Source organism: Schistocerca americana, chromosome 8, assembly GCF_021461395.2.
Source record: "Schistocerca americana isolate TAMUIC-IGC-003095 chromosome 8, iqSchAmer2.1, whole genome shotgun sequence".
NCBI lineage: Eukaryota > Metazoa > Arthropoda > Insecta > Orthoptera > Acrididae > Schistocerca > Schistocerca americana.
This window is the reverse complement of record NC_060126.1, coordinates 522762242-522834330: the sequence shown is the minus strand read 5'-3', so window position 1 is coordinate 522834330 and position 72089 is coordinate 522762242. Positions and strand designations below refer to the sequence as shown.

General features: G+C 43.9%; 1 protein-coding gene across 1 annotated transcript; it reads left to right on the top strand.

Moving 5' to 3' along the window:
• Positions 1 to 21309: 21309 nt before the first annotated feature.
• Positions 21310 to 70209, top strand: LOC124544833 (glucose dehydrogenase [FAD, quinone]-like). Its single transcript, XM_047123534.1, has 8 exons — positions 21310 to 21789; positions 30977 to 31156; positions 35784 to 35987; positions 37930 to 38214; positions 51972 to 52193; positions 57249 to 57431; positions 59274 to 59569; positions 69785 to 70209. The coding sequence occupies exons 1-8, from the start codon at positions 21574 to 21576 to the stop codon at positions 70086 to 70088; spliced, it is 1890 nt and encodes a 629-aa protein (XP_046979490.1). The 5' UTR covers positions 21310 to 21573; the 3' UTR covers positions 70089 to 70209.
• The last annotated feature ends 1880 nt before the right edge of the window (positions 70210 to 72089 follow it).

The window sequence follows — 72089 nt, the reverse complement described above, 5'->3', positions numbered from 1 at the left end:
CCATGCCCGAGGGAGGACTCGAACCTCCGCCGGGACCAGCCGCACAGTCCATGACTCCAGAGCCTGAGACCGCTCGGCTAATCCCGCGGGCATCTTTTAAGTTTCCGAGAGCCTTTAATACCGTCAAATAAGGCAGATTTTTTTTTATTGTCAGTGTGGCTCTGTAGTAGAACGCTCACGTTATGCGAATTTTAAAACAATGTTCTACGAGCATTTCCGTGAAGTGTAAAATACACAAAAATGCAAAGAATCTGTATCTCTCGAGACTTGTAATAGCTGGTGCGAGTATCTCTCTGGTCATAACGTTTAGGTTCCGTTCCTTAATCGGTAAAAACGAAAGCCTTGTTGCTCACTTTGTTGTCCGACTCTTGAGAACAGTTTTCTTTTTTTAAGAACAGTTCGACGTATCAAGTTGAAATTTATGTCATACACTATAATGTCTATGATCCCCTGGCAGTGTAAAAACTTTAAGCGTCCCAGTCAATACAATCAAAAGATACGGCCGTTTGTGTCACATATTTTGCTTTCTTGCAGATACTGAGATCGACAACAGGTAACATTAGTAGAAATCCTCGATTTCATCGATGGAAGGAAAGGAGGATGGAAGGAAGACTGGGTTTAACGTCCGTCGACATGGAAGTCATTAGAGACAGAACACAAGCTCAGACTGTGTGTCAAGGACGGGGAAGAAAATCGGTCGTGCAATTTCAAAGGAAGCATTCGAATATCTATATCATTTAAATATAAATTTCATCAAATACATGCTATTTAACAGATATTTAATTGCCATGTTTGTGAAAATTGCGTGTCTTCTTATTTCTAATTACCTATCGAACACAAAAAAATTCAATTTCGATCGCAAACACACGTTCGAAATTTCTGATCTCTTATAAAAGATTGTTAACAATGTTTAAATTCTAAAAAAACTACGAATTATTTTTTCACGTTATGTATTTTACACTTCACGGAAATGCTCATAGGACATGCATCTTTGTTTAAAAACTTTCAGCATCCAGGAATCGAACCCAAGTGTCCCACGTGGTAGGCGAGCATCTTACCACATAGCAACACTATCAAATGAAATATCGACCTCATTTTCGAGTGTGAAAGACCCGTAGAAAACTTCAAAGTTGATTTTCTGGAGACCTTCTGAGAGTTGTAACCAATTGGTTTGCGAGATATTTTATTTGAGTTCTGATCTTCACGTACTATAAATGTAAAAAGAAATACAAAAATCCACTTTCCATGTCCTCTCCTTGTCAGATAAAGTTCCTAAATATGTTCCTGAAAGTAAATCCGCCTCAGAAGTTGAAGAGTATGTCAAATCGATCTGAATAATTATTCAAGCAAGTAATCAATGTTATGTTCCTTCTCAGGACTGAAGACCACAACAACATTTTCCTTATCAAGGTTTTCTGAATTCACGTTACACTATGATGGCATTAAGGGGCGTCCTTACACAGTTTACGTGGTGCAGTAAAGCTATGTAAATGTGCATTTATAGTGAGTTGAATCATAGATTACACTGGTGATTGTTAACTTAATTACTGAAAACATTGATAACGGAAATCTTAACAGCACAAAATGAAACAATTCGGACCTTTTAAATTTGTATCCTTTAGAAGTTTCACAAAAATGTTTCGTTAACTAGCCCAGCAAGTGAACAGTGGTAAGTCAATGTTAAGTGCAAACCGTTTGCAATTAAGCAATATTAAGCACCTACTGACGTATTTTTAAGAATAAAATTTTGGATAGAATTTACAATTTAAAAATATGTCGTTAATCTGGAAATATCTGGAACAATGTCTTACTTGAATGAATAAATCACTTTCATGTATTTGAAACATCTTTATGAGATTTTAATGAAACTTTATTGTGCAATTTCCCAAAACAAATAGCTTGTCCGTTACCAATGTTTACATCCGAGGTCTTCATTTAGGTAAGCGTTTCAGTGAAAAATGAACAGTAATAATTCTTTACGAGAGAAGCTGCTCTCATCCACGCGTATGAAACTGAATTTAAAGAAATGAATTCAACATTCCGTTACCAACAACGGCAGAACAGTAGGCACGAACGACAAGAAGGCGCAGGAACATACCGTACCTTTCACCACTAAGTATTTCGTCCTCCTTTCATTACACTGGTGACGTTCTTGTCGGACAACACTCCTCAAGAGCTTATAAATGGTGCTGTTAGTTGATTCGTTTGCGTCGGCTAGTAACACTAAATAATTAACGACAATTACTTGCTTCCGCAATCGAGGTTTAGCTCCATTACGCGCATAACATGGGCATGGTGGAATATCTTCCAATTTCAAGGCACAGTGCGTTTCACTGGACGAACTGTCGCGCACAGCTGTAGCCTCCCCCTCCCCGTCAAAGTGACTATTTCTGTGTGTGACGTCATCGCAGCGCTTTATTGAGTAACGCAAGCTTTCAGCGATCGTTAATGGATTTCATTAACTGTTGACAGCCTCAATACAAGAAGTGCCACTGCTGTTTCGCACATAAATAGCGTCATTTTAGAACGTAAATTCGTTGATCAGCAGGAGTTAGCTCCGTAATCAGGACCGTGTTTGGCTGCTATAAATGAGTAACGCAGAAGCTTTCACTGTTTGTTTACGCCTGTTGCGACATGCGGACGAACAAAATCAATCGGCTGCCAGGCATCTACTTGGACGTCAGCTGTAAATTTAGTGAAGTGTAATTAATTAGAACTCGACACGGACGAAAATGAACAATATAAGATGCTGTAAAACACACACACACACACACACACACACACACACACACACACTCTTACTAGAGTACACCGACTGCAGTCGGCGAAAGTTTCTTAATGTACAGCTAAGAGTGTCAAAATTAGCTTTCTGAAGGTAACAGAAGCAATGGTGCCGAACTATGAGGAGAGTGAAAAGAAAATATGCCGTGGGAAACGTGATTTTGGGTTGTGCCTCTCCTGAATACGAGTCAACCATGAAACGACTTGATCACCTCCTTCCGTAACAGTTTGCCGTTCAACAACGACTACCGATGTCTGGAGAGACAATTATCAAAGATAAACGTGATATTCCTGTTACGCGACCACTCGACGATGGGCTACGTATCTGTGAGTGTGTTACGTCGATAGCTGTGACGAATGGTTATGACGACGAACGTGCGGTTTGAAGTGAAAACCCTTATGAAGGACACTTCTTCCATCACCAGTATTCGAACCGTTCCGTCCGACATTTATTACCACCAAGTTACCTCTGTACTGGGTCAAGGACAAGTACAGAAACCATTGGAGGAATATTCCATGGAACTAGTTCAAGGTGAGCTTTTCGAAGAGAAATTCTCTGGGTAATAATATTAAGATTGCGTGAGCTTTGACTGTGCTATATATGTCTCATGGAATAAGGCTCCAACTTTCAGTGTCCGAAACTGGTTTTGACCTAAATCAAAAGGAATTTTAAAGGAATAGTCGATGCTAGCATCCAGTTCCAACACAATGCACAATCCACTAGGTACCTGCTTCGATCAGGTGTCACCTTCGGAATTTAGAATGTTACACACACACACACACACACACACACACACACACACACACACACACACAGTCATATTATGATGAGCACAGACTAACCTGTGGTTCGTGGTATCCTTCGAAACCCAGCTTAGCGGAACTTATGCGCAGAAGAGAATCACGACAGTTGGCACGTACCTATAACAGAACAGAAAAGTGTGTAACTATAACGCCAAAAAGTCAGTGTTGGAATTAAGAAAATATATAAACATTGTATTTAGTTTGGTGAGGACAACAAAGTGTTTTCCCACAACATGAGTGTAAGTATTTTATATGGGAGCTGATGATGATGAGGGCCCCCCGTCGGGTAGACCGCTCGCCTGGTGCAGGTCTTTCGATTTGACGCCACTTCGGCGACTTGGGCGTCGATGGGGATGAAATGATGATGGTTAGGACAACACAACACCCAGTTCCTGAGCGGAGAAAATCTCCCAGCCGGGAATGGAACCCGGGCCCTTAGGATTGACAGTGTCGCGCTGACTACAGAAATATATCAAGCAATCTTCACAGTGGTGGGTCACAGCCGCGGTCTCGTCAGTAGCTTCAGGTGCAAAAAATGCCGCTAGCCCGAATTCAGTCCCGGAGACATATTTTGAATTTTCTATGACACAAAATGACGTGTAGCTTACAACAGGTCGTAAGCTACACCCCATTTATTTACAAACATGACGTAAGATCTGTAATACGACACATTCATCCGCCCAAAGTGGATTACAGATGTCACGCAAGCGTCCCAAACGTTTCAGAAGTTGAACACTCATTCCAACTAAACATTACAAGACACAATGAGCCACGAAAGCAACTTACTATGGATTTAAACCATGTGTTTGATCTCTTATGTACAAATGAAACTTCCAGGAAATGCCATTTTCAGTTCCGAAAACACTATATTCGAAGCTAATCATGGAAAGTAGATTACACAAGCAGACGGGCATAAACAAATTGTAGTTCAAATTTGTTATCTTAACATTTGTCACAAACTCTTCTGGTTACGTACTCTACAAAACATCTTAATTCTATCTAAATGCACTCCAGACATTTTCTACGAATAATTTCCTTTGTTGATGTACAGCACTGTTACATTCTGTCAAAATGTGACGGCGAGAGTTTGTTCTGCACTATGTAAAGAAAGTATGAAGGAAATTGTAAAGGCGGTTGTCAGAGGAAAGCGATGATTATACCGCATATATGAAGCGAAAACTGGTATCAATCATTCATTGAAATACACATCGCTGTCGCCATCGCGTCCAGATACACTTAGATAATCCAGCGTGTCTTCATAATATCTGCGAGCTTATGCCTCGAAGGAGGCATTCTGGTCTGGTCTGAATGTTTCTTTCTTCGTCGTGGCATTCTCAGTGTTGTGACTTGGCAAGACAGCCATGTCACTATGAGAGGAAGCCGAAAGGTACGCGTTTAAGTTCACGCAGGCTGGCGTGAGGTCTGGAACAGGTAAAGGAAGTTATAGTAGCAAAGAACGTACGTAGCTGCGGGAATACTTAACTGTAATCCATAATTGGTGAACATCGGTCTGACGGTACATGCATCACAAGATAAATAGCAAATGATAACGGCGCCTTGCTAGGTCGTAGCAAATGACGTAGCTGAAGGCTACGCTAACCATCGTCTCGGCAAACGAGAGCGTAATTTGTCAGTGAACCAGCGCTAGCAAAGTCGGTTGTACAACTGGGGGCGAGTGCTAGTAAGTCTCTCTAGACCTGCCGTGTGGCGGCGCTCGGTCTGCAATCACTGATAGTGGCGACACGTCCGACGTATACTAACGGATCGCGGCCGATTTAAAGGCTACCACCTAGCAAGTGTGGTGTCTGGTGGTGACACCACACTCAGCAGGCGAAGTATTCAGTATCCATGGCTTGCATCTATGTGACATTATAGGGAAAATGAAACAATGGATTTTAAAAAGCCTGCATATGGTTGTTGTTGTGGTCTTCAGTCCTGAGACTGGTTTGATGCAGCTCTCCATGCTACTCTATCCTGTGCAAGCTTCTTCATCTCACAGTACCTACAGCAACCTGCATCCTTCTGAATCTGCTTAGTGTATTCATCTCTTGGTCTCCCTCTACGATTTTTACCCTCCACGCTGCCCTCCAATGCTAAATTTGTGATCCCTTGATGCCTCAAAACATGTCCTACCAACCGATCCCTTCTTCTAGTCAAGTTGTGCCACAAACTTCTCTTCTCCCCAATCCTATTCAATACCTCCTCATTAGTTATGTGATCTACCAACATTATCAGCAGCATTCTTCTGTAGCACCACATTTCGAAAGCTTCTATTCTCTTCTTGTCCAAACTGTTTATCGTCCATGTTTCACTTCCATACATGGCTACACTCCATACAAATACTTTCAGAAACGACTTCCTGACACTTAAATCTATACTCGATGTTAACAAATTTCTCTTCTTCAGAAACGATTTCCTAGCCATTGCCAGTCTACATTTTATATCCTCTCTACTTCGACCATCATCTGTTATTTTACTCCATAAATAGCAAAACTCCTTTGTTACTTTAAGTGTCTCATTTCCTAATCTAATCCCCTCAGCATCACCCGATTTAATTAGACTACATTCCATTATCCTTGTTTTGCTTTTGTTGATGTTCATCTTATATCCTCCTTTCAAGACACTGTCCATTCCGTTCAACTGCTCTTCCAAGTCCTTTGCTGTCTCCGACAGAATTACAATGTCATCGGCGAACCTCAAGGTTTTTATTTCTTCTCCATGGATTTTAATACCTACTCCGAATTTTTCTTTTGTTCCCTTTACTGCTTGCTCAATATACAGATTGAATAACATCGGGGAGTGGCTACAACCCTGTCTCACTCCTTTCCCAACCACTGCTTCCCTTTCATGCCCCTCGACTCTTATAACTGCCATCTGATTTCTGTACAAGTTGTAAATAGCCTTTCTCTCCCTGTATTTTACCCCTGCCACCTTCAGAGTTTGAAAGAGATTATTCCAGTTAACGTTGTCAAAAGCTTTCTGTAAGTCTACAAATGCTAGAAACGAAGGTTTGCCTTTTCTTAATCTTTCTTCTAAGATATGTCGTAAGGTTAGTATTGCCTCATGTGTTCCAACATTTCTACGGAATCCAAACTGATCTTCCCCGAGGATCGCTTCTACCAGTTTTTTCATTCGTCTGTAAAGAATTCGCGTTAGTATTTTGCAGCTGTGACTTATTAAACTGATAGTTCGGTAATTTTCACATCTGGCAACACCTGCTTTCTTTGGGATTGGAATTATTATATTCTTCTTGAAGTCTGTGGGTATTTCGCCTGTCTCATACATCTTGCTCACCAGATGGTAGAGTTTTGTCATGACTGGCTCTCCCAAGGCCATCAGTAGTTCTAATGGAATGTTGCCTACTCCCGGGGCCTTGTTTCGACTCAGGTCTTTCAGTGCTCTTCAAACTCTTCACGCAGTATCTTATCTCCCATTTCATCTTCATCTACATCCTCTTCCATTTCCATAATATTGTCCTCAAGTACATCGCCCTTGTATAAACCCTCTATATACTCCTTCCACCTTTCTGCCTTCCCTTCGGTTATGTTCCTGATGACGTACTTTTCCGACTTACTGTGAATTCGCTGGGGCAGACCCCAGTGTAGTGAGTTTATAAAGAATGAATTTTAATCCGATGCTTTAATAAACATTATTTTCAAAGTGAAAATGTAGGTCAAGATACTTAGCTCCATCTCCATACGTTCAATTTCCGCCATGAACACTTGTACCCGAGGCTCGTAATGTACGATACTGACGGCACGACTGGGATACAGGACTCCGTTTTGCAGTCATTCGGATTCGCCTCTTTTGACAGCTACACAGTTACTGAACGTCGCTATTAGCAACAAGGCAACCCCAATGCGGTGTGAAGCCCAGTCGCGTGAATCCTGGAATAACGGGGTGACCAAAGTGCTGAGCGCCAGGCCCGTCGCGTGCAGCATGCCACGGCCGCTGTGGGCGACGCCCTTCCATTGATCTGCTTTCGTCACGGGCTATTTTTTGACTCCCTTTGCACGGTAGGCGGGTACCTGGCATCTGTTGCCAGCTTCGTTACCGCCACCCACAAGTTTCTAATTGGCGCTGGGTGTGTGGAACTTTTCCCCCGTTATGGTCAGCTAGGAGCCAGGTTCCAATTCCTATCCCTTCTTACTTCCTATATTCATTTCCCTACCATTCTTTCATATTTTCACCATATCTCTTTTTCTCTCCCCTCGCATCACTTGACACATGATCTATTATCGCTTCTACCCCATAATCCTTTCGATTTTAACGCTTTCTGTCATAAATAACTTCTTCTTCATCCACCCCCTCCTCCTCCGTGTTATGTATTTATAATTTTAAGTAACGGATCCAGCTCCTTATTAATTTCGTGCCCCAGACATGTCTGAAAACTTGGGCTACTGCTGTCCATTCAGCATAAATGTCTTTGTCAATAGGCCTACAGTTATCCTCATAATTCTTCTGTCTGCTGCGCCTCATTTGTCTAATAAAAAGTTCGGTGCTAGCCACTCGCTTACGTAGAGACACTCTGGTTTCATTACCATGTTGTTTTTGTGCGTTTCGCAACATCAACTTTCCAAATGCTTTTTCATTTTTTTTATCCTTTCATGTACGCCAAACAAGTTTGTTTCAAAGTTTTTAACCTATTTTCATTACTCTCTCTCTCTCTCTCTCTCTCTCTCTCTCTCTCTCTCTCTCTCTCCCTCTCTCCCCCCCTCTCTCTCTCCTAGCAACTTGTCTGTTTAATCTATCTATAATATCAGTGTTCATTACTGTTCAAAATGTTCAAATGTATGTGAATTTCTAAGGAACCAAACTGCTAAGGTCATGGGTCCCTAGACTTACACTCAATTTAAACTAACTTATACTAAGAACAACATACACACCCATGCCCGAGGGAGGACTCGAACCTCCGGCGGGAGGGGCTGTTAATTACTAAAAGTTTTTGTGCGTAGTTTACGTCAGACAAAAATTTAAAGTTCCCCTGCAGACAGTCTGAAACAGGGTGTCCTGGCTACCTGATCTGAGAGTGTTATTCGCGTTTCTGCGCTTGCTATATTGCCAAACAGTACAGAAAATGCCGAACACTACTTCCTCAACGCTAACACTATCTGTAATAGTCTAATATAGCGTACACCAAATGATTAATTACGAACATTGAATGTTAATAATTGAAGCAGGAATAACCAGAGACACGAACAATGCGAACACAGTGTATGCAAAGACAGCAAAAGTTAACAGTGTTAAAAATGCCTGGCACAAAACCAAAGTTAGAATGCGGTGGAACAAGGCGATAAACAACACCTGCAGTTCCTGTGGGATCGTATTCATGCCTAGCATTCACGTCTGTTGTGATACCCTGACGCTGTGGTGTTGCAGAGCACACCATTCTCCATTCCATTCTGCTGCACGGAGTTCAGTATGAAAACATGTACGGCTACTTAACACTGTGTATCGGCGCACCCGTTTCCCAACTATTTTATCTTTCCCTTGCTTTTGCACCCATAAGTGCTTCAAATGGCTCTGAGCACTATGGGACTTAACATCTATGGTCATCAGTCCCCTAGAACTTAGAACTACTTAAACCTAACTAACCTAAGGACATCACACAACACCCAGTCATCACGAGGCAGAGAAAATCCCTGACCCCGCCGGGAATCGAACCCGGGAACCCGGGCGCGGGGAGCGAGAACGCTACCACACGACCACGAGCTGCGGACGCACCCATAAGCAATCGTTTGCTATTTTATTGTGTACACACACGGTTGTCCCTGTATATTCAAATGCAAGAGTCCCATCGGGTTCTCCTCTATGTTATCTGTACTACTAAACGAGTAACCCCATTCATGGAGCGCGTTACCAGTTACAGGAAACGTATCTTTCAGCTTCCACGGGCAACAACAATTTGATTCTCAATCTGAAAGAAATCTGGAAACACATTTAATGTTCATCGATCTCGAAAATGCACTATTTGGCACTGACCCGTTATTCATAACAACTGCATGTAACATCTATAATTATGTGCACGGAAGAATAAGGGTAGGATCTGTCATCTCTGAATCGTTTAAAATAAGTAATGGATTGAAAGAAGGTTGTTGTTTATTTTCAACGTTGTCCAAAGTATATCTACAAATGTACTGCCGGCCGGGGTGGCCGAACGGTTCTAGGCGCTACAGCCGCAGGTTCGAATCCTGCCTCGGGCATGGATGTGTGTGGTGTCCTTAGGTTAGTAAGGTTTAACTAGTTCTAAGTTCTAGGGGACTGACGACCTCAGAAGTTAAGTCCCATAGTGCTCAGAGCCATTTGAACCATTTTACAAATCTACTCACTTCCAGCATGCTGGATGACAATAAGCAGCAACTTACTATGACTCAGTTAAGTTACAGAACCATCACAGTTGCACTGAAGTTTGTTCTTACTTAAATGGAGGCCGGACTGGGACATCAGTCCATTATCGAGCCATGCACGTAAGTCTTACCACAGCACCATAATGTGTGTACGCTGGCCACATTGCTTATATGAGTGGCTAAGTACCTGTACTACTTGTATACGCTAGTCAGTCCAGTGGTGCGTGCACCGTCTGGCCATCTGCGAAGACGTGGTACACGTATAGTGGTCTTCTAACATAATTCCCATTTTATTGCATTCATTTTTCCAGTTCCGCATGGCGATTTGTGGATAAAATGAGATTACAAAACCAAGCAAGATAATGCGTGCAGTACTGGACTGTCGCGTACAAATAGTAACTGCGCTTTGTCACCCATTCAAGCAATGTGGCCGGAGCACAAACAATATGGTGCTGCGGCAGGAATTACGTGGATGGCTTAATAATGGACTAAAGTCCGAAACAGATCGCCATTTATATATGGACAGACTTGTGTGCAACTTTGACGCTTTTGTGATTTCATCACATCGCAGAACTGAAAAATGAATACAGTAGAATGGGAAATCTATTTAGAACACCGCTGTGTGTACATCATTTTATTCACAGATGACGAGATGGTGGTCGCGACCGATGGGCAAGATATCTTCTATATTGTGAGAAAATTAATAGTACAGCAGGTGGGGCCTGAAGTTGAACATAAAGAAGACGGGATAATAGGACTTGAAATACAATACAGTGTGTTTACACTGTGAGAGATATAAATCCCTAGGAAACGTAATTAAGAATTACGGATCATGTAAAGATAACATAAAAGTAGGTCTAGCTCAGGAAGAAGAGCAGTATCAAAACTGAACTCCCTTTCATGGTCCACAAAAATCTGATACGAAACAAAACTTAATAAACATATAGCCATTATTCTTCCCATTACCAGCTATGGTTCGGAGTGCTGGACGATTAAAGGAGAAGAGCCGGAAGAAGATTGAAGCTGTACTAGAACTGGACTTTGAGACGAGCATCAAGGAGCTCCCATTTGGAATACAGAACAAATTAGGGTGTGGAATGGAAATAACACACGTGAAAATATCATAATGGATGAAAAAGAAAGCAGACAATTTTCGTTTCTGGGTGTTTAACGGGAATGGGAGAAGAAAGGGCACCAAGGAATATATTTGTATACACGCCGACGAATGGAAGGCGCAGAGGAAGGCCGCGACTGAAATGGATTTAAGGAACACAAAGGAGTGTGACCAGTAGAAGTTTGACGCCTGAAGGCACACAGGACAGGTTGTTAGATGGAGGCCGAGGCACGGGGTGTGGCAGGAGCGGTACGACATCCGAACATACAGGGTGGTCAGAAACAGTCAGCTTGTAAGGGTGTAGCGGGTGAGAAATAACTGTTAAGAACAGGAACTCGATACAGTGTGCCGCTTCCGTGTTATTTAGCACTGAAGTCAGCCGATCAGGTTGTTGCACGCGCAAATTCAAGCAGCCTGTCAGAGACAGTCGCCAAACGTGTTCTTCGTGTTTTTCCTCAAACCGAATAAACGTAGCTTTTGTTCACTTAGCTTAAATTTATCACATCCGGAAAAGGCACATGTCAAGTGGTAATGACCATTCGGAAAAGTGGTAACTCATGGACCCAGAGATGTCTGTGCGCTACAGCATTTTAGTGTCTACACGCTCTCGAATTTACCTGACTGGGCAACTTCAATGCTAAATAGCTCGTAAACGGCGCAACGTATCGAATTTTTTTCTTAACAATTATTCTTCAGCCCAATCTACCCTGCAACACCCTTACAAGCTTTTTAGACTGTTTCTGACCACATTGTGTTCAGTTAGAATTCAAAAAATTTAAATGCTCTTAAAATCATCTCATGAGTGCTACAATCTTATGTCGAAGGTTTAACACAGTACGAGAAGCATTGCAGTTAGAAACGGTGTATAGGTCTTTACGCAGCGTAACTTACGACACGCAGATTACACAAGACCGTATTCTTCCAGAATGAGAGCACTTAGTTTAGTTTCCAACGATCTTTACACACGATACCACAAATTTTCTAAAGTTTTTCTAGTATACATGCTTGACATCAAATATTTAACACGTTAACTCATTTGCAAAGTAATCAGGCGGTTGAAGCTGCTTTATACATGGGCGTTAGAGTCTTTAAAGAATCGGTGGTACAGTTACTGGGAAATACTAACCGGAAATGAGCGGCAATTGTCTGCAGCCAACTTGAGTCCACACGTCGCGTATTTTCGCTCCTGTGGAACCAGTCAGCTAGGCCGAGAGGGTGGCACGAGTAGTGGGAAAGCTCGCCGTCACCTAAAACCTGCGTCGCAGGGGCAGCAGCGTCCATGGACAGGACACCCCACCCGTGTGAAAACGACACGGATAGCGGCAGTTATTAGAGAGCCTGTATACAGAGAGTGTGGCCACAGGTGAAGTTGCACGTGACTGGTTGATTAGCTTTGGCGCCATTTTGATGAAGTCGGTAGGCTTATTACAATTTACTGCATTTTTGAGCTCTTATTTCCTTAACAGTTCGTGCATACTGGTAGCAACACAAGCTTTCCTGAAGCCAATATCTGACAGTCGTTGCTCGAAACGGAAAGTTCCTCTAATTGTTGTGCCATGCTCATTCGAGTTTATAGCGTCAAACTTTATTTCGTTCCGAATCAGAACACTAGGCATTATTTTGGTTTCAGTATTATTGCCCGACTGTTGACGCAGGCAAGTTGTAGGCACGTTTTCCGCTGTTGTCGTGGTTGCTGAAACATTATTCGTAATAAATAATTCTAGGTACTCTTGAAGACAGTTTTTAATAGGCCTACTTACTGTGGGGTAGAAGGGATACGGTAGTTTTCTTGTTATATTTGGTCGTTTTTACAGTAGCTTACATTTAACATTACCTGATTTTTGTAATCTTTTCCGTTTGTTATCTACGAGAGGTATTCAGTATATATATATGAAAGAAAGTCGTAAGCAGTTGTTTACTTGTGACATGCAGAAAGTTTGAAGACGTGACAAGAAGTACTACTAATACGTCTCACACTTTTTGCATGTCACAAGTAAACAAGTGCTTACGACTTTCATTCATCTGACGTAATACAGGTACGTTAAATCTTTGGCGTTATGCACTTCCGATACAAAACAAATGCTATTCACTATATTTTTTTTTAAATTTACGTTATTTTCATTGCAATATGTCTAGTAAACGAACTTTAAAGGAGATAAAGGCGAGTAAAGAATAATTTTTACAGCCACAGTGTCAAATTTTCCTGTGCTGTACGTAGTAGGCTACTATGAGCATATTATAGCTGTAAAGAAAGGCATTTAACGAATGATTTCGCCGTATTGTCTGGTGCTTTTGATTCGGTGAGTGTGTACTGCACTACTCCACTACTGGCCATTCAAAAGTCCCGCCCGCAGTTTGGCAGAAAAATGGCCGCCGTATCGTCCGGTTGGCCGCTCCCTCGCTATACACTATGCAGGCTCTCTAGCAGTTACCCGCCACAAGCTCGCTCTAGAGGGCTTATGAGCGGGCGCCAGGGGTCGCTGTTGACAGTGGGAGGGACCGTCGCAGGTCCGCTGGCCAGTCAGCCACCAGTCAGTCAGGTAGGTGCTGGCCCCTCTTGGTGCCGAGTGTTCCATTGGGCGTCTGGAACACTAGCACTGCTAAAAGTCGTCACCATAATATCGACACCCGCTGCTACAAAAATAAAAAATAAAAGTAAAATAAAAAGTAAAGAATTACGCATCGGTACATGGAACATCCGCACTATGCCGCAAGGCTTCCCGGACACCTGCTGCAGCTCACAACAGCTACGCAAAAGGGCTGCTGTCGACTTAGAGCTAGTCAGGCTCAATGCCGCTATAACAGCACAGCGGGAGGCCAGGCTGCCAGGAGGAGGCTCAATACAGGGAAAAAAACCACACTTTCTTCTGGAAGGGCAGAGATGTTGCTAGCCCCAGACAGCAAGGAATAGGTTTTGCTGTCCGAAACGACTTTCTGTGTTGTACAGAAAATCCGTTTGGGATCTCAGAAGGCATCATGAATCTGCGTTTCACAAAAAATAGTGGACCACTGACGCTGATATCTGTATATGCGCCAACACTTACCTCAGCTGCAGATGCCAAGGATCAGTTCTATGAATAACTCAGCGGTGTTGTACAAGGAGTGCACTGTGCACCCTCGGTTAGATTAGATTAGATTAGTTTTTCGTTCCATAGATCCGTGCTGAGGAGATCCTCGTGGATGTCGAACACGTCAATTTTTTTTATGCTGAAATAACAATACGAATAGTATGAATATATACATCATTAGTTTCTATGAAAAAATTCGTCAATGGAGTAGAAGGAGTTGGCCAGTAGTAAGTCTTTCAGGCTCATTTTAAACTGATCTTTATTTGTAGCTAAATTTTTTTATGTTTGCTGGCAAATTATTGAAGATGAGTGTTCCTGAGTAGTGGACCCCTTTTTGAACTAAAGTAAGCGCTTTTAAGTCCTTGTGTAGATAATTTTTGTTCCTGGTATTGTACAGGGTGTTTCAAAAATGACCGGTGTATTTGAAACGGCAATAAAAACTAAACGAGCAGCGATAGAAATACACCGTTTGTTGCAATATGCTTGGGACAACAGTACATTTTCAGGCAGACAAACTTTCGAAATTACAGTAGTTACAATTTTCAACAACAGATGGCGCTGCGGTCTGGGAAACGCTATAGTACGATATTTTCCACATATCCACCATGCGTAGCAATAATATGGCGTAGTCTCTGAATGAAATTACCCGAAACCTTTGACAACGTGTCTGGCGGAATGGCTTCACATACAGATGAGATGTACTGCTTCAGCTGTTCAATTGTTTCTGGATTCTGGCGGTACACCTGGTCTTTCAAGTGTCCCCACAGAAAGAAGTCGCAGGGGTTCATGTCTGGCGAATAGGGAGGCCAATCCACGCCGCCTCCTGTATGTTTCGGATGGCCCAAAGCAATCACACGATCATCGAAATATTCATTCAGGAAATTAAAGACGTCGGCCGTGCGATGTGGCCGGGCACCATCTTGCATAAACCACGAGGTGTTCGCAGTGTCGTCTAAGGCAGTTTGTACCGCCACAAATTCACGAAGAATGTCCAGATAGCGTGATGCAGAAATCGTTTCGGATCTGAAAAATGGGCAAATGATTCCTTTGGAAGAAATGGCGGCCCAGACAAGTACTTTTTGAGGATGCAGGGACGATGGGACTGCAACATGGGGCTTTTCGGTTCCCCATATGCGCCAGTTCTGTTTATTGACGAAGCCGTCCAGGTAAAAATAAGCTTCGTCAGTAAACCAAATGCTGCCCACATGCATATCGCCATCATCAATCCTGTGCACTATATCGTTAGCGAATGTCTCTCGTGCAGCAATGGTAGCGGCGCTGAGGGGTTGCCGCGTTTGAATTTTGTATGGATAGAGGTGTAAACTCTGGCGCATGAGACGATACGTGGACGTTGGCGTCATTTGGACCGCAGCTGCAACACGGCAAACGGAAACCCGAGGCCGCTGTCGGATCACCTGCTGCACTAGCTGCGCGTTGCCCTCTGTGGTTGCTGTACGCGGTCGCCCTACCTTTCCAGCACGTTCATCCGTCACGTTCCCAGTCCGTTGAAATTTTTCAAACAGATCCTTTATTGTATCGCTTTTCGGTCCTTTGGTTACATTAAACCTCCGTTGAAAACTTCGTCTTGTTGCAACAACACTGTGTTCTAGGCGGTGGAATTCCAACACCAGAAAAATCCTCTGTTCTAAGGAATAAACCATGTTGTCTACAGCACACTTGCACGTTGTGAACAGCACACGCTTACAGCAGAAAGACGACGTACAGAATGGCGCACCCACAGACTGCGTTGTCTTCTATATCTTTCACATCACTTGCAGCGCCATCTGTTGTTGAAAATTGTAACTACTGTAATTTCGAAAGTTTGTCCGCCTGAAAATGTACTGTTGTCCCAAGTATATTGCAACAAACGGTGTATTTCTATCGCTGCTCGTTTAGTTTTTATTGCCGTTTCAAATATACCGGTCATTTTTGAAACACCCTGTACGTATGAACTGAGCTGCTTGTTGGAAAAAGAGATATATTGTTTAGGACAAATTTAATTAAGGAGTAAATATACTGAGAGGCAGTAGTTAGTATACCCAGTTCTTTGAAGAGGTTTCTACAGGACGTCCGTGAATTTACTCCACAAATAATACGTATTACACGTTTTTGGACTCTGAAAACTTTTGTTTGACTTGAAGAGTTACCCCAAAATATTATACCATATGACATTATGGAATGTAAGTAGGCACAGTATGCAAGCTTTCTCACTTTTATGTCGCCTATGTCTGCTAACACTGGAATTGCAAATACAGATTTGTTAAGTTTCTGCAGTTCTGTGGTGTGCTGCTCCCAACTGAATTTATTATCAAGCTGTAATCCCAGGAATTTAAGACTGTCAACCTCTTCTATCTCCTCTTCTTCATACTTTATGCATATGCTGGGTGGAAACCTCTTACAGGTTCTGAATTGCATGTAGAGAGTATTTTCGAAGTTATGTCAGTGAGTTGGCTTTAAATCATTTATTAATATAATAAACCATTTATTAATCAGGTGGTGAATTCATCGCTCGTATTGGTAGTGATTTTGCCACTTGGTCTGACTGCCTCGGCAAACACCAAGAGGGCAACATGAATGAAAATAGTCTACGGTTGCTTGAATTGTGTGCAGAGTATCAGTTGTGTGTCACCAATACATACTGCAAAGGCAAACTGAACCACAAGGTTTCCTGGATGCACCCCCGCTCAAAACATTGGTACCAATTAGATCTCATTCTAACCAAAAAGGAAAGATCTGCGTTACTTTTCTCACACACGTTCTTTCCTTAGTGCAAACTGTTACACGGATCATGCACTAGTAGCGACAAAAGTGCGCTTAGTGAGTATAAAGTTTCACTCTGACAGAACACCTTCCAAAACAAAAATTAATCTTTGCTGAACAAGAAACGCTGCTGCAGTAGAAGTATTTAGTGACGAAATACGAAAAGAGGTGGATCCCTGGGACCCAGCCGCTCCTATTTCTGAAGACTGGCAGAAGATAAGATCGCTTCTTACCGTTACGGCTGGAAATGTGTTAGGTAATCTGGAAGCAAGATCCCCGGATTGGTTCATCGAGAAAGTAGATGTCCTGATACCTCTCCTTGAGGCTAAGCGTCAAGCCACTGTCATCTGGCATAAAAACTGATGCAATTATACACGCAGGGAGCTAATAAAAGCAAAGGCAGCTGTTACACGCATCAATTCCAATTCCTAATGGGAGCAACTTTGCACTGGCATGCAGGAATGTTTCAATGCTTGCGACATTGGTGGTGTCCAATCGGGCATCAAACGGGCCATTGGACCCATTCCAAAGAACAGCGTACCACTCAACGAAATAGATGCAAAAGCCATCACAGATCGAAATCGTCAATTTCACCGTTGGGCAGAAAGTTTCTCGAGCTTCTACTCACATTCCATCAACATTAGTCCAAACTCAATGGATGAAATTCCTCGGATGACACCTTACCATGACTTTGAAGTCACGCCTACTGTGGAGGATCTTCAAAGAGCAATTGTACAGCTTAAATGTGGAAAGTGCCCTGGCAAAGACAACACCTCCACAGTAACTGTAAAATTTAAGCCAGTTTTTCCGCCGATTTTCAACCTCTTAACTGAAATGTTGGGCTGAGGGTCCTGTGCCGCAAGACACGCGCGATGCCAATATTGTTACTTTATACGAAGGTAAAGTTGATCGCGACGATTGCAACTGCCACCGAGGAATCTCACTTCTGAGTATACCTGGAACAAGATTTACCCCTGTGGTGTTGCGCAGAGTTCAGAAGCTCGCCGAGCGCGTATGCCCTCAGGAACAATGTGGGGTTTCGTCCCCAACGATCTACAGTTGATACGATTTTCACACTCCGGCAAATTCAGGAAAAGTGCCGCGAGCAGAAAACCCCTCTGTTCATTGCCTTTAACGACCTAAACAAGGCTTTCGACGCAGTCAGCAGAGATGGACTGTATGCAGTACTTTTGAAGATAGAATGTCTTCTAAGGCTCTTAAAGATGATGGTGGTTTTTCACGAAGATATGGAAGGTGCTGTGGTCTTCGACGGAATCACATCTGACCCGTGAAAAGAGGGATTCGTCAAGGCTGCGCATTGGCTCCCACTCCTCGAAGTTGCTTTTGGTGAAACTAACCTGGGCATTCATCTGTATAGCGGAGCTGATGGGAAGATCTACAACATTTCTCTACTCAGATCCGAGTGCTTCCGAGAAGACTTGCTTGTAAACAGCCTTTTATTTGCTGACGATGCTGCATTTGTAGCGCATACTCAAGACGATCTGCAAGAGCTTGTGGATGAATTCTCTACTGCATGCAAGCTCTTCTCCATGTCTATAAACGTAAAGAAGTCGGTTGTCATGGCACGAGGATACACAGATCCGCCTGTCATCATACTGGACGGCTCCTAGTCGAAGGTGGTCGATAAACTCTGCTGTCTTGGTTCAATAATGACAGAAAGTCTCTGCCTGGATGACGAGATAAATGCACGAATAGGAAAAGCTGCCATACTTTCGGAAAGGTCCGCACACGAGCATGGAACAACAACAACATCTTACATTGTCGACAAAAATACTTGTTCTCAATCGTGTGCTCAGTACTCTCCTGTATGGAGCTGAGACTTGGACGTCGTATGCTGAACAGGAACGAAAGCTCAACGCCTTTCACCTGCGGTGCTTACGGAGCATCTTGGGAATATCATCACGTGACAAATGACATGATTATGAAAACTGCAAAACAACAGAGAGCCACTGCCACGCTCAAGCAACGTCGCCTTCGGTGGTTCGGACATCTGCGTCGTATGGACCACTCCCGCCTGCGGCTGCGCACATTACTCAAGTGAAATAGCAGGAACAAAGAGACCTCGTGGAAGACCTTCACTACGCTTACAAATTGCGTAAAGCGTGCTATGTGCGCATTTAATATTGACAGTGACAAGTGGGAGCAACTCGCTGACGATCGCAGCAAAAGGAGGAAATTGAATGCAGATGGAAGCAAGATGCACGACCAAGTATGTCTTAAGAACTTGGCTGCAAAACGATCGCGCAGACATTAGCTTATGACTAACCCTTCCGCTGGAGCGACTCATATTTTCCTCGCTTATGGGCGTCAAATCGGCTCCCGCATCGAACTTCTGAGCCACCAGCGAAAATGTCTCCGGGATGCCACTTGAATATTCGGAAAGGAAGCACCAGGCCATTATAAAAAATTCAGGGAGCCATTGAATTAATCATGCGGTTACTTCTCAAATCACAATCTTTCATGCTGCACAACGCAATGGAGTTAATGAAATAATCTGTCACTACACAGATAAGGTGAAAAAAGGAGAAAATTTTGATTGTAAGGTAGGTAATTATTCCGGTTGTTGCCATAATCATACAGGTCAGAGCTTCTTATGTTGTTTATCAATATTTCAAGCCGATTCTAAATTCTTCTTCAAGGGATGATTTGTAAGCTAAGACCTCCGAAACAACGGTGACGCCGGAAGCGAACTCAGAAAGTTGTATGGTAAGAACTTTTATGAAACGTTCCCTAAGAAAAATTTATGAATTACTGCGCTTGTAAACCTCTTACGTTATTTTCTTTTCAAACAGCTGAGCAAAACTGAACGTACTCAGACATTACTCTCTTTACTTATTCTGATCAACACTAAACTGACACACAATATTTTTAGCGCAATTTTAATAATCCCTACAAAAGAATGACCCTCACTAACAATAACCTATACCTTTCACAAATCACTTACCTCACAAAAATCTTTCTTACTCAAACTGCTGCAATACAGCGAGCGCCAATGCTGCCAGCTAAATAAAAGATTCAAACTACTGAAGGCACTAACTACTGATAGGCATAGTTAGAAAATGAAAGATTTTGATAAAGATGTATTTACCTCAATAGTGTTCAAAAGTCATAATATATATATCAGTTCATGACATCCAGTCTTACAAATTTACTCACTCTGATGGACACACGTCCAGATCATCCGCTCTCAAAACTCCGCCATCTCTCTCCCCAGAACCACCACTCCTGGCGGCTCACCTCCAACTGCGCAACGCTACGAGCTGTTCACATCCAGCTGCCCAACGCTACAATGGCGAATATTACAACAATGCAAACCAGCCACTGACTGCACACAGCACAGTCAGTGATTTTCATACAGAGCGCTACGTGGCGTTACGCACATAAAAACCTAAACAGCCTACTTACACTTTCTTTCAAGGCTGCATGTTAACACTGTTTCATGATACCTTTATGTAGCGGTTCATCAGATAATCGTTCAGCGCATTGCTTTCGAAACTCAGATATGCAGTTCATGTACTACATGCATACCAGTTTTCTTTTCCGCTTATACTTGCCTACTTATACATTATTTCGGCGTCATAAGTATGAACTAATTGTAAAAACCGACTGCATCACAGCTGTGGACACAATGCTTCCTAACACCTAAACCAGCTTTGCTCGCAAATCTTATATTTAGTACCGTAACAATCTACAATAAAAAAGAGAAAAAATCTGTACGTCATCTCTCTTTCTGTTAACAGGTGCAGTGATGACGACGTTCGACTTCCCTGAAACACGTGTCGCCCTACGAAGTGTGTCCGCCGCTCTCCGCCACGAAACATCAAAAATACTCTTCTTCGAGTTGTGCCATAAGGAATCGTGGCGATCGACACTGAACTTTTCGGAAATAAGGAGAATATTGGAAGCGCTTCCACGACCCGCATAACGACGAACTGCTTACGGGGACGTGTCACTGAACTATTAATGCGTTTACGAACCAGTGAGCAAGGAAGCGTTCTTAATTTCTCAGCATGAGCAAATAACGACGAAGAACTAGTCAAGTGTGATTAGCATGAAATTCGAATTCTTGTCATTTTTCATAGCCACGGGACCATACTGTACCACTTAGTATGTGCCACTGCTGTAAATACACCAAGAGACAAAACGAACACTGAGAAAGTGCGTTATAATACTAACTTCATAGTTGTCAGCACCCTCGCACATTTATATGTACGGTAGTTGCACGATTCTCCGTGTAAATCTAGGAACAGTCTAGTCACAAAATCATCCACACATTCTTCTTTATAGTTTATTTTTATTTTTAAATACAAGTATCCGTGGTATTATTTTCACGACAGGCATCAAGTGTGCATTTGTGTGTTATGTCTTACTTCTTAAGTGGAGTAACGAATACTTTCACTCCGACACAGGCTATTGTGTATAAATATTCACTTGCACGTTTTGACGCGTTTTAGGAGTGTGGGGTCTAGTTGTACCGTCAACAACCCAAACAGTGCCACATATTGTGCTAGTCCATTACTGTGATCCTCTTGAAAACAGACACATCCTTCAGTAGGTGTGAGCAGTTGCAAGTGTCCGGGGGGAGGTTGCGTGTCCGGGAAGCCGTGACTCGGCGAGCAGGTGACCACCCGCGGTCGGAGGGAGCCCCACAGCAGAGTAGGAGGAGGAGGAGGAGGAGATGCTGCTGGGGGTGGGTCTGGTGGCGGCGACGGCGGCGCTCAAGACGTCGCTGTGGCTGGTGCCGCTGCTGGTGGCCGGCGTGCTGTACTACCGCTACGACGCTCTCGACCCCGAGTCCAAGGTGGTGGAGGCGCGCCGCCTCCAGCCGCACTACGACTTCATCGTCGTCGGGGGCGGCTCGGCGGGCGCCGTCGTGGCCAGCAGGCTCTCAGAGGTACTGCGGGCCTAACAGCTCTGCTCCTTATGTCGAAGGCTCGGTTCTGCAGTACGTACAGTGTTGCGAGTAGCGTTAACATGTGAGAAATGCCGATGAAACCATCCGTCAAAGACTTATTTGTGTACTAACTGCTTACCCGAAGTTGCTCAAACCCAAAACTCCCGATACCAGAGAATCAGATAGGTACAAAACGTTGTGCATCTATGGAGTATCAGACAAAACTCCGATATAGTTCGTGCTATGTGCTTGGTCCAGGAGAAAGTGCGTAAGTGGTAAGTAATACCTAACATCCAACCTATGGAGTGCAGGAAATGCGTAGCTGTGAATGTTTGTCGTGTAGTGCTCTCGCGGGGAAGGTTGTTAAGGCGTTAGTTTGTCGTACCAAGGATCCTGGATTCGAGCCTAGGTACTGTACTTTAGTACGTGTGAAATAGTTATATGTGAGAATATGTTCCAGACATGTAAAAGGACTGTTCGTAGTTTATAGCAATGTTCTACTGGGAGCCACTTGCGGTTCGTTTATGTGAAAGCAGAAAACCTATGACTACATTTGTAGTTTCACAGAATAAACAAGACATTGGAAAAAAAACAAACAATTGCATCACACCTATGGAAGTACTAATGGTAGTAATACTAATAGTTGTTGTTGTTATTACTATTGTTATTAATATTTCTGAACGTTCTTTTACATGTTAGGAATAATGCTGTCACATATAACAGTTTCACACGTATTGCAGTACAAAAATTGGTGCCATCAGTGCTCGAATCCGTGACACCTGGCACAAGAAACTAATGCTCTGCCGACTTTCCCGCTGGAGCTCTACGTTACGCTTTTCCTGTGCTCCATACATCAGCTGTTACTTATTTCTTACCACCTACGCACGCTCTCCTGGACGATAGCGCATAACACAAACTGTATCGGGCTTTTAGTTAATACTCCGCTGATACACAACGTTTGGTACCGATCTAACCGTCTGACAACTGGAGGTTTGGGTGCCAGTTAATAATTTATTCCAATCTTATACAGTCTCCGAAGACAGGAAGAGCAGAGAAGTGCGACAATTATTGCACAATCAGCTAAACGACTCACGCATCCAAGTTGCTGACAAGAATAATATACAGACGAATGGTAAGGAAAATTGAGGATGTGTTAGAAGACGATCACTTTGCCTTTAGAAAAGGGAAAGACACAAGAGACGCAGTTCTGACATTGCGGTTGATAAGGGAAGCAAGACTGGAGAAAAATCACGACACCTTCATAGGATTTGCCGGCCAGGAAAAAGCTTTCGACAACGTAAAATTGTGCAAGAGGTTTAAAATTATGAGAAAATTAGGGATAACCTATAGGTAAAGACGGGTAATATTCAATATCTACGAGAAGCTAGAGGGAACAATAAGAGTGGGAGATCAAGAAAGAAATGCTCGGATTAAAAGGGTGTAGTCTCTTGCCCCTACTATTCAGTCTATACACCGCAGAAGCAATGGCAGAAATAAATGAAAAAGTGCGGGAATGAAATTCAGAATGAAAGAATATCATTGGTGACGTTCGCCGATGTGTGCTATCCTCAGTGAATGTGAAGGAGAATCACAGGATCTGTTGATTGGAATGAACAGTTTAATGGGTACAGAATATGAACTGAGAGTAAATAGAAGAAAGATGAAAGTTGTGACAAGTATCAGAAATGAGGACAACGAGAAACTTGACATAAGAATTGGGGACCACGAAGTAGCCGAAGTCAAGGAATTCCGCTATCTAGGCAACAAAATAGCCCATGACGGACAGAGCAAAGAAGACGTAAGAAGCATACTAAGACTTGCGAAAGGGCCATCCCTGGCCGAGTGGAGTTCGGTTTTGCGTGAGCAAGCTGCGATGGCGACAGATCCCCACCCAGCGATTCACCGTGCTGTACTTCACTTCCGGGCTCCCGCACACATTCTGGATGCGCCTATGAATATCTGCGATGCTCTGGGTCCCCGACAAAAGAAACTCGAAAACCTCAAACCACACACACACACACACACACACACACACACACACACAGAAACTCGATGACAGCTCTTCGCTTGGAACGCACTTTCATTACAGACGCCATTCTGAAGACCACGTATGGCGCCGCCACCTATCGAAGTTCGCGAAACCGCAGGGGCCGTAGCGGGAATAGTCCACCATGCCACACAACAAACTCCGAATTTTTTTCAGCCAAAATTGGCGGAAATAAAAATTTGTTTTGCATAACTTATTGAACGCCCTTCGTATTTTTATGAACACTTGGATACCATAGCAATCAATATCCCTCCAAGTTCGAAGCTCTACGACATCTAATAATCAATGAGTGACTTCATGTTGATATGGCATACCTACAGACTCTTCCGCGCCGAGCCGGCCGAAGTGGCCGTGCGGTTAAAGGCGCTGCAGTCTGGAACCGCAAGACCGCTACGGTCGCAGGTTCGAATCCTGCCTCGGGCATGGATGTGTGTGATGTCCTTAGGTTAGTTAGGTTTAACTAGTTCTAAGTTCTAGGGGACTAATGACTTCAGCAGTTGAGTCCCATAGTGCTCAGAGCCATTTTTTTCTTCCGCGCCATATTAGGACCGTAATCATGGCTAAAGGCGGCGTTGTACGGAATTAGCGCGGCATGTCTTGAGAGTGACTAATTTTTGGTCTGGTGTAGCTATTCTTGTCGTGTTCTGTCAAGCACCGACAGAGAACTCAGTTAATGTTATAAACGTAATTATGTACTTCTTTTTAATAGTGTTTATTAGCATACAAATTATAAAGCAAAATCTTTTACCAGTTGATTCTAACACTGACGTTAACACAAAACATAACAACTCTCAAACGTTTTGCCTCAAATGACATTTTATCACTAGACTCGTTAAATATGTGTGTTATCTCTTTTTTGACATAATAGAATAGCGAGCAGACTTATCGCGACTAAGAACAATGTTTTTTTCCGAAGTTCATTGCCGCCTATATACAGGTACCAATTTCGTTTTTTAAAAACTTTTCTATTTTTTATGTAACGTCGCTTGTCACGGCAATCAGTATAGCCGAGGCAAGCAAAGACTGATGTTTACGCCACTCTCGACGCAGGTTGGAGAATACAGAAAACGTCTGGCCACTACAGCAGGACAAAGACTCTGGCGATTTATGTTTTATGGACATTAAGATGTTGTCTAAGGTACGTTTCAGCGCTTCACGTTACCTTTCTAATGTGGAGATATCGGCAGGGGCTATTAAGAAGTACTCAATTTTCAAACTAAAACAAACTCATCAAGCATTAGGAGGTGACACGTTAGGCAGTGAAACATAGATTGGGCAACGTCCTAATGAGCATAAAACAGAAATCGCCAAAACTTTAAATCCTGGCCGTGAAAATCTGCACTACAGGACAGAATCTGCATTTTCTATGTATTTCTACGGCGTAGTTTCACGTCAAATCGTTCATAACAGTTAGCTCAACGAATCTCTCTCATACAGATCTGCTGTTCTGATGCAAAAAAATTACGACAGTTCCTCTTAAAAATCACAGCTACTTTCCGTATCTCGGAGATTAATGAAGTTACGAAAACACGTTGGTCTTCGTTTCAAACGGACCCCTCGTGACTACTCGTGTAAGTGGAGTTTAGAAATAACTTGAACTAGTCAGAAGTTGAGACGAAATATTCAGGACTGTAGGCTCCAGCCTTTCCGAGACCATTACCACTACGTGTAAGCATATATTAGCTACTATGCCCCTCCCCCCCCCCCCCTCCCGCCACAATCCTGCTCACCCCATCGTCCCAATCACTAACATTAGCGCCTTACTAAACTTTAGAGTGAAAAAGAATTTAATATGAACTTTTTTATTTTTAAAATAACGAAAGAAAAATTGTATTCAGCTTTTGTAGGTGTCCAAAGGAACAGGAAATGCTGCGACTACAGCCTTTATGAAATACGCACATGCATGCATGTCCAACGGAACTTTGCATCGTAATCGAAATAAGTCAGGCACTTTCTCTGCCGATACCGGGCAAGGACAACGTGAGACCTGTGCGGGAACATACGTAACGGATGTGCGAGCACGGGTCGTGGCAGCACCCCCTATAGAGGGGGTGCTCATCGTAGACGCGAGGTTCACGACATACGGAGGTTTACGTCTGGCCGTGAGTCGTGTACGGACAGCAGAACGGTAAGGCGAACGCTCGCGATACCAGAGAAATCCGGGTTCGAGTCTCAGTCCGCCACAAATCTTCATTGTCGTCATTCCATTCTACAGCTGTTGGTTGTCCTTATTCGTAATTGCGAATACATTCAGTATGTATGTATGTATTCGGTGGACTAGGTACCTATATTCGTTTCAAAAGCTATAACCTCCAAAACAACATGCCACACGATAATGCAAGTTTTTGACAAAAATGCTAATGATTGGTAACTTTGCTAATCAATATTGTAATCTTGTGAAATAACAATAGCAATGACCTTTTAAAAATAATTTACTTTATTGATCCAAACACAATCGAATCCTTTTGTTTTTATCCCCAATAAAATTTCACTTTACCTCTCAAAAGGTAATTAGCCCCAGGTTGGGAACCATTGCTCTTGATAGAACAATAAATAAATTTTGGGCAAACCCACTCTTGACAGTCAATGTTAAGATATCTGTGGTGATCTAAAATCCGCCCTATAGTATTTAGTACATTGCCGACATGATTCATTGATACGGTCTTTGTGGAAGAGCAGTCTCTTAAAGTTAAAAAGCAGATCCTTAGAAATGGGTGATAATCGTAACATATTCATTGTTTCAATTTCTTTATTTCCAGTTATCTTCTTTATTCGCAGTAATTAATTTTACTTGTTACACTAGCCACACCCGCACTTTCCAAAAAAGAAACTTACTGGGATTACCCCAACAGTATTTTTATCCTGAAAGTAAGTACGCTTATACACAGACCTACACATACACTCACAAACACACAAAGAGATGGCAAAATGTTTTGGTTATAAAGTAACCGCTCTCTTTTTAAACAAATAACATTTGTAAATGTCATTTATCAGGGATTCTGTAGTTGTTTCCATCAGTATCGAAGCACTTTTTGCAATTTTTCCTGGCACAAAAACCACGTATGTTTTCGGCATACTGTTATTATCAAAATTTAAATAATGACTACTCTAATTTGACAATTGTGTTCACTTATCATGGACAACAGTTGGTTTACAATGACATCTTTTGGCAACTGAATTTTGGTGGTTGTTATTTGCTGCCAAGATGGCGAGAAATAAATGTAGTATTTTCAGTTTATGCGAATCATAATATTATGTCTCAGCTTTAAAATTTTGAGCTAGCAAAATTACCTGCAACTTGTTATTAATGCCTTTTTGCACGAAACATTAAAATATTCTCATTTGTTGTGAAAATATTGGTAATTATCTAGTATGGGCTTGTTTTGGATGTATGCGTACGCATACCTTAGTCTGTTCGTTACCTGCTTCAATTACACTGTCAAATATTGTCATCAATAACAGTTTTTATAAACCAACTGCGAATGACGCATATTTTTGCTGTGATAAACTATGGATAAAGTAGGCCTTTCCTACGGGTGCCATCAATTCCGCTGCCGTGTTACCTCTTTCATTCCATGGAAAGTATAGCAAGGAATTATATTTGAAGGAAGACAGAAAGGTGCAAAACATGTTTCACAAATTAAAGCTTTTGCGGCAGCTAATTTTTCTAGGATATGTATTTTCAATAAATATTTGCAATATATACAGGAGAGGGAAGAATCAATATGGCGAGCACCGTATGTGTAGATCTCCGAACTTGAAGTAATTCAATGAATGTCTAGATCGTCTGTCAGGTGACCTGAGAGCTATTAAGGTTGTTCTCATCACTCCAAGCAGATGGGTATCCAATATAGCCACACAAACAATATTCAGCCCGTGCTATACACCAGCTTCAGAGTCGAGATCGGAAACGTAATCCTGTCATACCCTTAGTGTACCTGATAATCCAAACGAAATTCAATTTCTGCTTCGCTCGTTCCAAGTGGAAGATACGTGCCTGAGTTAGATCGGCATTGCTAGCGACCGTATTTTGTCAATACGTCACTTTCGCAGAAACCATTCTACTTAATTTCCGCTCTGTATTGAAAAGTGGTCGTATTAAGCCATATGTTTCCACAAAAATTTTTGCGTCAAATGAGAATTTGTGACGTCCCAGGGTTTTGACATCTTTCTTTAGATCATACACATTATTAATGAGCGGCAATCGTTTGTGACGCTCAAGCAGTCCGCGGTTTGCCGTCTAGTGGCTAGCGTTACTGTCTCCGTATCTCGGGTTCCCGGGTTCGGTTCCCGGCCGGGTTGGGGATTTTCTCTGTCCGGGGACTATGTGTGAGTGTTTCCTCATCATTTCATCATCATTGGTGACAGGGCCTCCCTTGTACCGTATAAAAAACTGGACTGTGTAAAAACTGGGACTTTGTACACGCGCTGATGATGACAGCGCAGTTGGGCGGCCCACAAACCAAACACCATCAACGCTCAAGCAGGTTCCCCGTGCAGCTGAGGGCAAAGCAATACAACGCAGAGCGAGAAAACACAGACGACAGACGGCCTGAGTGACCTGCTTGACAACAATGGCTTTCTTCTTCACGCCAACGCGCGTTTCGAGGCCGGCCGCCATGTCATACACCACGAACTCTGTTAATGGCTCAATGATTACGTCTTCCACGTATGGAACTGTTGCTTGCCTGCATCTTGAAACCTACCTACCTACCTCTCTCTCTCTCTTTCTCTCTCTCTCTTTCTCTATCTCTAAGTAGTTAACGTGCCTTCGATGATGAGATCGTTAAAGACGGAGCAGAGAGCAGAAGGGCTCAGAGGACAATGACGGCGAATGAAATCGGCTTTGTTCTTTTCGAAGGAACAGTTCAGGTTATAACCTTTAACTTTTCTTTACAAGCGATAAAATTTTTGATGGAATTTCATTTTCTCACTACGTAAATTAACATAAAGTGCATCTGTTTTCATAAAAAATTCTTCCACTTTGTGGTTTCACAGCGATGCCACTCGTGACACCCTGCTCACTTTGTGTTTCCTACAGAACTGTTACTTCCTATGTGGAGTGCAGCATAAGATGTTTGGCATATCCGTTTGATATAGTGGGAGCCCTACTGCGGTACAGAATGTACACATTTTTACTGGGTCGGTGCATAACTTCGTAGCGTTGTTATTTTGCATGTTACTATTTCGATTGCTTTGGGTTTATTTATCGACTGTCCTTTTTTATTTGTAGTTCACTGTTGCTATTTGAGTTTGTATATTGTCACTATGTCATTTGGAGTTGAAGATGGAGCTGTGGACGCTACAAAATAGCGTGCCAAGTGGAGAAATCGGAAGACGTCCGACATACTCTTCCGTTTGAGTTGAATAGAGGGGTGACGGCAGCGGAGGCAGCCGGAAACATTTGCTACGTTTGTGGGAATAAAGAAAATGGTTTTCTCGTTTTAAGGGGGACCATTTTGACATTAGCGACTGTCTACGTTCAGGAAGACCTTCCGAGTTTGATGACGATAATTTAAACACGTTAATCCACAACGATATACGTTAGTGTACTCGCGAACTGGAAAATTTGGTAAACTGTCATCATTCCACCATTGTATGACGTTTGCATGCAATGTCTAAGGTTCAAAAATCAGTTGTTCTCGTACTGCAAGCTCTAAGCCCAAAACCACAAAATGAGAGTGTGGCCACATGTGCATCTCTGCATGCCCGTTATCTGTTGGCTCGTGAACAACACCGACCGTTGCTGTCCTGAATCGTTACTGGTGACGAGAAATGGTGTCCTTACACTAGCGTAAGGAAAAGAAAGGAACGGTTAAGCCCAAACAAAGCAGCGACGCCCCGTACAAAGAACTGCACGCATCCGCAGACGATAATGTTGCGCAGCTGGTGGAACAGGGACGGTGCGATGTACTGCGGATTTCTACCCCGGGCTGTGACCATCACTGCTGGCTGTTACTGTCAGCAACTGAGACGTCGTCCGGAATTAATCCAAGAACGACGACCAGGAACACCGCGAAGTGATGCTAGATCGGGAGGACGTCTCCGCGCGTTGTGCTAGACTGACGAAAAATACTACGCAGGTCTGGGGTTGCGAAATAATTCCGCACGCATCTTATTCATCTACTCTTACGCTCTTAAGATTTTCACCGTTCCCGCTCTCTATCGAGCAGCATTCAAGGAACTTCCTTTCCGGATGAAAATGCACTCGGAACATGGCTCGACGAGGACTTTCGCCTGGAAACGAAGTGATTTCTATAGTCGTGAAACGGAAAAGTTACCTCAGTGTTAGCAGACTGTTGTAAGTAGTGCAGGAGAATATATTATTGATAGTAAAAGTCTATGTTAAGTGTATATTTTGTGAAAAACGCTAAGAACTTACGCACCAACCCGACTGATGTTCCATTTGCAGGCATTTGTGCAGCTTAAATAATACGTTGAATCTGTGGAACACATTGTTTCTTACAACTGTTATTGGAGTTGCATTTTGCAGTTTCAGGATGGAGTGGAGTACTGTCATGAAGAAGGACAGCGCCTGATTACAACATTCCTCTTTGCCTGTTCTTAATTCCCCTGACACAAGATTTTCTCGAGTCGCCTGCTCCACTCTCTGAACAAGTACGTCAGTTGACACTCACATCTCTCTGTCATCACTCGCGTCACGGATACCAGTTTCTCCACGTCCTCCTTCGAATTTCCTCCGCCACTGCCACACTTTGCTATCACGCACGGCAGTCGCATTATGTGGGCTCCATGAAATCAGGCAGAGACCCCCAGTAAGAACAAACCTAATGACAGCACGTACTTTACACTTGACGGGTGAGTCTGTCGTTCCGGGCACTTTACGTCCTCACTGTGGACTCAGAAATGCAAAGTGCGACTTGATGCGATCGACCGGCACGCTAGAGACACTGCACAGTGCATCTGCGCAAAGTTTCACAGGCTTTTCGCTGTGGTTTTAATTTCGCGACCGATCGGACCTTCAAGAAGAAGAAAAAAAAAGTCCCTCGCACTTCAGCGTAATACTGTTCAAGTCTTGACAGGCCGATATACGTGTCTTCAGTTGTCAAACTCTGACAAATCTTCAGCAAGTTTGCAGAACGCGAGTTTCCCGCCTGCACGTTGTGTGTCGTGCTCCAGGTGCGGCGGTGGTCGGTGCTGCTGCTGGAGGCTGGAGGGGACGAGAACGAGGTGTCGGACGTGCCGTCGCTGGCGGCCTACCTGCAGCTCAGCGGCCTCGACTGGCAGTACAAGACGGAGCCCTCGGGGACCGCCTGTCTGGGCATGCGCGGCGGCCGCTGCAACTGGCCGCGCGGAAAGGTAAACAACGCACTGTACACAGCTCCGGACACCTCCCACCGACACCCGTACTCGTAGGCTCACCAAATTCCCTGACACTTCACACACTGAAGGCTTACCGCACGTAACAACAGCTAAGAATTGTACCGTGAACTCTTGCATGTGTCTAGAGTTGTAAAACTACCGAAGGCTGCCGTAGACTGTCGTAAGCAAGCATAGACGACGTTACTTCTCCTGGTAGCTTTGGCCAGTTAAGATCGTAACCGAGTTACCTGTAGGTTAAGTGTGTTGCGTATCTATCGGGCGTTACCCAGTTCCGATCGCACTATTCGTGTATGCGATCAGTAACTTACTAGATTCCCCTAGAAACCGGAAGCGGTGCACAGTCTACAAACTGATGGAGGATGTATACAGGGCCGCGTAACTTATGGAACATTTTTTTTCTACATAGTTATCCTCTGGTTTGATACTTAAAATTAAAGATTATTCGAAAAGTGTTGATTTGTACCACGAAACAGAGGGACGTCGTAGTAAAAACACAATTTGCTCAAATAAAGATAAAAAAAGCAAAACAAAAACATATCAAACATCGCTTCTGTACTTCGTCCAGCATATATGAATCATTAGTCAGTTATTGCTAAACAACTTTCGCACTTCCCAATAATAGAAGGAAACGCGTGCCTTTGATCACGACGCAGAACGTTGTACTGAGTGCAGAATAACAATAATTATATAGACTTTTTTGTGTGTTTGTGCCTGTAAACTGTACTTGCATCAAAAGTAATTGCTTTGATCACAAAAAAGCACAGAAGCTACGTAGTCAACTAATTTTTATTACTTACAAAATGCAATTTGCATCTTTGCGCTTCGTAAGGAAATAAAATGCGCAATCGACTAACGCTGAACGATGTGCGGTTCTAATTACGTAAAAGAAAGAGAGAGAGAGAGAGAGAGGGGGGGGGGGGGAAGGAGAGAGAGAGAGAGAGAGAGAGAGAGAGAGAGAGAGAGAGAGAGAGAGAGAGAGAAGTGGTGTGGCCCGGCCCCATCTTCACACATTCATTTATGTTTCCTCTCTACCAATACTACGGGTAATCCTACTACTTACAACGTCGTTTGTGCAGTGTGCGAAAATACCGAGCCGTAGTTTCGGTAGAGCACAGCTCTACATGTGTCACATTTATGAAATCTTCATATGGAGTCTTGTTTCCAAAGCTGCAGAATTCAGCAGTCCTTTTAGGATACGTTGCAGTAAGAAGCAACTCTGATTGACCTCTGCCTCTCAGTATTCCTTTGCTCAGTAACAGAGTAAGCCAGCCGGCACAGTCACACAGAAAATCTTGGACTAAATGAATAAATGGGCATTTTAAAAATAACTTGATCTAATTCCCTCCCCTCTTTGTCAGGACAATTTCATCCGTTACTTCGTATCTTATTACCTTTCCAACAAAGTTTTAGGACTTTTCATTACTCCACTACTTTGAAGTATCTTGATTGTTTAATTTTTTCATTATTCAGTACTGTAATAAACACATTCTGTATATATCCTACTAGGCTGCCTAATGGTATAACCCTAGTTTATGTACTAGTGTTTCATTAAGCAACTTACTTCCCTCATTTACTGTCATTTAGCTGCATGATTTGCTCACACAGGTTCCTCATTGTTATCTTTCCACTTCGTTTTATTTTGTACAGCCGCAATTCAACCTGCACGTGAGTAGTTCAGTTTTGGAATTGTTACTTCCGTTACTGATCACAGCTCGTGCCCCCATTGCAGTTATTCTCCCAGCGAAGACAACTTTCGAGCTGACACGCGCTTTGAATCCTTGGCATTGCAGATAATTTATATACCCATAATTTGTTAAGAGGCTACAAAACTGGACATAGCCGTCAAGAGCACCGTTACTTACAACTTGTATCTGTGTCGTGACACGGCGTCGAATAATCGTATGTGAATGTTAAGGCTTCCCAAGTTTTCTGTTCACTCTACTGTCGTCTCAACGCAATATGTTTCTGACACTATTAATATATGTTTATAGATGCCTGACAGTAGTGTAACTCTGAACAAATATTTCTACACCCATAAGCGAAGACTTTCTTTCTTTACTCAATTCATACACACTCTGGATCCAGATTACAAGAAGTTAATGTCTTAATAAAGACCGCCCCTGTAGTTTTGACCTATGACAAGGATTATTATTCCCTAGTCCTCCACTGATTTTAGCCTGCTATTGCCAAATTGTCTCCCTATTCTACCACTGGACGGGGAATTATACATCGCGAATCGTCTCCACTTAAATACCGAGTTGGTACCTTTCAGTGTCTTCGAGAACAGAGTAAAGAAAAAATAAGTTTTTGGATAACAGTTTCATAGCACATGAAAAAATCATAGAAATCAAACACCTTGATGAGAACCGAAAAAGTTTAATAGATTTTCATTTACCAAGTCCCTTCCTTCCACCGATACCGCCCCTCCATATACCTACTATCTCAGCAGTCTCACTGAAGGCTTACACCGAAGAATTGTACAGCCATTGCAACGGAAAGGAAAACACGCTTAATAACAAGTTTAATATCGGTGCTGTGGTTATGCACAAAGAAAACGCGAAATAGGCGGACGTCGGTCAAGCGTGCTGAATTGGGATTTCAAGAGCCCTAGTAGAGACCAGCCGGTGATGACACGGCGTGGAACCCAAATGATCCGGGCGGCCTAGCGCACCTAACAAATTCCTGAGTTCTGTAAGAACTGACGCCAATGAATCACAGTTCTGTCTGTATTAGTTCTTGCTGACAATGCTGCACAGGCAGACCGCTGGATGCATTTGTTGTACGACAGGGGGCGAGGTGAATTTATAGGTGGGGACCAATGGTGTTTGAGCAGTACAAAGCAGATCTGAGTCCACTGGTATCTGCAGGTTACGGAATATGCACACGCAAGAACAACACAACAACACAATTTTATGTCCCTAGTGCTGACGCCTCATACCACTGCGCAGTGTACGAAAACACTGCAATGTTCTTTAAAATTAACCTCTCCACAGGAGTTCTGATGAAAGGCAGATATAATCTCGCCTCCATGCTACCTCACAGATTAAATCCAACTTCTACCGTTCTTTCCTCTTCACAAAAATGTCCTTACTGACATCTTTTTCCAAAATATTCGAAAAAGTAATGAACTCACCATTTAAAATAGTTTACTTAGCACATCACAGCCTGCATTATGAGAGGTTTGGTCGACTTAGAGTGCTTTATACGTTCACTCATCAAATATTATAAATCCTAAATAACAAAATATCGACAGGTAGTATTTTTTGTCATCATTCAAACGCGTTTGACTGTATTGATCGTGTTACCCTACAACAAGAACTCGAGTTTTATGGAATTCATGGCTTTACACACAGGTGGTTTTAACAATACTTAACGAACATAATGCAGAAAGTTGTGCTGAATAATTCAAACAATGTTGGAGTGCAGAAAATTTTAGCGACTGGGGAGGAACCACAAACGGTGCCCCAAAGGGTTCTATTTTGGGTTCACTCCTATTCCTTATATATGTGAATGACCTTCCATTTAACATTCAACAAGCAGAATTGTTACTCTGCAGACGATACAAGTATCATAACAAATCCGATTAGAAAGAAAGCAACAGAAGCGATTGCAAATGATGTTTTACAAAGAATCATAGAGAGATTATCTGAAAATAAATTGCCTAAATTTTGAAAAACACATTATATTTGTTTCCATACAACAAACTGACTCATACCAACAACTGATGTAGCACTTGAGCAAGAGTCAGCGAACAGCGCAGAATGATCCAAATTTCTGATGTACATACTGATGAAAACTTGAACTGGACGAACTGTATTACTGGGCTCTTCAAGCAGTGTGAATAATTTGTAATGTTGATCCACGGTCGTGATGTGGGTAACTCTTCGAGGAGCCAGGCTATTTAACTGCGCCGCCATAATACATATATTAGCCTTTTAAAATCGTCATAGGTAATCCATCACAATTTTAGAATAACGGTGAGCTCCATACCTACAAAATTACAGAGAAAATTACCTTTATTAAGCATTATCAAAGCTGCCAGAAGTTCAGAAAAAGAGTTGAAAATGCAGCAAGAATATATAAATTGTCCAGTAACCTGACAGGTGGCAAAGCAAATTTTAAATCCAACTTCTGCTGGACAACTCTTTCTACTACATGGAAGAATTTGTATTAAAAAACGGGCAGCATGTAAAAAACTTGTTTTTAAGTGTAGTTGCATGAGTAGGATTAAAAAAAAAGTGTGTTCATTAATGTTAAACATATCAGTATACATATCCTGTATAAACTGACTCTTTCCATACAATTTGGACGAAAGCTTCGTTCAAATGATCTGCGGAATAAGTAACTAACTCTTCGGTCTTCAGGTCTTAGGTTGCTTCGACGCAGTTGTCCATTCCTAACGCTTGTCTAGCTTAAACCTTTAATTATCCAGCATGTCCACCTTCTATGATGAAACAAAAATGAACAACCTTGTCCCCCGTCCCAGAAGAACGACCCTCCGCGTGCGCCCCTAAACACCGCCCTGAGGTCTGCGTGTGTCGTGGTAAGACGTACCGCTGCCACACTACGCTAACGCGCCGGCCCGCCGTCTGTCCCCCTGCAGGTTCTGGGCGGCTCCAGCGTGCTCAACTACATGATCTACGCGCGCGGCAACCGGCACGACTACGACACGTGGGAGGCGCTGGGCAACCCGGGCTGGGGCTACCGCCACGTGCTGCCCTACTTCCGGAAGTCGGAGGACCAGCGCAACCCCTACCTGGCGCGCAACTCGCGCTACCACGCCACGGGCGGACTGCTCACCGTGCAGGTAAGGGAAGTCTGGAGGCCGCCACTGCCCAACTGTGGCAGGTGCTACCATTAGCGTAAAGGAACGGCAGGAGAAAACTGCATGACACACTGAAACCAGTCACATTTTGGACGGATCGTCTCCCCATATTTAGATTCGTAGTACGCACCATCGCGTAGCAGCACTAGCGGGCAGGCATGTCAGAGCAAGTAAACAACCCATCCACTCCGTACTGTCGCATGGAATTAGTTTGCGCCTGCAAATACGTAACACAATAAACAGATTTCCAAAGATGGCTCTTCCGGTTAGTTCGTGTCTGCGGCTTCAATGAACTGCACGCATGTACCGACGTTTGTCCCGTTACAAACGGTGCCCACAGAGAGCACCTGTAATGTGAGCCAAAAAACTTTGAAAGATGCTATGTCCACAGGCGTAAGAGTGCTTCGTGTATGACTTTTAGTTTACAGTCAGCTGTCCTCTGAAACCCTGGACGTATTTACAAATAACTGCTTTTTTATCCCCTCAACTCTCCATAGTCAGTACACCTGTTCCCATTCAGAACGCTACTGCAAAGGTACTAAACGTGCCCAAGCGAGTGTTAGCTTCGGATGGTGCAGCTACGACGCTTTTAAGTATCTGAAAGCGTTTTTGGCCACAAAGATCTCCCTTATCTTAAACAGAAAGCCTGGCTACGCTGAACTACTCATATGTTTTACAAATATCATCTCTAGTGAATCTTTCGTTGTTAACTCGATGGCATAAATATTCTCCCCCGTTCCCCCTCTCTACCCCATCACGCCTTTCTGTGCTGTTTCATTTCTTCAGTTTACACACTTTTGAGAATAAAATGATATCAAATTCAGTATATTCTGTCTCAATTAAACCTCCACATTACCTGACATAGCTCAGAAACCAGGAGTTGTTCAACAGCTTATATTTGTACGGGAATGCAAGCTTTCTCGGTGAATTTCATTGGTAAATAATCTAGGTTTGTCGGGTCATCATCTTCAGGCGAATTCAAGAATTTTACACTATTCTTGTATAAGAAAACAAAACAACGTGATATACAGGGTGCTACAAAAAGGTACGGCCAAACTTTCAGGAAACATTCCTCACAGACAAATAAAGAAAAGATGTTATGTGGACATGTGTCCGGAAACGCTTAGTTTCCATGTTAGAGCTCATTTTAGTTTCGTCCACCTACGCTCAATGGAGCACGTTATCATGATTTCATATGCGATACTCTACCTGTGCTGCTAGAACATGTGCCTTTACAAGTACGACACAACATGTGGTTCATGCACGATGGAGCTCCTGCACATTTCAGTCGAAGTGTTCGTACGCTTCTCAACAACGGATTCGGTGACCGATGGATTGGTAGAGGCGGACCAATTCCATGGCCTCCACGCTCTCCTGACCTCAACCCTCTCGACTTTCATTTATGGGGGCATTTGAAAGCTCTTGTCTACGCAACCCCGGTACCAAATGTAGAGACTCTTCGTGCTCGTATTGTGGACGGTTGTGATACAATACGCCATTCTCCAGGGCTGCATCAGCGCACCAGGGATTCCATGCGACGGAGGGTGGATGCATGTATCCTCGCTAACGGGGGACATTTTGAACATTTCCTGTAACAAAGTGTTTGAAGTCACGCTGGTACGTTCTGTTGCTGTGTGTTTCCATTCCATGATTAATGTGACTTGAAGAGAAGTAATAAAATGAGCTCTAACATGGAAAGTAAGCGTTTCCGGTCACATGTCCACGTAACATATTTTCTTTCTTTGTGTGGGAGGAATTTTTCCTGAAAGTTTGCCCGTACCTTTTTGTAACACCCTGTACAGTGTTATACGCATAAGTCCCTTGACGGTTTTTCTCGAGAACCTGAGCCCAAAGTCGTGAGCAGCAGGCGCCCTTGCGAGGGACGTGGCTTCAGTGATGGGAGACGTGTCTCACGCACTCGCAGGAGTCGCCGTGGCACACGCCGCTGGCGCTGGCGTTCGTGCAGGCGGGCCAGCAGCTGGGCTACGAACACCGCGACTGCAACGGCGAGCGCCAGACGGGCTTCATGGTCGCGCAGGGCACCATCCGGCGCGGCTCCCGCTGCTCCACGGCCAAGGCCTTCCTGCGGCCCGTGCGGCTGCGCCACAACCTGCACGTGGCCCTCCGGGCGCACGCCACGCGGCTGCTCGTCCACCCCCACACCGCCGCCGCCTACGGCGTCGAGTTCGTCCGAGACGGCGTCCGGCAGGTGAGCGCGCCCCACGGGCTTTGCGCTTTAGTCAACACTTTCAAGGGCTGTAACATCACAGAACTCTCACGAATCAATCTTATCGACAGCTACCTTGTCATTACTGTCATATCCAACTTCGTCATTCCAACTCTCTCCTTTATTATGACCAACTTCGTCATCTCCGAGTCTCTCTTCTTTCATATCCAATTTTATCATATTCAACACTCTCCTCTCCCATATTCAACTTTCTAGTCTCTCTCTCCTCTGTCATATCCAACTTCGTTGTCTGTAACTCTCTCTTCTGTCATATCCAGCTTTGTCGTCACTCTCTTCTCTGCAACATTCAACTTCGTCATCTCCAACTCTCTCCTCTGTAATATTCAACATATTTTCGTTACCTATAACTGAGTCTATATGGTCGCTCCGCTTCATATCTCTACATATTGTTATTCCAAAATATTTTTTTTCTGTATCCGACTCCAGTTGAGACACACTAATACTGTTGTCAAACAGTATCACAACTGACTTTTCAGGATTTCCCGTAGGACTTGTTCTAAATGCACTTGCCGGCAGATAACATTGTCAAAGTGACACAATATTATTTTTTTTCGAAACAACTGTTCGACACCATCTGATGGCGGTAGTTCTTGTTGTCACTCCTGAAAGATACGACTGATGGTAATAGAGTGGGGGCGTCGAAATTTACCAGGCCAATAGCAGAAATTACGCACGCAAGGACAGGTGATCGCAGCTGGATAGAAGCGACGCACATAGTGCTCACTACCAACAGCTGCCGGACGCTCGTGTGGTTAAAAACTTACTTAAGTCTATGCAACGCTGTGCGTCGGGTCGTGCAAATAAGTTGCCTTCAGCTTCGGTTTGTTTCGTGAAGACAATAAACTGCCATTTCTCTACATTAAGAATCGCTGATATTTTATGGGGGCCTTTATGTATGTTACCGCAATTTTTCCGTAGAGAATCTCCTCGTAAATAATTGCGTAATTTGCGAAAAGCCTGAGATTGTAAGCAACAAAATTCGCTAAGCCATTACGACTTTAGCCTCAGGTTATTGAAGGAAATCAAGTAAAACCCAAACCATGGACGCTGGGCCGTATTTTATCTCTGATCCTTAAGAACAGGTCTATCGGTAGTATCTATGATTACATTCCAGACGTCTTCTGTTCCATCAGCGCTTTTCAAGATTTGACCCACTGCTACTAACAGATGAAACAGAGACAGTATCCGTCTGGTTGCATTTAGTATGGTTATCTAGAGAAGCGAGGTATGCCATATGCTGTGTCGTCTGGTTTTTTATCATTGCCTATGTTAATGTGAAAAGGGATTCAAACTTTCAGATGGACTGATTTCGGCTCGTATCAACGTCTGCCTAGTGGTATCCACTGCATTTGTTTGAACAGACAGTCAGCACACTTTCCTAACGGATTAAAACTGCGTCTCGAACCGTGACTATTACTTGTAAAATTGCCTTTAATGAAAACTTCGCGTGCAAAATGGCAATTACGTGGCTTCAAGTCCGTGTCCGGTGCAGTTCTCGTGTGTGCTGTTCATTTCAACACACTCTGCACAGGAGAGCGAAAGTTCAACTTACGATGTAGCAATCTGCGACGGAAATCACGAACCGAAGCACCTTCATTCGTGGTTTGCGGGGAGAGATCCAAACTTACATTCCACATATCTAGCGAAAGGTGTGCTACATACAGAATATGTTAAGCGAATAAAACGTAGAAGTAGAGAGAGATCGGACAAAATTTAAACTGGAAGTACATTAATTGAAGTGCTACGATGGGAGTGGGGATACGATTAAAAAGCCACTTGCGCGTGTGTGTGGACTTAGAGGGCACCATTCATGGGAACCATATTAGTACTTGAGGTACGTTCGTATACATCCAGAGTATAAAGGGAAAGCACAGTTACTGGTCAGTGTTACGCATCACAAGGATAGGAGGAGGAGTTGTGGAAAGTGGTGTCTGTACTTACTCACCCTTACAAAAGCTATGTGGTCTTCATCTTAAACGCCCGGGAAAATCGATCAGAGTACCTCTGACATTAGAGAATCTGAGACAACTGCATTTATAGCTTTACTAGCAAATCCGACAATACCAAATATGCATCGAAATTGGATATTCATCCTAATCCCCTTCTCCCACGTCTCTCTGTCCACCTCCTCCACACCCTATCTCTGTCAACTCTCCCTGTCCACCGCCTCCTTCGCCCGCCCTCTCTCTCTCTAACCTCCTCCTGACCCCTTCTCTCCATCTCCTCCTCTCACCTCTCCCTCTTCGTCTCCTCATTCCCCCTCTCTACGTCCTTTTCCTCCCCACCCCCTCTCTGTGCATCCTCTATCTCGTCTCTCTGACTTGAGCCTCGCTAACCGTTACTGCAAATTCGTATTACGTAGTACTAAGCTGATCACAAGTCCATTAACCATGTACACAACTTTCTGTTTTCTGTGAAAACCAACTGCGAGGGAGAAAACGAAGTTAAACCAACTGCGAGGGAGAAAACGAAGTTACACTTTGTTGTGTACACACTTCTTTGAAGAACATGTGTCGTGTAATGAGAAAAATATATATGGGAGAAACAAATTGTCTGACTGTGAGAACGCTAACAAAACCACTCATTTTGACAACAGAGCATAGCACAGGGTTTTCTTTATCGAAATCTGTTTCAACAGAAAACCTATACATTGTTGTTTAAAAAATAAGTAACTCATTGCGTCTTAATGTCTGTTACAGTATCGTGTTAAAGTTTAAATGAAACCCGTCAAGAACTTTTCTAGAATTTTGGCAACAAAGTTCCCGCTTTATGTATTGCATAGATATTCGTATATTTAAAAAGTATATAGCCTATGTCCGTCCCAATATTCATTAGAGTATCATGTAAAATTATGAAGTAAATCGGTCTAGAACTTTTCGAGATTTTTCGTAACAACATTTTCCCATTTACATTACACATCTATTTTCATATTGTTCATATTAAAATGTATGTAGCAGAAGTCTGCCCGAATGACTGTTAGAGTATCTTCTAAAAATGAGAAGTTAATCGGTCCAAAACTATTAGGGAGCTTGGGAAATTGTCTCCTCTTTGTATATACGAATACACATGAAGTAAATCAGTCGATAACTTTTTCGAGAGTTTTGCTAATAACGTTACCTTTCTACCCAGTATATATAATATTAGCACATGTCCACAGAGTATCGGGTAAAAATTTGAAGTAAATAGATTAGAAGCTGTCCAGATTTTTGGCAAAAACCTCTCCCCTTTACGTAGTATATAATCACGAAAAGTTTTTGACCAATTTGCTTCAGTCTTTTACACAATACTGTAAACAACATTCGGGCTGATATATAACGTTTATTAGAGTATTGTGTAAAAGACTTACGTAAATCGGTCAAACGCCTTGTCTTATATATACGGTATTTCAGATGTGAGGTCAATAATTCACACATTGGAAGTACAGGTCAAAAGTAGCTAAAAAACTCCAATAAATATGGGTCCACAAACGAACCGCTGTCGAGATACAACACATTTTCTATTGCGGTTTATCAATGTCTACGAACACATGGCATTTCGAAATGTTATAGTAGGTGTTCGAAATGTTGTCCGTGTGTTTGAATGCAGCATTGAACTCGTACCTGAAATGAGTTGCGAATCTTTTAAGACAGTCCTGGGGAATTCTGTAAATGCTGGAAGCCTCTTCAATCCGCAAGCGTAATTCATCAGGAGAGTTGACCTCGGTAGCGTAGACCAGGCTTTTGACATGACCCACACACAGAAGTCCACGGGACTTAAATCTGCAGATCTTGGAGGCCATGGCACAGGCCCTCCTTTATCTGTCCAGTGTTGACCAAACGTTCGAGGTAGAAGCAGGTGCACTCGTAAATGAAAATGTGCCGGAGGACCGTCATACACGAACCACATGTCAGGAGTTGGTTCAGTGGGACATCGCACGTACACGTGGAAGTAAAGACCGCAGAAACCGCATGTACTGCTGTCCGGTTAGTCTCTGGGGTGGGAACTGTGGTCCAGTTATGCGGTCTCCGAGCAGTCCTGCCCAGGCGTTCCACGAATAATGCTGCTGATGTCGTGACACGTGTGTTGCATTAGGATTGACATCGGCCCAAATGTGACAGTTATGATGGTTAAAAATACCGTCACGGGTAAATTGAGCCTCATCCGTGAACAGAATACTGCTTACTAAGAGGGAATTCAGCGTGCACTGTTTTACACCCATTGACGGAAATTCTCCCTAGGAGAGAATGCATTGTTATGGGCTTGTACTCACTGTAGATGATGTGGATAGAGTTACTTGCCGATGTAAAATCCGCCACACACTACTATGACTCAGGACACGCTCCCTGTTGAAGTAGTCGGGCGTTCGTGTACAATGAGTAACACCGCTTTCCTCAACGTCGGGTGTTATTGATTTGGGTCGACCTTCTCGTACATGGTGTACGAAACTCTGTGTTTATGTAAGGCGCTTATGCAAGCGGCTAAATGTGCGCGTGTCGGGCTGCCTCCGGAGAGGAGAGGCTTCGTCATGCCTCATGGGCACTGCCATTCGCTTTGACACACATGAAGTGCATGTCAGCGTGCTCTTCACTGGTGTGACCTGTGTCCTTGCTGCCCTCACGTTCGTAACTGATTGTGAAGCCTGTGTGGCACAGTGCACGGAGGGGGAAACGGAACTAATTGCGCATGCGTAAACAAACATAGTCTATCCCAAGAGTTGAGGTACCAACGTAAATACCGAGATATCCAGAGGCGTTTACTTTGGTTCCCAACTCGAATTAATGGGATACCTCGGCAACGGTTGATTTGCGGACTCACATTTATTGGAACTTTTTAGCTACTTTTAGTCCGTACTTTCCATGTGTGAATTCTTGACCATCGCTTCTGAAACACCCTGTATAAAGCACAGATTTTGTCCAAGGTATTGGTTGTGATACGGCAATGCGGCACTCTTATATAGATGCTATATCATAAATTTAAGGTTTACTTTACACTCAACACTCTCGTCATTTCATCCATAGCGTCTGTGAGTTCGTTAGCTATTGGCCCATTAATTTACAAAAATGTTCAAATTTGTGTGAAATCTTATGGGACTTAACTGCTAAGGTCATCAGTCCCTAGGCTTGCACACTACCTAACCTAAATTATCCTAAAGACAAACACACACACCCATGCCCGAGGGAGGACTCGAACCTCCGCCGGGGTTAATTTACATCGGCTCAAAAATCTAGGGCAGGTAACAGTAACTACTGTCTGTCTTCCAGGAAACTAAACAACATATCAATCGGCTCCTCTCAGAAAGTCTATCTACTACTTCCGTCAGATAGTTCAGCTTTAAACTGTTATCAAAAATATATTTATATTTTTCTTCGTAACAAGATACTTAATACAACAATGGAGTAAAAATAGTGGAATGCCTGGAGTATGCATGTGGTAAGGCAACGTTTCGGGTTCGAGTCACGAACTGGCATACAGGTTTAATTTGCCGTTAAGTTTGAAAAGCGCGCACAGAAGAGTACAGAATGGAAGATTAATTATGGAAATAATGGAGTACCGAAAGGAATATTTCTTGACAGTGTTACTCTTCCCGTGTCCTGGCACCACCAGCGTATACACGTACGCTGTGTTCTGCTCGCAGCTACCTCCCAAACTTGTTTCTCTCAGATATTGAACAGCAGAGCGGACTGTCGTAGCAATGGGCTCTGATTGCAACACCAGTGAGCCACATCGTTTCCAAACTGGTTGGTCACGTTAGAAGATATTTAGACACAACCTGCTCTTGCAATTGGCACGATTACGTTGCCTCCATCTGGTTTCACTACCTCCGTGTTTGTAGGCCGCAAATGTCAGTGGGTGGATGGTCGGCACCTTATTGTGGTCCGCTCGTGCCTAAAAAGTGGAGATTGGTAGCGAAGTGTCAGTAAATGACTTGGGGTTAGTATCCTCACAACTCTAACATTGCCGTTGTGAGAATTTTGAAATAAATTATTCACGTCATTGTACACAGCTGTCTGCCACTACTCATTGTTCTCGTATGGCGTATACAACACGATACTTCGGAATGGACTTAGGCGTTCGAATTTAATCCTCTCATTCGCACTGCCAGGTACTTCCTGGATGCCTCCTCCTTTTTGGTAAAGCGCACTACTGTATTCCCGGTCTTTTGAGACCAGCGTTGCATTTACAACCGTGTGTACTCTGCAAACCACTAAACTGTGTGTCGTTCAGAGAACATACTTGCGACCTTGCTCTTACTTCGCCGCCGTGTTCACTAAACGACGGTAATACTTCCCCTCAATGCCCAAGGTCTGAGTATCACCCAATTCAGATTGTCTAATATGTGAGTGATGTTCTTAAGTTGACAAAACAAACTCTAGACTCACTTGACTGTTCTGTCATTGTTCTGTTAGTCCTGTTTGGTAAGAGGCCGCTGCAGAGGAACAATGCTCTAGAACGGATGGAGCAAGAGTTAGACAAGTAGTCTCCTTCGTAGATGAAATACGAGTTCATTTTCTGCGTGTTCTTCCTATGAATCGGTCAGTATCTACTTTCCCGATGACAAGATTTATGTAACTGTCCTAAACTAATTGGGTGAGAGTCGTACGGCTTAAATGCGATTTTTTTTCTAGAGGTTTAATGCGTATTGTGTAGGGAAAAAATACAGAATCTTTTATTACTTCGCCGGCCGGTGTGGCCGTGCGGTTCTAGGCGATACAGTCTGGAGCCGAGCGACCGCTACGGTCGCAGGTTAGAATCCTGCCTCGGCCATGGATGTGTATGATGTCCTTAGGTTGGTTAGGTTTAAGTAGTTCTAAGTTCTAGGCGACTGATGACCTCAGAAGTCGCATAGGTCTCAGAGCCATTTGAACCATTTTTTTATTACTTCCGTTGTGTTCAACTTTCTTCTACTATAGGAAAGTAAAGCTTGCGCTGACAGATTTTTCACTTTCTTTGAATTTATCACGCGTATGTGACTAATGCAAGCAACGGATCGGGATCGGTATTACTTGTGGCGATGGAAGGAAGTTACTCAAGTCAAATCAATTATACAGTTTAAATCTTGCCCACGATTTTCAATGTTAAACCCTGTAAATCGTTATCTGATTTATGTTAATCTGGCATTATGAGCTGATTTACCTATTAGCTTATGCTATGCTGATATTTCTGACAAGGGAACCTCCCCATCGCACCCCCCTCAGATTTAGTTATAAGTTGGCACAGTGGATAGGGCTTGAAAAACCGAACACAGATCAATCGAGAAAACAGGAAGAAGTTGTGTGGAACTATAAAAAAATAAGCAAAATATACAAACTGAGTAGTCCACGAGAAGATATGCAACATCATTGACATTCCGTGACAAGGATCGCAGTGATCCCCCATTTGTTCATTGACGTCACTGTTCACTGTAATAAGTTTAGTGTCTGTGTTTTGCGGCCGCACCGAAAAACCGTGCGATTAGTAGACGAAAGGACGTGCCTCTCCAATGGGAACCGAAAACTTTTGATCGCAAGGTCATAGGTCAACCGATTCCTCCACAGGAGGACGGCATGTGCGTCACATGACAGGAATATGTTGTCGACCCACCTAACTTGTACACTTGGCGAATGGGTAAAAAGATTCTTCTACGTTGCCCGATTTAGGTTTCCTTGTGGATGTGATAATTACTCCCAAAAAAGTGATGAAAACATAAGAGTTTGTCACATAAACTGCAACAAATGAATCCAAAAGCCTCACACTCGCACACTTTTCCCTGTGCTCTGTCAAAACATATATTTTTTACGCTTTCAAATTTTTCCGTGTGTAGACCGTCAAATCCTGCATATGTCCAAGCAAATCTGAACATGTCCTGGAATTTTGGAGAGCGAAGTTGATTATGTGTTAGTGCCTGAACTTTGATAATTGTCTGAAAATAAAAAAATAAACTTTTTGCTCGAAGGAAGACTTGAACCAAGGACCTCTAATTCCGCAGCTGCTCACGCTAACCACGGGACCACGGCGCTCCTGTGTTATGTCGGTCCTTGATGTTGCCTATCTTGCGCATGGACTACTCAGTTTGTATATTTTGCTTATTTTTTCATAGTTCCACACAACTTCTTCCTGTTTTCTCGATTGATGTGTGTTCAGTTTTTCAAGGTCTATCCACTGTGGCAACTTACAACTAAATCTGAGGGGGGTGCGATGGGGAGGTTCCCTTGTGAGGAGCTGTTTTATGTTATGCAGGAAGCCGCAGTTCCGCATGTGTTGCTTATACCGGTCTCTTCGATACTAGCTGACGTATCACATCTGATGAAACATGCGAACAAAATAAAAGAACGCTGCACTATAAGCCTCATTGAGATTTTGGGATACAAAAATTTCTGGTCGTGGTAACTGATCTTCGCACAGTCGTAGCAGTTTTTTCGTCGGAATGACCATATAACTTTTACCTACAGAAATACTTTATAGTTCTGAAAACTTTCCGTCCTGCGACGCGGTTTTCTCTTTATATTCTGTATCTTCAGGGAACTGACTGGCTCTCATGTGTGTGGAAGAAATGGTGAATGTACCAACTGTAACACGCCCGTGCCTAATAGAATATGGTTTTCGGTATAATCCAGAGGTGGTCGTTCATTTAATTTTTCATTGATAATCCTATCTGACTTTCTGCGTCTGCAAAGCCGTCTGCGATCCGTAAAACAGTACGAAGATAATACTTTGCATTAATTCAGATGAGGGTGCATTGCACGCTTACGCAAAAAGCAAATTCATTTACGAAGTTCGTTCAGACCTCAGTGTAACAAGCTGGTAATTCTCAGGAAAACAGAGCAGTACATCAGTCCGGTAGATCAATTTGTGTTTGACAACATGTACTTGTTTGAAAGAAACAGCAACATCAACTTCAGGAACAGAAGACAGATAATTTGAGTCTTTATAGAGTAGACACCTGCCTCCGTAGCGAGGTCGCTAATACACGACTGTACGGTAGCGCTCGACTCCGAGGTAGGCAGGTTCGATTCCTGATGGTGGAATATTTTCACTACCAGTGATTGGTCAGCAAGGTGAGGACAGATGGTGGCGTAATGTTCCCTATCACCACTCTTTGTGCTAATGTCCTGGATTACGTTCCTAACGTCTCTGCAGCGTCTCACTAAGTAAGGACACGTGACACTTACTTGATGGTGATCCGTCAGTCGGATGGGGACTTTGAACTTGGCGGGCCCCTTGGTTTCACCCCCTCCGTTCCCTTCATCCGTAACAACACAGACCCTTACGTTACACTGTAGAAGCACCCGCCACAGTCAATCACACGACACAGACACACTCTTGATACTTCATAACAGGTCGGAGCAAAGCAACGACAAACAACCTCCACTACGACCTTGCCTTGAATGGCGAACCATTCCCTGAGTATGGGATTACTTTGACTTGGCTCGAGTACACGTATCAACATATACAGAAAGTTTGCAAGGACCCGCTCCTATTACGGCAACAATTCGGAATAGGCCATTCGAATGCTACAGATGCTTAGAAAAGTTAAATGTGAATAACTGTATTAAACGTGGCTTTGTTCTCGCGAAACTGGTTAAATTTAAACAACCGATATTCGAAGAAGACTGTAAAAATTCTGCTACCGTCAACCTCGACTAGGGAATACGAAAATTACATCAAAGAGATTAGGCTGCGTAGAAAAGCAAATAAATTATTTTTCATCGCTCAATACGCAAATAGAATAGGAAACAAAATCGTTAATATTTCTACGATGTAGGGCCACTTTATATTGGCTTCCAGAGTATATACATAGACGAAGAAACAATCTTGCTATTTTGTGACTCTTAACGACGACGTTTGCTTTGAGAGGCATTGATGCTACGCGAAGATAGGAAAGCTGGCCTTCAACAGGCTTCCACAAGAACTGAAGGCAGTCGCTGACACGCCGAATTAAAATTCAAGCTGTAGTCTTTCTCCTGACAAATATCTGTTGTTTTCCACTAATACTTTAGGTCCATTTTCCTTTTGTTACGAGAAAACAGTTTTTTGTTCGGATGGATGAATGATCACTTTAGGGCTGCCTTGTTATATTGTTGCAAGTGACGCAGTCACTCGGAAGTATGAGAGCTGCTCACGCAAAGAAGATGTAAGACTGGACTAAGCCATTTTGATTAGAGTCTACAGGCGGTTTTTCCAGCAGAATGCTGGGATGGTTCCTACTAACAGAGCGTGGCCGACTCCTCCCCTCTTCCTTTAACAGTGTTCACATTGGTAAAATCAAGTGTATTCTATGCTGTATTTATTATTATTATGTATCTTATTGTTTCCGTTGTTGTCTTTTCACTGTGTATTTCCATGGGAGAACTTCACCGATCAGTAATTCTTATTCTGATTTTAATTTTTCTTTATACGTTCTGCACGTGTTACTTTATATCACACTTCCAGTGGTAAAATGGGGCAACGACGTTAGTATGAAAAATTCCCTGTGTTACACGCAGCAAGACGGTTGGCGGAGTGAAGATTTAGGAATGTGAAGCATATTTCCTGTAGAATTTATAGTTTATATGTAGCACTCTTAAATCTCTTGCTTGGAGCTACCTTGGTGTGCAAAACTTAAGGACGGAAGTAACTTTCGCATTATGCGTCACTGCCAAGTAACGTAGCCCGATGAAACTTGGACCACTCACACTCTCTCTCTCTCTCTCTCTCTCTCACACACACACACACACACACACACACACACACACACAGAACAGCTACGTTATAGCCCAGAGGGTAACTGTAATAAATACTAAGTGAGGCGACCACAAACTTTTATTTAAGAACAATAAATCTACTGAAGTCACAGCGATTCATCGTGCTTCGCTGGACATGACGGCTGTGACCACCACGGACGACAGCGCACGCCCTGCATCGAGCAGCCGCGCCGGCCACAAGGTGGCAGGGTGCTGGCTTCTGCACGTGGAAGTGCTGCACCGTGTTTGCCCAACAAGTATCACACGAGAATCGAGAGAGCGCGCAGGCCAGTCCATTCGCCGAACACTCTCTCTTCCAGGAGTTGCTCCACCTTTGCTGTTGGAAGCAGTCCACACTGTCGTCCATAAAAATGAAATCAGGGGCCGAGAGCTCCCCCAGAAAGACGCACATGGGGAAGGAGAGTAATGTCGGAATAACGCTAAGCGGTCAGTGTACCGTGTTCAGAGATTTGAAGGTCATTAAGCTCATATGACATTATGCCTCGCCACACGACAGCACCTGGTAATGGTCATACACATATCAAAATAAAGTATTGCATGACATCGGTTCCGAGAGTTCCGGAACCTGTACAGAAAATTGAAATAGAGATCAACATAAACATCATTTCTGCCCTTTTTATTGCTCATGGAGACCACACACACTCCATGTTGCACAACCATACACCGAGACCTTCATAGGTGGTGGTCCAGATTGCCGTACACACCGGTACCTCTAATACCCAGTAGCACGTTCTCTTGGACTGATGCATGCCTGTATTCGTCGTGGCACACTATCCACAAGTTCATCAAGACACTGTTGGTCCAGGTTGTCCCACTCCTCAACGGCGATTCGGCGTACATCCCTCAGGGTGGTTGGTGGACCACATCGTCCATAAACAGCCCTTTTCAATCCAACCCAGGCATGTTCGATAGGGTTCATGTCCGGAGAACATGCTGGCTACTCCAGTCGAGCGATGTCGTTACCCTGAAGGAAGTCATTCAAAAGATGGGCACGATGGGGGCGCGAATTGTCGTCCATGAAGACGAATGCCTCGCCAATGTGCTGAAGATAAGGTTGCACTATCGGTGAGAGGATGGCATTCACGTATCGTACAGCCATTATGGCGCCTTGCATGACCACGAGCAGCATACGTCGGCCCCACATAATGCCACCCCAAAACAGCAGGGAACCTCCACCTTGCTGCACTCGCTGGACGGTGTGTCTAAGGCGTTCAGCCTGACCGGGTTGCCTCCGAACATGTCTCCGACGATTCTCTGGTTGAAGGCATATGCGACACTCATCGGTGAAGAGAACGTAATGCCAATCCTGAGCGGTGCATTCGGTATGTTGTTGGGTCCATCTGTGCCGCACTGCATGGTGTCGTGGCTGCCAAGATAGACCTCGCCATGGACGTCGGGAGTGAAGGTGCGGTGGCCGTGCGGTTCTAGGCGCTACAGTCTGGAACCACAGGACCGCTACGGTTGCAGGTTCGAATCCTGCCTCGGGCATGGATGTGTGTGATGTCGTTAGGTTAGTTAGGTTTAAATAGCTCTAAGTTCTAGGGGACTGATCTCAGAAATTAAGTCCCATAGTGCTCAGAGCCATTTGAGTGAAGTTGCGGTTCATGCAGCCTACTGCGCACAGTTTGAGTCGTAACACGACCTCACGTGGCTGCACGAAAACCGTTATTCAACATGGTGGCGCTGCTGCCAGGGTTCCTCCGAGCCATAATCCGTATGTAGCGGTCGTCCAGTGACCTTGGGCGGCCTGAATGACGCATGTCTACTACAGTTCGTGTCTCTGTATCTCCGCCATGTCGGAACATCGCTTTGGTTCATTACGAGACGCCTGGACACTTCCCTTGCTGAGAGTCCTTCCTGGCACAATGCGGACGCGGTGGAACCGCGGTATTGGCCGTCTAGGCATGGTTGAACTACAGACAACACGAACCGTGTACCTCCTTCCTGGTGGAATGACTGAACTGATCGGCTGTCGGACCCCCTCCGTCTAATAGGCGCTGCTCATGCATGGTTGTTTACATCTTCAGGCGGGTTTAGTGGTATCTCTGGACACTCGAAGGGACTGTGAACTGGGGTGATGCAAAACATTTTTTGAGGTGTGTATTTTACAATACTGGACGTACCATGATATGGCGACAAATGGGAACACGTAATACACACAGACAGATTATCGCACGATTGTTTTGGTGGTCCACGTGCTACGCTATGTGTAGCCATAATATTGTAGGAAATGCTGTCCTCCAAATCTTTTAAAACGGTGCACTCATCGCATACTGCATTATGGTGATCCTGTACTCCTTCCCAACGTCCGTCTTTTCAGTGGTCGGTCGTGACCTCATTTTTACGGAGAACAATGCGCGACTGCATGGACCTGCGCAGGGGAGGAAGTCTCGGAACGAGAGGATATTCGGCGAATGGACTGTCCTGCCGGCTCCCCCATCTCATTTCCCATCGAGCGCACGTGGGCTGCGTCGGGGAGACGTGTTGCAGCACGTCCATCCACATGTGCCAGCGACCGCCCAACAAGTGTCAACCTCGGTGGTGGAGGAATGGAACGCCCTGCCACAGGAACCCCTTCCTCCCGACCTTGTGGCCAGCATGGGAGCTCGATGCAGGGCATGCACTGCTGCTGTTATTGATCACACACCCTACTAAGAATCATGCCCCGCCTTTCATGATGTCCAGGGAACTGACGTGAATCGTTGTAATTATTCTCTTTGAGTAAAAGTCTCACTTCTGTTCGTCTCATTTCTTTCACTCACCTTCTGAACTTCGGAAGTTCTTTCCTTCCATGGTCCTAGCTTCATCGAGCAGTGTTAGGTGGCACTGACACATCGTGCGAAAGCTACTTTCGTCCTCGAGTTTTGCACACCAGCGTTCACACTCAGCCTTTTCTCAGTGAAAACACGGCTGGTATTCTACCGGAGGCGCAAGTCGCTTCCAGAGAGGGGCAGTAATCTAGTAGACCGTTGGGGACCGGGTAACGTAACGAGACGGCGCCCCCCTCCCGTGCAACAGGCGGTGCTGGCGCGGCGCGAGGTGGTGGTGTCCGCGGGCGCCATCAACAGCCCGCAGCTGCTGATGCTGTCCGGCATCGGGCCGGCGGAGCACCTGCGCGAGCTGGGCATCCCCGTGGTGCGCGACCTCAAGGTGGGCCACAACCTGCAGGACCACGTGGGCCTCGGCGGACTCACCTTCCTCATCGACGAGCCCGTCGCCATCGTCCAGAACAGGCTGCAGGTTAGTCTCTCTCTCTCTCTCTCTCTCTCTCTCTCTCTCTCTCTCACACACACACACACACACACACACGCTCTTCTCATATTTAATCTGCACACAAGTACGAGTGTTGACCATTTTCCTTCATAGCCCCCTACTATGGTCAACAGAAAAATTTATTTATTTTTATGTGGCCAACGAAGTATCCACTACTTGTTAAACTAAGTCGAAAAAAAATTTCGAGGCTTGTGTCGTTTTACTTGTTTTCCTATGACAACAGCGAACGAAAATGAACGTCAAATATATTGTAATTATAGGTAGAAGAGAACGAACACTCTGTTCTGTATTTAAGAAAATTGTGGATCAGTACTTTACCGTGATTATTTATCATACGTTAATTATTTATCATATTAACGAGATTCACCGACATCAAAATTTTGGATCCAATCAAATAATAAATTAATTGAAGCAATGGTATTCATATAGATACAGGCTCTATTTCAAATGGTTTTCTAAGAAAGCAAGTGCAAATGTTATTTTCCTTTCTTTCTTAATTTCGGCGACATCAAGAACGGGTTTATCTTTGGCAGCTGACTTGGCAGTTTTTATTTAGTACGCATTTTCTTCCGCAATTCTTATCATTTTTTTCCCTTTTTTACACTCTAAGGCAAAAAACGGCGCACCACGAAGGTATTATCCGAATGGGACGGAAATCGGTAGATGTGATGGACGTATCAGACAAACAAATAAATGCAATTTCAGAAAAACTTAAGTGTTGTTTTAATAGAAAAAGCTTCAGAAATTGAGCAAGTTAATAACGTGTTGGTCCACCTGTGGCACATATGCAAGCAGTTATTCCGGTTGGCAGTAATTCACTGAGCTGTTGTATGTCTTCCTCATCGGTATAGTGCCGAATTCTGTCCAATTGGTGCGTTACATCGTCAAAATCCCGAGGCCGCTGCTGGCATCTGCCCATAATGCTCAAAACATTCTCAATTGGGGAGAGATCCGGCGACTTTGCTGGCCAAGGTAGGGTTTGGCGAGCACGAAGGCAAGTGGTAGGAGCTCTCGCCAGATACGGGCGGGCATTATCTTGCTGAAATGTAAGCCCAGGGTGGCCTGCGACGAAGGCCAACAAAACGGGGCGTAGAACATCATTTGACGTCTCGGAATGCTGTAAGGGTACCTACCGCACATGACAACCAAAGGCGTCCTGCTATGAAAATAAATGGCAACTCAGACCATCACTCATGGTTGCCGCGCCGCATGGCGTGCGACAGTCGGCCTAGAATCTCATTGACTAGATTAGAACTGTCTTCAGTGATCAGTCCCACGTGGAACTGAGCCCAGATGGCCCTTGGACAGCAAGGTCGCCGGAGCGCTCCCCAGCTGAGAACGTTTGCAGCGTCATGGGCAGGGCCCTGTGAAAAGCTCAGGGTTTGACCATATAATGTGCCACTTGGGCACAATTTGGCACGATATTCCTCAGGATGACATCCAACAACTGAATCAATTCCAAGCTCAATAACTACTTGCGTAAGGGCAGGAGGTGGACCAACGCGTTACTGACTCGCTCAATTTGTGCAACCCTTTCATTTGAATAAAACATCCTTTTTTCTGAGATATGAATCATTTGTTTCTCTGTACATGTACATTACATCTACTGACTACCGTCTCATCCAGACAATTCCTTCGTCGTGCATCTTTTTTTCTTCTCTCTTAAGAGTATGTATGGCAAATTTAGTTTCGTCTTCAGTCTTTCGAATGAGTCATGAATCGTTAACTAGGTTAACCATGAAATATCGATTCGATTTTGCCTCCAGTATTTCCGATGTTCATATTTTTTATGTATTTTTCCATTGTGTAACAGTGTGGTCTAGAGCTAAGTAGGAGAGGATATGGATCATGTCCTTGTAGATCACCAGTACGTTTTCCGAAACGTCCACGGGTAATTGTTAAATGGTTTTATTATTTTATTATTCTTGTTCGTTACAATAATTTCTATGTCAGGTTACAAATCTCGCTGTACATTTATTTATTCTTATATGGCCGACGATGTATCCACCACTTGTTAAACTAAGTCTAACAAAATTTCTAGGCATGTGTCGTTTTCCTTGTTTTCCTATGACAACAGTGAACGAAAATGAACGTCAAATATTTTGTAATTTTCGGCAGAAGAGAACGAACACTCTGTTCTGTACTTAAGAAAATTGTGGATCAGCACTTTACCGTGATTATTTATCATACCTTAATTATTTATCATATTAACGAGATTCAGTGCGTTCACCAACAGCAAAATTTTGGATACAATCAAATAATAAACTAGCAGCACAAAGGAGTTAAGTGAGAATGGAAAACATGGAGGAAAAATTACAGGAAGTAAACATAGCAACAGTCACGGACCTCAAAGAAGTGAAACATTACAAAATGAAACACTAAAGTGATAACAATTCAAATTACTGTGCGATCAAGACATTAACATAATTTTAAATATGCTCCATCAGTGGTTGGTTCTGAGCACTATGGGACTTAACATCTGTGGTCATCAGTCCCCTAGAACTTAGAACTACTTAAACCTAACTAACCTAAGGACATCACACACATCCATGCCCGAGGCAGGATTCGAACCTGCGACCGTAGCAGTCGCGCGGTTCCGGACTGAGCGCCTGAACCGCTAGACCACCGCGCTCCATCAGTGGAATGCTGTATATGTCCGTATGAACTTTCTTGCTTCGCCTATGTTTTTCACTAACCAAAATATTGACTATTACTCATGGAACATACTGTAACTAGGCAGACCCCACTGACGACAGTACTATATCGACAGCATGTTGAGGATGTTAACTTGTGGAGCAGCTGAACATTGTTAATGTGGGAATGCTTTAGAGAAACACAACTTAATACTATCTTTGACTGCCCATTTGACAGAGACCTGTACATCGGAAGCTTCACAGTGACAATTTTTGCCACCAACAGGTTCAAGAGTTGGCAATGAGTACATTGTCTCTTATTTATGCCAGCAGTGATTGCATATTTGATGAAACATTAACCAAATTTATTTTTTATCATTTCCTTACGAGAGAGTTGCTTGCTTTGATAGGTTAGAATCCAGGCCGGAAATATTAAGGAACTGGCTTTACAACATACCGTGCAGCGAGGAAGATGGGTAGCTTTCAGACGTTTTCCCCCTCACTGCCTACCTGTATGTAAGGCGCCTCCTCTCCGGTGTGAAACAGAACAGCGGCACGGCGCCTCTTATACGTGGATACAGCGGCTGTCTTTGACGACATGAGGTAACTACAACAAGGGTGCGACGCGCTGGATCCAGCCTTCGTTAAAGTGGCTTTTTATTGTTACGAAAAAATTAGGTACATGTTCTTTTTAGTGCCTACGGCCAGAGTTTGAGACTAGTCTAGACTAGAGCAGAATACACTTTAAAATAGTAGCACTGATTTCTGTTAACTATCATACGCCTCAAATGCTGCACGAAGTTCACAAATAGAAAAAAAAAGTACAATGCGAAGATCAGTAAAAGTTAGCGATAATCTAATTATTGAGCTTTTACGTATCGTTAATATATGTAACTATTCCTCCTCAGTTGTTACCCAACTGTTTGTATCATTAATAAGAAATATTAATCGTCTTTTGCAACTAAATATTTATGTTTTCAAACAAACATGTTTCACCTATTCGTATTTAATTACGCGTATTTTGGTATGAGAAACGTACTGTTTTCTTGTCAGCAGAGTTATGTTATTTTTCTATTTACACTACTTGCAATTATATCGTTATGTCTTAGTATTCACTTTTGTGTGTGTCGTTGTGTTACGTACCCACTTGATCTTGAGTGAATACAATATAAGTTGTCTATTAACTGTACACTGCAATTGGCTGCTAGTTATATATAATATGCTTGGTTTGTGACGGCACGCAATACGGGTACCCTTGACGGAAAAAAATCACAACAGCAGATTTTGAGATGTGGAACGACAGAACTTTTACTGTGGCCGAAAAAAACAATTGTATGCACACTTTTAAAATGCTGAGAAAAGCGTTAAAATAACATGTTAAGAAGTCTAAATTTCAAAAGAACCCCTGAAATGTTACAGCACCAGAACCTCTTTTGTTTTCAGGTCAAACACTGTATATATAGGGTTTTTCAGCTTCCCTACCGATTTGCTTTAAGCAACCCGCATTATGTCTGTATGAGGAACAGTATCGAGACAGGCGACCGCCACGTAATCGATACAAGTTCCCTCTCAGAGCTCTGATCGATTTCTAGCAAACGGAATCGCAATGTAAAAAAACTCAAGTGAGAATCAGCGACGAGTTACACAGTATTTTTGTATCAAGATATACCTTACTTCTGCCACACTTATTGAAATGTCTCCAATCTTTCTTGGTGTAATTATTGGCGCAGATATAGAGGTTTTGGACGTCTCTGTGAGTTTATTCCATTTATAGTGCTTAATTTTTCGTAAATTGTTCAGAGGTTATACACTGGAAAGCTGTTACTTCCACGCTTCCCATTCTGATATCTCCTCTTTATTTCGTAGTTTCTAATGGTGAAACACACTTTATAAGGCAACGTTTCTAAATCATTTACGAAAGATTAAGTACTATAAATGGAATAAACTTACAGAGACATCAAAACCCTGTATGAGGACTCCGAAAATCACACAACGAAATACTGGACAGACTTGGATGAGTATGGCACAAGGAAAGTATATCTTTGTCCAACACACACCGTGTAACTCATGGCCAGTCCTGACCTGTGTTTTACAGCACGATTCCATTTGCTAAGAGTCGCCCAAAAGTCTGCGAGGGATTATGTAGACTACTCGGCTGTCGCCTGGCTGGATACCGTTCCTGATACAGACAGTACCACTTGCATAAAACAAATCGGTGGGGCAGCTGAATCCCCCTGATGTAATCACTGAGTACATACTCCTTTTCCTTTGTAGTCCTCCCTATGACACTGACCACGCTCTTTTTTTACTGTAAGCGAGATGACTGTTTGGAGAGTGTGCTCTGAGACCGCTGTCTGACGCGACGTGCGGTGCTGTGTTGTGCCGGCAGGCGGTGCCGGTGACCATGAACTACGTGCTGAACGAGCGCGGGCCCATGACCACGCTGGGCGGCCTGGAGGCCATCGCGTTCGTCAAGACGCCGCTGGCCAACGCCTCCGCCGACTGGCCGGACATCCAGTTCCACTTCGCGCCCGCCTCCATCAACTCGGACGGCGGCGCCAGAGTGCGGAAGGTAACGCAGCACTGCGCCGAGTTACTTTACTGCGACTCTGCCACTACTGTGCCAGCCTCAGCACCGTTTGTGACACTTGTTTCAAAATCTTAGTTCCCTTATAAGATTATTGTAGATTCCAACATTTACATGAAAGAGGACATTTACGACGTCCTCCATGCTATACAGTCACTGTAAGAAAATTTCGCAATCACTGCTTCCGTTTCATGCCCCTCGATCTTCTAACTGCCATCTGGTTTCTGTACAAATTGTAAATAGACTTTCGCTACCTGTATTTTACCCCTGCCACCTTCAGAATTTGAAAGAGAGTATTCCAGTGAACGTTGTCAAAAGCTTTCTCTATCTCTACAAATGCTAGAAACGTAGGTTTGCCTTTCCTTAATCTTTCATCTAAGATAAGTCGTAGGGTCAGTATTGCATCAAGTTTTCCAACATTTCTACGGAATGGAAACTGATCTTCCCCAAGTTCGGTTTCTACCAGTCCTTTCATTCGTCTGTAAAGAACTGGTGTTAGTATTTTGCAGCCATGACTTATTAAACTGATAGTTCGCTAATTCTCACACCTGTCGACACCTGCTTTGGGATTGGAATTATTATATTCTTCTTGAAGTCAGATGGTATTTCGCCTGTCTCATATGTCTCGCTCACCAGATGGTAGAGTTTTGTCATATTCCTGGCGACCAAATAGCCTTTTCGTGGAAATTTGACTAAAAGGGGCAATATGACCAGTTCCACACATTTCATAACACATAACAGCATAGTATTAAGAAATTTTTAATTTTGGAGTAATGCTTACAGCCCGGTGGAAGCACGGTTTTACTTTTGATGTGTTTTTTTATATACTTTATTTTAAATTTGGTCGCTTTCAGTCTGTGATCTTACAGCGATCTAAAGTGTGGAACGTCAATAACGACAATACAAACGTAAGGACAACACAACACTGTCTCCGAGTTGAGAAAATCGCCGAAGCCGCCGGGAATCGAACCGAGCTCCTTTGGTTAGCAGTCCGTTTGATGTATTAGTACGTCACACGATCTCCTGAGTCTCCTGTAGAAGTATGTCGTAGGGACTGTGGGACATTTCTGTATCGTTGTCAAAATTGGACAGTTAGTTATAATGGGGTTACCCAGGATTTTTACTTATATAAAATTTTTATGAAGTTTTTCAATCTGCAGATCGCTGCTTTTTATTTCCAAATTATCGGTTTCTGACAAGTGGGCCATCGCAAAATCATATGTCGTAGTTACAGAGTAACCTGTTATACAGTAACTGTCAGTTCACAGTCATGGACTCTTCAGTACATCATAGTGAACTGACAGTTACTTCGGGGCAGGTTACTCTGTAGCTACGACATATGATTTTACGAGGCCGACATTGACCGAAACCGGTAATTTGGAAATGAAAATCTTCCGTCTGCAGAGTGAAACATTTACACACTTTCTGTATCTTATAGCTGTTCTCGCCATTTCGCATCGCATTACACCGCCACATGTCGTCCACACTGGTACGGTAAACGTGTGGCATTGCGCTGGCAGGAGGAGGGCGACAAGTAGCCTACTTGCGGTTTCTGACGCCGGCCGCGGTGGCCGAGCGGTTCTAGGCGCTACAGTTTGGAACCGCGCGACCGCTGCGGTCGCAGGTTCGAATCCGGCCTCGGGCATGGATGTGTATGACGTCCTTAGGTTAGATAGGCTTAAGTAGTTGTAAGTTCTAGGGGACTGATGACCTCAGACGTTACGTCCCATAGTGCTCAGAACCATTTGAACCATTTGTGGTTTCTGAAAGACAGAGTCACGTCTGCGCCTACGCTTGCCTCGACTCTGTCCCAGCGACTGCCGGCAGGTGCTGGGGCTGACGGAGCGCGTGTACGACGCGGTGTACCGGCCGATCGCGAACCGCGACGCCTTCAGCATCCTGCCGCTGCTGCTGCGGCCGCGGTCGCGCGGCCGGGTGCGCCTGCGCTCGGCCGACCCGCGCCACTACCCGCTCATCGACGCCAACTACTTCGCCGACCCGCACGACGTCGCGACGCTCGTCGAGGGCGTCAAGATGGCCGTGCGCACCGGCCTGGCGCCCGCCTTCCGCCGCTACGGCGCGCGCCTCCACTCGCTGCCGCTGCCCAACTGCCGCCACCACGAGTACGTCCGCTGCTCGCTGCCCGCTGCTTACCGGACACGCCGCGATAGCTCTCTGCCACCAGCGATTACTCACGCCCACGATATATATATATATATGTGTGTGTGTGTGTGAGTGAGTGTGTGTGTGTGTGTGTGTGTGTGTGTGAGTGTGTTTTCTTGCGGCCTTCACTCCTGAGACTGGTTTGATGCAGCTCTCCATGCTACTCTATCCTGCGCAAGTGTTTATTCATCTCCCAGTACCTACTGCAACCTACATCCTTCTGAATCTGCTTAGTGTATTCATCTCTTGGTCTCCCTCTAAGATTTTTACCCTCCACGCTGCCCTCCAATACTAAATTGGTGATCCCTTGATGCCTCAGAGCATGCCCTACCGGCCTATCCCTTCTTCTAGTCAAGTTCTGCCACAAATTTCTCTTCTCTCCAATTCTATTCAATACCTCCTCATTAGTTATGTGATCTCCCCATCTAATCTTCAGTATTCTTCTGTAGCACCACATTTCGAAAGCTTCTATTCCCTTCTTCTCTAAACTATTTATCGTCCTCGTTTCACTTCCATACATGGCTACACTACATTCAAATACTTTCAGAAACGACTTCCTGACACTTAACTCTATACTCGATGTTAACAAATTTTTCTTCTTCAGAAACGCTTTCCTTGCCATTGCCAGTCTACATTTTATATCCTCTCTACTTCGACCATCATCAGTTATTTTCCTCCCCAAATAGCAAAACTTTTTTACTACTTTAAGTCTCTCATTTCCTAATCTAATTCCGGCATTATCCTCGTTTTTCTTTAGTTGACGTTCAACTCATATCCTCCTTTCCACTGTCCATTCCGTTCAACTGTTCTTCCAGGTCCTTTGCTGTCTCTGACAGAATTACAATGTCATCGGCTAACCTCAAAATTTTTATTTCTTCTCCATGGATTTTATTCCCTACTCCGAATTTTTCTTTTGTTTCCTTTACTGCTTGCTGAATGTACAGATTATATATATATATAGGGTAGTCAGAAACAACTTAGCCAGCATGGTCGTTGCACGCGAAAGTTCAAGCACTTGCAAGAGCTATCATTTGGTAGTGCACAGACATCTGCGGGTCCGTGAATTTCCACTCGTTGAAACGCTCGATACCAGATAAAATGTCCCTTTTTTAGGAGTGACAGATTTAAGCTATGTGAGCAAAAGCTTACGTTTGTTCGGTTTGAGGGAAGAAAGCGAAGAACACATTTAGCGACACTGCGTCTGGCAGGCTGTTTGAATTTCCGCACACGACGATCTGATTGGCTAACTTCAATGATAAATAATTCTGAAACGGCGCAACGTAACGAATTTTTTCTTAACAATTATTTCTCGGCACATCCTTCCCTGCAAAACCCACACAAGCTTTTCAGGATGTTTCTGAGCACCTTGTGCGTATATCTACCGTATCACGCAAACCTATTTTGTTTCGCCGTTTGCAAGCACTTTGAAACGTCCCCTTTGAACAATTCTTACACGACTGTCCTTAAACTGACACACAATATTTTGTTAGCGCAACGCAATCTGACTTTCAAAATTCCCTGCAAAAGAATGGCCCTGACTAACATTAAACTATACCTTTCACAAATCACTTACCTCACAAAAATCTTCGCTGCTCAAGCTACTGCAATACAGCGAGCGCCACTACTGCCAGCTAAATAAAAGATTCAAACTATGGAAGGCACTAACTACTGATAGGGATAGTTAGCAAATGAAAGATATTAATAGAGAACAAACAATGTATTTACCTTGATATCATCATATATAAATATAGCAGTTCATGACAAATTACAAATCTCCGCCATCTCTCTCCCCACATCCACCACTGCTGGCGGCTCACCTCCAACTGCGCAACGCTACGCGCTGTTCACATCCAGCTGCCGCTGCCCAACACTACAATGGCAGACAACAATGTAAACTAGCCACAGACTGCACACAGCACAGCCAGTGATTTTCATATTGAGCGCTACGTAACGTTGCCAATAAGAAAACATAAACAGCCTACTTACATAGAGAAAACATAAACAGCCTACTTACAACTTGTCATCATCTTCTCTGTGAATTCTCCTTCTTTCTTCGGTCCACTTTGTCCCTGGTCTGGTGATAGCTGCATTCTCTGGCATTACTTCCCGTCTGCTAACTTTTTGTATGTACAGGTTTCCGCTAAAAATGTCTAGTCGAGCTACATGAGCATTTACTCATTCTCTTTTGACCTGCTGGATCCAGGGTATGGTTTTGAGTTGTTGTATGTTCCTCGCAATTTTGTTAGTGTGTGCTGTTGATGGGGGGGGGGGGGGGGGGGGGGGGGTTGGTTGGGTTGTTTGGGGGAAGAGACCAAACAGTGAGGTCATCGGTCTCATCGGATAAGGGAAGGAAGTCGGCCGTGCCCTTTCAAAGGAACCATCCCAGCATTTGCCTGGACCGATTTAGGGAAATCACGGAAATCCTAAATCAGGATGGCCGGACGCGGGATTGAACCGTCGTCCTCCCGAATGCGAGTCCAGTGTGCTACCACTGCGCCACCTCGCTCGGTTGCTGTTGATGGAAGTCAGTCGATATGCCCATAAAATTTTAGTCTTTTTCTATGCCTGCCGCGAGTTTCTGTAGTTTATCGGTTGTTGTACCGGATTGTTCTGTTTATCCATCTTCCTTTCTTTTTGGGCGGAGTATCTTTCCTAGAATTTTGCGTTCTTCTTTTAGGATATCTTCCAGATCACCTTTTGTGTGGAGTGTAAGCTTTTCGCCAGCGTGCGAGGCGTCACGCTTGATAACTGTGTTATAGCTCCTGATTTTCGTGAATACGAACATTAATTTTTTGTTACAGATGTTGCAGATTTTATAATAAGCTCTCGTAAGTTTTTGCATTCGAATTTTCTGTGCTGTTCTTCCCGCCACTCTCTTCCCACATGGATTTCGCCTAAATAGTTATTCTCAGCAGATCCAAGATTACTCAGATTTTGGAAGAATACCTGGAGGCCAGCTCTTTTGATTGAGAGTCTCTCTCTGTGTAACTGCCGTCGTCTCGTCGTCTGCTAGTATCGCCAGATGATCTGAGAAACTTAGGCAATAAATTTGGGTGTAATTATATGCAGTGTGTGTGTGTGTGTGTAACTGATATGCTGGAGAAAAACTGTGTGTTAATAAGGTCTAGAGGCAGTAGCGTCGAATGAAACTGCGTTTCCCGTATAACCATAGGCCGGAAATCATCGCTATAGAGCAACGACCATACGACTAAAGCCAGTCACCGATGAACACACGGAAGTGTGCCCCAGCTAATACCCCCTATGTTAAGGAACGCATTTACTGATAAAACAGCTCAACATATTGGTTTCCGCTGAACAGTCAGAAGACCGCAGCTCAGTGGTCAGCGTGCCTGCGTGCTTTACAGAGAAGGGGGGAGGGTTCCATTCCTGATGCTGCCGCCGATTTTCCTTGGTGGGGGCTGGAACGGGGTGCAGACTACTTCGTGATACCAACAGAGCAGCTACTTGAATCAAAAGTAGCGGGTCCGAGGTCAAGATAGGCGACTACTGCCGGCAGTGCAGCGTTTTGACGCGTTGACCCTCCATACCGTAGCGGAGTGATGGCGTTGCCGGAGGATGACCTGACGGTCGCTTGGTCCCACTTCGCCCGTCAGGGCCAGAACGCGGAGCTTTGCTTTTCTTTGCTCTCAATATTCAAAGTTTGGCAATCTCTAAATTTCTATCAACAGCTGATTACACTAGACGCGATTTTTTGTGTTTAGTGGGTAAAACTTGACATTAAATTAATTACGTTAAGCCTACCGTAATTCCATTAATGAAGAAAGTTTTTAATAATGCAATCTGAAGGTCACTTGTTTCCATTTCTGCTAATGTAGAGAGAAGATGAGTCAGCCTTTATTCCAACAAATCCAGCAGATCATTAAATGTCAAGTAAAAAACTACGGTGAAAATGAAAACCGCAATTTCTTCTTTTCTCAAATCACATTTCTTACTGTAAGTTCTCCAAATTCCTGAACCTCCCGGATAGCCATCACGTTAAAGCGCCGCTTCCACGACGGGTAGGTGCGCCAGCCCCTGATCGAATCCACCCGACTGATTAACGACGAGGGTCGACTTTCCGGCCAGCCTGGTGTGGTTTTTAGGCGGTTTACCACATCCGACCACCTGAATATTGGGCTCTTAACAAAGTCCCCCGTCAGTCAGGCTATTCGCAAACATTTCGAAAACCTTCGCACGCTTTCATGTGTATCACACCAGTTGGAGTACACCTCCGTTCTGGGAGGTAAGGGGGTGGCGACAGGAAGGGCTCCGGCGATGTCTTAAATCAAAAATGCCCGATCTGTTAATAAGCTGCGCAGATGTGGGGCAAAGGCGACAGCAGCTTAGTCGCAATAAACCAGTCCGCCAGACGGACCCACACGCCTTCTCTTGCTGATCACACTACCGCCGACTGGTCGCTGACTGGCTGTCGTTTCATAGCCGGCGCTCCACAGCGATTCATACCCCAACTATGGTTGCTCGGCAAAATTTTTTGTTCAATTCGGCGTCTTTGACATTAGCCGCAATATATTTACTCATGCATTAAATCCGTCCTTTTCAGTTATAATAATTTTCTGTATTTCTCTGTCTGACTTAAATTGCATTCATAACAAAATTATTAATCCCACATAGTTCTTTGTCGAAGTGCCCCACTATAGTCCAACCTGTATTTTCCACACTGAAACATTGTTGGATTATTGTGTAAGTATATTCCACAATGCTTCCCTCAGATTTATTATGAAACTATCAAGTCTTATTTACAGCACACTGACATTACAGAATGACACGTTAACGCTTTCACCGAACACATACTTCTTTTGAAGACATTTTCGTAGAGGGCTGTCATATATTGTATAATGGCTAATTTGTATATGCACAAACGTTTTTTTTTGGTTTTTTTATTTTTGTTTGTCTGAAGGCTCACATTTAGTCACTTGTCACTTGTGTTCCTATCTCAGGTCGGTTTTCTTCATAACAGTATTTTTCAGTATCACCTGTTTCGGCTGCATAATGTCCCCTTCTTAGGTCAGTCGCTACAAGTACGTCCTCCATTTCGTTAACATGTGATACGTCACTGGTATCATAATCACTGCTGCTGTCGACCATTACTGTCTGTAACTGAGAAATGACTGGAGTGGAGTACTGTATATGTAGTTAACAGCAACGGGGATATGGTACATTGCTGTGTTTCAAGTGGCAATTTTTACATCACTAAGAATTATTGTTTACCTGTCTAATTAAGGACGATGGTTGCTATGCTACAAATCACCTCAGATGCATTGCTGTTTTAACGCTTACAAACTATCATTCACAGCTGCTTATCTGGTGAGTACAAATAACAAAAATTTTCATATCAACAGAACGCGTTACTATTCAGTACAAAATGCCTACAACACAGCAATTCCATGGCTGCCGCACGTAGTATCTAAATCAGCCAGCAGAGAGCAGAAGTGATCAGTCTTTGCAGTGTACGTAGTTAAAACCCTCAAGATACAAGGCAGTAGCTTAAAATGTTGCCCGGGTATACAACTGCTAGAGGAAAAATGCTCCTATTGTAGCACAAAAATGTCAATATGCTTCTTTTTAAAAGACACTGACTAAAAAGTGTGACACCAATTGCCTCATTCTACCATCTTTCACATCTTCAAAAATTTTCCCATTAATTTTGGCAAGTGGACATATTTGCAGTCTTTCTAACATGATGCTCAACTCACTCTCCCACAAGTTCCCCTGACTTATCTCGCTCACACCCAATAGTCCATCGATGTAAGTCGCTCGACTCCCACTTGCCCATTCTCTCTCATTCGTTCAGCGCAACTCATCATCGTCACTTGTTTCACAACCACAGTCTCCGTCGTTCTGTACTACTACTACTACTAAAGTATCCTATCACTATCACTGCCTCCTCCTTTCTCTCTCTTACTACTACTATCTCACTGACTCTTTCCCACTGTTGCTGTCTCTTCTCACAGAGTCACTATCTATCTCTTCCCCACTATCATTGTCATAAAAATGGCTCTGAGCACTATGGGACTTAACTGCTGTGGTCATCAGTCCCCTAGAACTTAGAACTACTGAAGCCTAACTAACCTAAGGGCATCACACACATCCATGCCCGAGGCAGGATTCGAACCTGCGACCGTAGCGGTCGCGCGGTTCCAGACTGTAGCGCCTAGAACCGCTCGGCCAACCCGGCCGGCTTATCATTGTCATAGATTCTCTCTCTCATTGTCAGTGGCTCTTTACGCACTTCCAGTTTCTTCTTCTCTTTATTTCTCTCCCACCGGCACTCTGTCCTTCACATTTTTCCTAGCACTGTTCTGTCACTCTCAACTATGTTTCACTGCCACTGTGTCCGCATGTTTGTCTCACACTGCCATTGTCTCCTTCGCTCTTTCTATAGCACAACTATCTCCTTCTCTTTCCCACTGCCACTGTCTCCTTCCCTCTCACCAAAAGAGGTGGTGCAGTGGTTAGCACACTGGACTCGCATTCGGGAGGACGACTATTCAATCCCGCGTCCGGCCATCCTGATTTTGGTTTTCCGTGATTTCCCTAAATCGCTCCAGGCAAATGCCGGGATGGTTTCTTTGAAAGGGAACGGCCGACTTCCTTCCTCGTCCTTCTCTAATCCGAGGAGAGAGATTACCTCGATGTCTGGTCTCTTCCCCCTAACAACCCAAGCCTAACCCCAGCCCTTCCGTCTCAGAATAAAAAGGGCGGATATGTTCGTAAGCCAAAATTTTTGGGAAAATTTTTAAAGAGGCTGAGGAAGGTAAAATTGAACGGTTTTCACTCTGAGTCTTTTAAATAAGACCACATTCGCCTTACGGTGCTCCGATAGCAACATTTTTCGGCTGGTTGTCTTATTTACTCTGCAAAAGCAGGGCATGTCACTTATATGAAAAGTACTTTATGAGTCAGTAAAGTTTTGATAGTTTAGTTACGTGAAACTCAAATACAGAAAAACCAGTTTTATACTTAAGACAGGATTTTACGTACACAAATACTTTTCATGTGCTCCAGTACTACAACATTGGGTGCCCAGACCCTTCTAATGATAACGGAGGCACTTTACAGCATATTTTCCGTCCTACATCACTTTATAAACTATGTTTTCAGCCCAACCATATTTTCTGTGCGTATTTTACGTGTAGAAGTAGGAAAACTTTAAAACTCTGTATCTCGCAAACCGATTAAAAAAAAAAATTTCAAGATTGTTCGAGATTGGAATCTTAGGAATATGTTGCAAAAATTTCAGCCAATTGCTGTGCGTAGCCGTCGTGGAATCCATGACTCGGTTTTGATGCGTAGAAATTGCAAAAAGAACTTTTGAACCAACTGTGCTTCAATAGGCCCCTTAACAATCACCGTAGACAACATCGAGTGTAAACACGACCAAAAGATTTCCTCCGGTTGCCTAAGCAGGAGGAAATGTATAATATACATACTGACCGTGTACTGTGGGACAGTGCCATTAAGACGAGTCTTCTGTACGGTATACGGCCCAGGGGCTGTCCAAAACACGACCCTATCTATTTATCACCAACAGAACCCGAGGTACGAGCCTCGAAGGAATCCCGCTTTTATGGGCAGCTCATGCTGCAGCACGCGTGCCGATGGTGTGGCTATCGGCTTCTGGCCGTGGCCGCGAGCACGGCTTCGCTTCGGGCGACGTACGGTCCGACGAGAGACGGAAGAAACTTACCGCTACTACGAGGTGTGGCTAGAAAAAAACCGGACTAGTACTGGTGAAACAATAAAACGAATGCAATAAGGCTGAAAGTCGCGTGGCCTGTCACGTGACTCTCGCTCCGCCTACTGCTCGAGTTTCATCTGCCTCCTGCACTCAGTCTGCCCGTGGTGTCTGTTTTAAGTAGTTGACGTTTTGTCTGTGCGTCGGAAAATGTTGAGTGTACAAAAAGAACAGCGTGTTAACATCAAATTTTGTTTCAAAGTAGGAAAATCTGCAAGTGAAACGTTTGTAATGTTACAACAAGTGTACGGCGATGATTGTTTATCGCGAACACAAGTGTTTGAGTGGTTTAAACGATTTAAAGATGGCCGCGAAGACACCAGTGATGACACTCGCACTGGCAGACCTTTGTCAGCAAAAACTGATGCAAACATTGAAAAAATCGGTAAACTTGTTCGACAAGATCGCCGTTTAACAATCATAGCAGTGTCTGAGTTAACAGGAGTTGACAAGGAAAGTGTTAGGCAGATTCTTCATGAAAGTTTCAACATGAACAAAGTGTGTTCAAAAATGGTTCCAAAGTGTCTCACAATTGAACAGAAGGAACGCCGAAGAATGATTTGTTCTGACATCCTGGAAAACATTGAAAGTGATCTCACCTTCTTACAAAATCGATGCATTGGAAAACTCCTGGTTCTCCACGACAAAAAAAAGCACGAATGTCAAAATCGAAACTCAAGGCAATGATGATTGTTTTTTTGACATCAAAGAGATTGTGCACATTGATTGGGTACCAGAGGGACAAACAGTGAATCAGAATTACTACATTAGCGTCCTGGCTACCCTACGTGAGCGAGTACGGAGAAAACGGAACGATTTGTGGAGAAAAAAGTCATGGCTCCTTCACCAAGACAATGCCCCAGCTCACAGTGCGTTGTCAGTGAAGACGTTTTTGGCAAAACACAACATTCCCATCTTAGATCATCCACCCTACTCACCTGATTTGGCCCCCTGTGACTTTTTTCTTTTCCCTAAAGTCAAGTCAGCTTTGAAAGGAACTAGATTTGAGACTGTTGAAGCAGTAAAAGAAAAAGCGACGGAAGTAATGTATGGACTTACCGAAAATTCACAGTGCCGTAGACACTGGCGAGCAGATTGATGCCGTATTCCTGGACTTCAGGAAGGCATTTGATACGGTTCCGCACTTACGTTTAGTGAAAAAAATACGAGCTTACGGAATATCGGACCAGGTTTGTGATTGGATTCAGGATTTACTAGAAGAAAGAACACAACATGTCATTCTTAACGGTTCAAAATCTGCAGATGTAGAGGTAATTTTGGGAGTACCGCAGGGAAGCGTGATAGGACCTTTATTGTTTACAATATACATAAATGACTTAGTTGACAACATCGGTAGCTCCGTGAGGCTATTTGCAGATGACACGGTTGTCTACAAGAAAGTAGCAACATCAGAAGACTCGTACGTACTCCAGGAGGACCTGCAGAGGATTAATGCATGGTGCGACAGCTGGCAGCTTTCCCTAAACGTAGATAAATGTAATATAATGCGCATACATAGGGGCAGAAATCCATTCCAGTACGATTATGCCATAGGTGGTAAATCATTGGAAGCGGTAACGACCGTAAAATACTTAGGAGTTACTATCCGGAGCGATCTGAAGTGGAATGATCACATAAAACAAATAGTGGGAAAAGCAGGCGCCAGGTTGAGATTCATAGGAAGAATTCTAAGAAAATGTGACTCATCGACGAAAGAAGTAGCTTACAAAACGCTTGTTCGTCCGATTCTTGAGTATTGCTCATCAGTATGGGACCCTTACCAGGTTGGATTAATAGAAGAGATAGACATGATCCAGCGAAAAGCAGCGCGATTCGTCATGGGGACATTTAGTCAGCGCGAGAGCGTTACGGAGATGATGAACAAGCTCCAGTGGCGGACACTTCAAGAAAGGCGTTACGCAATACGGAGAGGTTTATTATCGAAATTACGAGAGAGCACATTCCGGGAAGAGATGGGCAACATATTACTACCGCCCACATATATCTCGCGTAATGATCACAACGAAAAGATCCGAGAAATTAGAGCAAATACGGAGACTTACAAGCAGTCGTTCTTCCCACGCACAATTCGTGAATGGAACAGGGAAGGGGGGATCAGATAGTGGTACAATAAGTACCCTCCGCCACACACCGTAAGGTGGCTCGCGGAGTATAGATGTAGTAGATGTAGTAGTAGAAATGATCTGCAGCATTGCTATGAACAGTGGAAAATTCGTATGGAGCGGTGTAGAGACCGAGGAGGAGAGTACACTGAAAGAGATAACATGAAATTGTAAATAATTGTAAATAAATATCTTTTCCAGCATCAGTCCGGTTTTTTTCTAGCCGCACCTCGTAGATCTACGATTATCACGCTGCCCGAAACAACACACTGTAACGCCGTGTTCTCCTGCGGCAGGTTCGCATCGGACGCGTACTGGGAGTGTGCGGTGCGGACCATCTCGATGACCATCTACCACCCGGTGGGCACGTGCAAGATGGGGCCCGCCTCCGACCCGGAGGCCGTGGTGGACGCGCGCCTGCGCGTCTACGGGGTGCGCGGGCTGCGCGTCGTCGACGCCTCCGTCATGCCGACCATCGCCAGCGGCAACACCAACGCGCCAGTCATCATGATCGCCGAGAAGGCCGCCGACATGATCAAGCAGGACTGGCTGCTGCTGCCGCCGCCGCCGCCGCCCCCTGACCCCGGCAAGAGGAGGTAGCGCGGCCACTGTGCGGCCTCACTGCACGCGTGGAGGCAGGGCAGGGCGGCGTCCTCTGCCCCGCGTCGATGGCCCGAGCTCACACTCGCTGCAGCTGGATCTTAGGCTGAAGAACCTCTGTGTTGTAGCCACAGGCGCGCACTTGTCGAGAAGAGATTGTCAGGCATTTTCTCTCACCTGGGGCTGCAGTTTAAGTAAGACTTCGAAACATTGCATTACTCGAAGTAGCTATCCAGCTGATAACCAGAGATGCATTCACTGATGACCTAGTGGTGTGAAGGGCCATCTAGGCCCTAGAACTGAATTAGCATAAAAGTCTGTTGCGGTTGCATCTATAAGATGCGTCAGGGCTCTTCATACTTTTCACAGTTAGTCGTATCTGTTGAAAGAATCACTGATGTGACGTTAATTTATTGGACTACTACTCCTGCTGACCGCTACGGACATACTGATAGTCACTCTAAACACTGCACAAGATCGCGAAGATCTACGGCCAGTAATCACTTCGTGTTGTCAGAGTAATAGCTGGCAAGGAGACAGACAGTTCATACATTGAGCAGTGTGTGGGACTAATTTTATTTAGCATTTCTCAGAAGTAAGCAATGGAAGAGAGAGCAATCTTACCGTAAGTTAAGATATAGCTGAAACGTCGTCGCTTTACTGTGCTTCGAAACACAAATGTGGCTGTCAGTGTGCGAAAAAGCGAGAGGTACACTGCTGCGAGAAGTGTGTATGTACGGACAGCAAACGTGGACTAGTAACAAAACTAACAGAGACCACCGACAGTCGAGCAACGTGGGCATTAGTTGGGACAAAACCAAAGAGACACAAGAGTGAAATGAGAAATGCGAGTCTTACAGTCTCCTTTCGAAGTTGATGGTGACACCCAAGTATTTTAACAAGTTATGTATATTTGCTGAATATTTAGTCTCATCATTAAATACGAACATGTTAAATGATGTGTTAGCTTATGTTCTTTTAACAAGAGCGGAATGTTACTTAATTATAGCATGTGTTTGTTGTTCTGACAAATGGAATAAATATTTTTTCACATTGTGTGCCATTAACTGTTTGTAAATTCAAGTGCGTTATTAAACGTCGTAATGCTGTGTCGTTTTCTTTTGTGGACACATCTCGGCCTTTAGCCTTACTATTCCCATGTAGGTCATTTGTTTTCTAAGGGATGCAGCAAACTAAATTCACTGACATGAAACGAGTCGAGATGAAATCAGTACGTTCGTCTGGTGGTCTTATACCAGAATGGAGAACCACATATTTGTTCGTCAGTACTATTAGGAAATACCAGTGACATCAAGACTGTAGCGTTCTCATAGAAAGTGGTCAGAAACTGTCTGAAAAGCTTGTAAGTGTGGGGGGGGGGGGGGGGGGGGTTATGCTGAGAAATAATTGTAAAAAAATTTCGATTCGTTGCGCCGTTTCCGAGTTAATTAGCACTGGAGTTAACCAATCAGTCCCGTGTGCGTGCAGTTTCAAGCTGCCAGGCAGAGACGGTGTGGCGAAACGTTTTCTTCTTTTAGTTTCCGAAAACCGAGAAAGAGAGCGATACAGACATTGGACATGGGACGGTAGTAAGGGTCAAACCCGAGACAGAGGCTGACAAGTCCTGTGTGCTGTCATCTACGCTGTGAGAACAGCTGACACTAGTTGTATCTGGCAGCTTTTATAGCTGTTTCTGACCACCCCGTATAGCATAATGGTTGAGGGAACTGCTGCTCCTGTGGAAACATTATCTTCGGGAAAAGTTCTTTACTAAAGACTGATAGTGTAGATTTTATTCTTCGTAAAGTATAATACATAGATTTTTCCTGGTTTTAAGTAGAAATTAATCTGGTTGCCCATCAGCAATCATTCCACACGCACACCACGGTTTTGAGATCGGAACGTTGAGCTGGATAAAGCAGGATACTGACCGCATTACATTCTAACCAGGAAGAGGTCTTTCATGGACAGGGATCAGACTAAGCTTTGGGAAAGACTCCT

Excerpts from the sequence above, each read along its gene's own strand:
- LOC124544833 (XM_047123534.1), top strand. The coding sequence starts at position 21,574 with ATGCTGCTGGGGGTGGGTCTGGTGGCGGCGACGGCGGCGCTCAAGACG. Across the intron at positions 21,790-30,976 it reads TGGCCAGCAGGCTCTCAGAG|GTGCGGCGGTGGTCGGTGCT; the intron begins GTACTGCGGGCC and ends GTCGTGCTCCAG. Across the intron at positions 35,988-37,929 it reads GCGGACTGCTCACCGTGCAG|GAGTCGCCGTGGCACACGCC; the intron begins GTAAGGGAAGTC and ends ACGCACTCGCAG.